Below are 72089 nucleotides of genomic sequence, written 5' to 3'. Positions count from 1 at the left end.
TAGATCATAGATAGAAAATTAAGCTTAACACTTGCAACAAACAAATGGTTGAGCAACAAGTAAGAGGCACCATAATAAAAGGCTAAACCAAGAGGATATGTGAAAGGCATGACAAAGCATATTATAGGACTATCTATTATATTATTAAAACAACAAACAAACAACGGCTCAGATTAAGCAACAATAGAGCAACGGTTCAGATTGGAATAATTAGTAGCGTTAACAGAACACGATAGAATATGCATGCGGCTCAAACAAACGTATATCGAACTCTGAAGGACGTGTTTCTTTTGGACTCCACAAACGACTCTGCGGATCAAGACGCAATCGCATCTTAACTAAACCGTGGCACCTCAGCCTTTTCTTCCCATCTAATTCGCGTCAACACCGCGCGCCGCCCATCCAAATTAGATTGGCTCCTCTTCATCTTCTCTTCGTCTTCATCCATCAAGTATGCATAAAGATTGGATCTCTGGCAAGAGAAGCACCTCCTGGATGATCAATGCTGTTACAGCATGCTCATCAGGCATGATTGCATGAAGCATACGTACATGCTTTGGATATTAAAAAAGTTGAAGACAAACTACGGTCAAAACCGATTGGAAAATTGATCGGATGAACATGGCGGATACATGACAATTCTGTCCGGCCGTCCGGCATACGTTCGTCGGCCTCTAGCGCAACTGGTACGATCACGCCGGCGCAGGCAGTCAACCACACCGCCCCGACGATGCTTAAGCCGTTGTCTCAGCTGCGCCCAGCAGCCTCTGCTAGAAGTTGTTCGACGGCCTCTAGGGCAACTGCTGCGATCAGACCGGCGCGGGCTGTCGATCACGCCCGCTCCAGCGATGCTTAAGCCGCTATCTTAGCAGCGCGCGACAACCTTTGCTAGAAGCCGTGGACTTCTAATTAGAACAGGTTGAAGCGGTCGTGGACTTGGCCGGCATAGAGAGGAGATTGACAAGGCATCATACACCAATATACTAGCATCTCGCGCGTTTAGCAGTAGCATCAGCAACCAGGTACGCTTGATTAAATGATGCTATACATGAGATCTACTAGCTAGCAGCTAGCCCATACCATTTTTCTTTATCAAATTAGCTCACCTGTGTGTTTGTGAGAACGCAGTGTAATTCTGTAGATGAGACATTCCGTCAATTATACAATTTCTTGCATAGGCCAACGTGTTTAAATTTCCTTTATGGAGTCCACTTGATTAAGAATGAATGACTAAATATCAGCAATTACATTTGCAGATTGTCGACGACTCTGGAGTTGTAGATGTGGACGCAGTCGGGCGGATATGGGGATGGAAGCTCCTAAAAATTTCTCTACAATACCTCCGATGAACTCCACGTCATATTACCCTGGCCTGCGTTACAGCAAGTGCATGGCAAGCAAACTCAATAGCGATCAGGCAAGAATTAGCTGATAAATTCTGAAGATCACGCGGTTGTTAGGAAGATCGATGGCACAATGGCAGTATGGAATTGGCCACAGGCAGTACCACGGTGGTTTGCGTCAGTTGGTGCTCAGTGGAGTTTCATTATGGTCCAAATCCATGAACTAAATGTCAGACGGACTGCCCAATGCATCAAGTTGACTCAAACAGGTTTGGTTATCTTCTTGAGTTGCCATGTTGTGCATGCACTGTGTATAGATGATCCGGCTAATGTATAAAACTATATACGACATGCTTTTTACTGAAATAGAGTAATTGTATGTTTAAGTTGGACTCAAAATTCAACTTTTAGAAACAAGGCCAAATAAGAACCACACGACAGTTGTTCTATTTATGTGTAAAATACTTTAAATAAAGTGGATTATATTTTAAAATTAGCAGTTTTAATAATGTGCATAACCTAAATAAAATTTTACGGGAAATTTTGCAATTAGAACTTTTTAAATGTAGTGTAGAAATATATAATTAAGTAATTAAAAATAATATTAGAATTTGCAGTAATACAAAATATTCAACTAAAATAATTTAGCGATTTAAATACCCGTCGACATACATGCATAATGTAGTGGACTAACTAATATATCATGACCGATTCCAATGCATCAACTTGAATGTTGCCTGCTTGCATGGATATAGATTCGACAGTAAAAAAACATGTTTCGAAAATAGAACACTGAGTAGAGGATGCATGAACCGGCAATTGCTCATGTGGTTTGCTGGAGTTAAATATTATGTGAGACATGCATGCATATAAAACCATTCAATCGAGTGTATAGTGTGACGTTGATTCGTAGACTAAAAGTATAGGAATTGGAAAATATCCAAAATATGACACTCTCCTTTGATTTGATACAAAAGAATGACGGATAGAAAAATGGAGGAATTTTTTCTTTTCGTTAGATTTCAAAGGCATAACAAAATAATTGTACGGTCTAAATAAAGCTATTTTTACATTCTATGTATGCACAAAAGGAACGAGCGAAAGATATATGTTGCATGGTTATGACATATTCGTATCTTTGCATATATTTATCTTGATTTGACTATGTTTCTTAGGACTCATGTGTTTTTCCTATTCTTACGAATCAAATACCTGTTTTCAAAAAATCACTATATTCTTGCAACCATCTATTTCACAGTTGCAATCATGTCCAATTCATGCATTTTATGGATATTTGCGGATCAAATAGACCCTAAGTGTGAAAAATAGATTTATTTTTCTTCCAAGATTGCACCCTGGGGTGTTTTATTAATCATATAGAAGAAATGCCAAAACAAGCCCCAAAATCTCGCCTTGCACCGTTGCCGGCCAAGAATATCGAGGAGGCGATACACCAAGCCCTCGAACTACATCATGCCCGAAGAGGGAAGCTCCTGAAACTGGCAAAATGGATTTTATAAAAAATAATGAGGTTAGGATCAAGAAGACAAGTGACGGAGAGGGAGAGAGAAGGATATGATTATGATTTTTTTTGGTGAATATACATGGATAATACATTGCTTGGGATAGATAGGAAATTATAGTAAAATAGGAATGCATGGAATAATTTAAATGTATTGGATTGGACAAACAAAATGTAAATCTCTTACGGCCAATGATGATGCTATTAGAGGAAGTGGACATGAGGTTTAGCTAGAGGACACCGATATTGTGATTTAATTATTGAAAATAACTTTTAATTAGACACCAAGGACCAAGGAAGCATAGAAGATGAAGGTGCATATATTAGTCTAAAAGCCTATGATTTTTTGGGGCGGATCAAAATGCTTCAATCCTCTGTGATCTCACATCAAAGTCCTGACGAAAAACATAATACATCTCACAAATTTTCTTACGAAGCTCCAAAATTTTAGAGCATAATTTAGTTTCACGTTATAACCATTAGAAAAAAAACCTCGAGAGAAAACAATAGCAAATCTAGCCGCGCAAAAGCGCGGGTCACCCTGCTAGTTACAAGGATGATAAAAGTAGCATCATCATATTCTTCAATGAATTATATTGCTTAGCATGACCAATCAACACGCAACAAATAAATAAGATATCATATGGAGATGTATCATCTCTTATGTGTATAAGTTTCTCTAAGTGAGCAATATCACAAAGATATTTATCCACAAAGAAACATGCACACACAAAATAGATACACAAGAAATATAGCATGATATCCAAGACGAAGTCATGCAATATACCAATAAGATTTTGCTTAATAGCATGGCCAAAGGCTCAATTTTATCTTATGGTACATTCATGAACTTCAACCATAAACACATAAAATACATCACAAATATCCACAAGGGATAGAAGATAGTTGGGATGCTTTAAGAAAGGCAACAAGTATCACAAACGAGGATACTAAAAGAAATAACTCAATTTGCACTTCCATCGATATTGCACATGTGAGAGGTTTGAGGAATTGATATGCAATAAAATTGCTAGATAGGCATAGTTGGGATGGATGAATCATGAGCATGATTTAATATACTTCCCAACAAATGCACTCATCTCAAATTAGTCACATTCACAATAAAAATATTTCATTAAGACTTTTGTAAGAAGAACAACATTTGAAAATCAAGAGATTCATGCCAAGATGCAACCACATGGTTTGATGCTAGAAAAATATGCATGAGAAGATACTTGTTACCGAGATAGCATTGGTGTGGATATAGTAGATATGTGTTCGTTGACCATCCTAGCTTGTCTCAAGTTACCATTGAGTCACCACTTCTTTCCAAGAGTGAGACAAGCATCCAATGCATATCCATTGTACCTAACACAAAGGTAAGTACAAAATGGTCCCCAAACTAATTGGGTCTGAAGTAGTTAGACACACTACAACATATAGGACAAACTCCACAATACTATGTGCATATAGATATGAAATTGAATTTCATGCACATCTTAGCCAAATTAGGATTTGATGGAGTTTACCCTATATATTGGATCAAAGAAAGTAACACATGCCATAAGATAGACATATATTAAAGATGCATGCACAATACTTTCAAGAACCAAAGAAAGATATAATTTGGACAAGACGCCAAATAAATCAAGAGACAATGGTTGTCCAAATTATATCAAAGAATCAAATCAAAACAAGATTGACTCCAAATAATTATCTCATTATAAGAAGCTAATTAAACCTAAACACAAAGGAATGAGATAACCAACTCCCAAGAGAGCAAGGTTCCAACAAACAAATCAAACCCTCAACACTTTTTATGATGGCACAAAATACCAAAAAGAAAGTTTATGTCTCCCAAAACCAAATTTTTGATAATGATCAAGAGATGTTAAGCATTCTAACAAATATAGGAGAGCTCTCCCAAGATTAGTGCATTATCTAGGATTTTGCATATGAATACTAAATGCACAAAACTAGGATCATCACGCTACCTATATCTACTAAAATGCTAAGAAAGTTTGAATAGACAAATTAGATCCATAAGATGCAAGGAAGACACATGGGAGTCAAAGCACAACACATTCATGGCAATAAATAAGACAATTTAAACACAAGAGCCAATGTAAATATGATCAATAAATTTCTACCCCATAATAGATTGCCAATTGTCCTAGGACAAGAGGTATTAGGAAATATTTCCCGGTGGTAGTTTGTAAGTATATGTAAGATCATATTTACACCAAATAAAGCATATGGTAAAAGATAAGAGTTAACCATCATGCAAAGAGAGTTTCTTGATAGCTTCAATTAGTCATACCAACATGCAAAGCAATTAATAGTATTCATACCAACATGCAAAGCAATTAATAGTATCCATACCAACATGCAAAGCAATTAATAGTATTCATACCAACATGCAAAGCAATTAATAGCATTCATACCAACATGCAAAGCAATTAATAGTATGACTTGAAGCACATGGTTTTCCAAAAATGTATTGAGGGACACATTGTGAAAAACCATGCCAAGAAAAACTTTCACAAATAAAATCCACAAAGATATTAGCAATGAAGCCATTTAAGCAAATTGGAACTTGTTTGAGCAAACTTGCCACATATGAGAGAGATAATTTATAATATCAATTATATGTGACACAACCTCAAATGTTCACATTTTCTAGGCTTGTAATATGCACAAAGCTTATTACTCCCCCATAATGTGATAAGGAATTTATTTACACAAGAGGCAAATAAGATCCAACTAGAGGTTTTAATGGACATTAGAATTTGAATTTCTCATGAAGATGACATACCACATAGCGACTAGATAATCTTGCAATATCAATTCTAAGTGATATTCCTCATGTACATACATTGTTAGGATCATGAAATTCCCAAAGGAATATCACTCCCCCAAAATGGGATAGTCCATTACTCGCTGATACGTCCCAAACGTATCTATAATTTCTTATGTTCCATGCTAGTTTTATGACAATACTCACATGTTTTATACACATTATATGTCATTATTATGCATTTTCCGGAACTAACCTATTGACGAGATGCCGAAGTGTCAGTTCATGTTTTCTGCTGTTTTTGGTTTCAGAAATCCTAGTAAGGAAATATTCTCGGAATTGGACGAAATCAACGCCCAGCATCTTATAATTGCACGAAGCTTCCAGAACACCGGAGAGCCACCAGAGGGGAGCCCTAGGGGGCCCACACACCAAGGCGGCGCGGCCCAAGGGGGGCGCGCCCCCTATTGTGTGGCAGCTCCGTACCCCCTCCGACTCCGCCTCTTCGCCTATATAAAGGTCCCTGACCTAAATCTTCGGACGAAAAAGCCACGGTACGAGAAACCTTCCAGAGCCGCCGCCATCGCGAAGCCAAGATCTGGGGGACAGGAGTCTCTGTTCCGACACGCCGCCGGGATGGGGAAGTGCCCCTGGAAGGCTTCTCCATCGACACCACCGCCATCTTCATCAACGCTGCTGTCTCCCATGAGGAGGGAGTAGTTCTCCATCGAGGCTAAGGGCTGTACCGGTAGCAATGTGGTTAATCTCTCTCCTATGTACTTCAATACAATGATCTCATGAGCTGCCTTACATGATTGAGATTCATATGAACTTTGTATCACTATTCATCTATGTTTTACTCTTGTGATGTTATTAAAGTAGTCTATTCCTCCTTCACGGTGTAATGGTGACAGTGTGTGCATCGTGTAGTTCTTGGCGTAGGCTATGATCATAATCTCTTGTAGGTTATGGAGTTAATTATTACTATGATAGTATTGATGTGATCTATTCCCCCTTCATAGTGTAAAGGTGACAATGTGTATGCTATGTTAGTACTCGGTTTAAATTGCAAAGATCTATTATGCTCTAAAGGTTACTTAAATATGAATGCCGAATGTTGTGGAGCTTGTTAACTCCGGCATTGAGGTGCTCTTGTAGCCCTACACAACGAATGGTGTTCATTATCAAACAAGAGTGTATGTAGCACAAAGGAAGAGAACTTATTTATTATGTGATCAATGTTGAGAGTGTCCACTAGTGAAAGTATGATCCCTAGGCCTTGTTTCCAAGCACTGAAACTCCGTTTACTTACTGTTCTGTTGCATGTTTACTCGCTGCCATATTCTATTCAGATTGCTTTTACCACTCATATACATCCATACTACTTGTATTTAACTATCTCTTCGCCGAACTAGTGCACCTATACATCTGACAAGTGTATTAGGTGTGTTGGGGACACAAGAGACTTCTTGTATCGTGATTGCAGGGTTGCTTGAGAGGGATATCTTTGACCTCTTCCTCCCTGAGTTCGATAAACCTTGGGTGATCCACTTAAGGGAAACTTGCTGCTGTTCTACAAACCTCTGCTCTTGGAGGCCTAACACTGTCTACAAGAATAGAAGCACCCGTAGACATCAAGCACTTTTCTGGCGCTGTTGCCGGGGAGGAAAGGTAAAAGGCACTCATACTCCGGTCCCAGGTAACTAAGTACTTTTCTGTTGCCGTTGTGTGAGTGCTCGAAGATATTTCCTTTAGATCCTGCAATTGCATCTTTTTGTTTCTTGTTTTACACTAGTAAGGCATAATGGAAAGCAACAGTGAGCTTTTTATTCTATTTCCTGAGTTAGAATTGTTTGCTGCGAAAATTAAAAAACCTATGGAATCTTATTTGCATGCTAGTAGCAATGATATTAGTATGAACGCTTTGAACACCATTGTTGATAATGATATAGAAAATTCTAAGCTTGGGGAGGTCGGTTTTGATGAAAATGATCTCTTTCGCCCTCCGGGTATTGAGGAGAAAGTTTATGTTGATTATGATATGCCTCCCATATATGATGATTATAATGATAGTGGTCTTTTGGTGCCGCCTACTATGGAGGATAAGTTTAATTATGATTACAATATGCCTCCTATATTTGATGATGAGAATAATAATGATAGCTACTTTGTTGAATTTGCTCCCACTACAACTAATAAAATTGATTATGCTTATGTGGAGAGTAATGATACTTTTATGCATGTGAATAAGAATGCTTTATGTGATACTTATATTGTTGAGTTTGTTCATGATGCCTCTGAAAGTTATTATGAGAGAGGAAAATATGGTTGTAGAAATTTTCATGTTACTAAAACACCTCTCTATATGCTGAAATTTTTGAAGTTACACTGGTTTTATCTTCCTATGCTTGTTACTTTGCTCTTCATGAACTTGTTTATTTACAAGATTCCTATGCATAGGAAGCATGTTAGACTTAAATGTGTTTTGAATTTGCTTTTGATGCTCTCTTTTGCTTCAACTCTTATTTCTTGGGAGTGCATCATTAAAATTACTGAGCCCATCTTAATGGCTATAAAGAAAGCACTTCTTGGGAGATAACCCATGTGTTTATTTTACTACAGTACTTTTGTTTTATATTTGAGTCTTGGAAGTTGTTTACTACTGTAGCAACCTCTCCTTATCTTAATTTATTGCATTGTTGTGCCAAGTAAAGTCTTTGATAGCAAGGTTCATACTAGATTTGGATTATTGCGCAGAAACAGATTTCTGTCTGTCACGAATTTGGGCAGGGTTCTCTGTAGGTAACTCAGAAAAATCTGCCAATTTACGTGCGTGATCCTCAGATATGTACGCAACTTTCATTCAATTTGAGCATTTTCATCTGAGCAAGTCCAGTGCCTCTAAAAAATTCGTCTTTACGGACTGTTCTGTTTTGACAGATTCTGCCTTTTATTTCGCATTGCCACTTTTGCTGTGTTGGATGGATTTCTTTGTTCCATTGACTTCCAGTAGCTTTGTGCAATGTCCAGAAGTGTTAAGAATGATTGTGTCACCTCTGAACATGTGAAATTTTGATTATGCACTAACCCTCTAATGAGTTTGTTTCGAGTTTGGTGTGAAGGAAGTTTTCAAGGGTCAAGAGAGGAGGATGATATACTATGATCAAGAAAAGTGAAAAGTTTAAGCTTGGGGATGCCCCCGTGGTTCATCCCTGCATATTTCAAGAAGACTCAAGCATCTAAGCTTGGGGATGCCCAAGGCATCCCCTTCTTCATCGACAACTTATCAGGTTTCTTCTCTTGAAACTATATTTTTATTCGGCCACATCTTATGTACTTTACTTGGAGCGTCTGTTTGTTTTTATTTTCGTTTTGTTATTTTCCTTCTCTGAATAAATTCATGCTTGTGTGGGAGAGAGACACGCTCCGCTTGTTCATATGAACACATGTGTTCTTAGCTTTACTCTTAATGTTCATGACGAAGGTTGAAACTGCTTCGTTCATTGTTATATGGTTGGAAACAGAAAATGCTGCATGTGGTAATTGGTATAATGTCTTGAATAATTTGATACTTGGCAATTGTTGTGCTCATATAGATCATGTTTAAGCTCTTGCATCATGTACTTTGTACCCATTAATGAAGAACTACATAGAGCTTGTTAAAATTTGGTTTGCATGATTGGTCTCTAGAGTCTAGATATTTTCTGGTTAAGGTGTTTGAACAACAAGGAAGACGATGTAAAGTCTTATAATGCTTACAATATGTTCATATGTGAGTTTGGCTGCACCGTTTTATACTTGAGTTTGCTTCAAACAACCTTGCTAGCCTAGCCTTGTATTGAGAGGAATTCTTCTCGTGCATCCAAATCCTTGAGCCAAAAACTATGCCATTTGTGTCCACCATACCTACCTACTACATGGTATTTCTCTGCCATTCCAAGCAAATACTTCATGTGCTACCTTTAAACAATTCAAAAGCTATAATCTCTTATTTGTGTCAATGTTTTATAGCTCATGAGGAAGTATGTGGTGTTTATCTTTCAACCTTGTCATTTACTTCTGACAGACTTTCACCAATGGACTAGTGGCATATCCGCTTATCCAATAATTTTGCAAAAAGAGCTGGCAATGGGGTTCCCAGCCCCAATTAATTAACTTGCATTAATAATTCTCTTCACATGCTTTGCCCTGATCTATCAGTAAGCAACTTAATTTTGCAAATAGACACTCCTCCATGGTATGTGAATGTTGGAAGGCACCCGAGGATTCGGTTAGCCATGGCTTGTGTAAGCAAAAGGTTGGAAGGAGTGTCATCAATAATGAAACTAAAATACATGTGTAAACAAAAGAGAAGAGGGATGATCTACCTTGCTGGTAGAGATAACGTCCTTCATGGGAGCCGCTCTTGAAAGTCTGGTTGATAAGGTAGTTAGAGTACCCGCTACCATTCGTTGACAACAACAAACACCTCTCAAAACTTTACTTTTATGCTCTCTATATGATTTCAAAACTTAAAAAGCTCTAGCACATGATTTAATCCCTGCTTCTGTTATCACCAGAATTTAACCAAGTCTGGAGATGGGCCGTGATTAAATGGGCTTAGAGGATATGCACGGAAAATATTCCCGAACCGGCCTTGTACAAGAAGTTTGGGCAAGATTGCCCGTGTATCTGTAAATTATAGTAGGATACGTGTCGGTTTAGAATTAAAGAGATAGAGTTTAGCTCGTACACGGTTGGGTTTATTCCCAAGTTAGAAAGTCTACGGACTATAAATATGTATCTAGGGTTATTGAGAAAGGAGGACGATCACGTTCACAACAAATCAATCTAGGCGCATCGCCACCCCTTGTTTCGAGGGTTTCTCCCGGGTAAGCAACATGCTGCCTAGATCGCATCTTGCGATCTAGGCAGTATCAGTTTATTCGTTATTGGTGTTGTTCGTGCTGAAGCCTTTTTTATGGCGAGCAACACCCTTATCTTAGGTGTTTTGGGGTTAACGTCGATGCTCTCACGATGTACTTATTTAGCTACGCTGCCCCTCGATATCTAGCTGCCCTTACACCTATTTTAGGTGTAAGGGCAGCATCTTGCTTGATCTTTATTTAGTAGATCTAATCCGTTATAGTCACTCCTTGTTCTTCAAGGATTGGTTTGATATCTGTATGGTTAGACCTTATAAACGGGTTGAACGATCCGGTAGTGCGTAAGGTGTGGTTTATTAAGCTCTAGAGGGATTGTTCCGGGGATCAACTTCACGTTGGTTTTTAGGCCTCTTTAGGGCTGGTTTTCCATTATCTTACGTATCTGTTAGGCTCAACTACGCATAGGATGTTCCGATTATACGGTGAAAACCCTAGACTATCGTAGATTAGTTTAGCTTGATATTGATAAAGCATGATCCCCATGTCCTTATAAATCTAACATGAACCATGGGGCAATCGGCTCTTTGAGCCGATCCACAGAACAACTTAAGAGCCGATCGGGGCTCGTATTTAATGTTTACGTGTTTGCCATGCAGGAAACTAGTCGAAGCAATCCATCACCTTCCTGACCAGGTATAGGTCAGGTGGCACGCCCTCGTAAGCACCAGGACGTGTGCCAGAAGGCATTGCGGGCCGTCGCCCGAGGGACCAGGGTCCACCGCAATCCTGGGAGCCTCCCGGCTCTACGGTGTTGCCCGTCGATACTCTCCGGTGGGTTTTTGACCGCAACACATTCTGGCACGCCCGGTGCGACACTCTACAGCAACCACTACATCGACATCTGCAGCGACCATGTCAAAAGCCGCGGATTAGGTGGTGGGCGAACCAGTCACGTACGCAGATCTGCCGGAGGAACACAAGAAGAAGTACGATGAGATGAAAGCCATCTTGGAAGCCGATCTCATCGGCTCTTTCATGAAGACCCGTTCACATGGCATCAGATGGAAAGGGTTTTCCCCTGAAGGTGCTCTCGATGAAGTAGACCTCTCTACCTCTTCAGAGGAACACACCAGAGCTCTACGCCAGGAAATCAATTACATGGTGGCTCATTCTCTACACCGCCATTCTGAGAGTCTGGTGAACGCTTTCGAGCGTGTTGCGGTCCGAGTGGTGCAAGAGATCATGAAGCATCAGTACTCTCCGTCCGGACCTGCCCTGGGAACTCACCAGGGAGAAATACCGCTCCAGATTAGACCACCGCTGCCATTCGCTCTTGCGGCGCCACAGCCGCCGGGTTCACCGGCGTACGTTGTCTATAAGGTTGGAGGCGATCCTAGCGATTGCCAATTCCTATATGAGCCGCCCAAGGAGATCCCACGTGGATACGTATGCACATACGTACCGGACTACAACGCCTTGGCGCGCACAAACCAGATCGCACCAACAGGGATTTCTGGAGTAGATGCTGACAAACAAGCATGGCTGGCTAAATACGCTACTGGAACAAGTCATGAAGGCTCGGTCCCTACAGCTAATACCATGGAGCAGATCAGCACTATCTTGAGAGACCAGTTCGGCATCTTGCCGAAGAGGAAAGCAATCGGCTATTCCAAGCCGTACCCCGACGAGTACGATCTGATCCCGCTGCCACCCAAATATCGGCTCCTTGAATTCTCAAAATTCAATGGAGTAGAAGGATCTAGCTCAATAGAGCACGTAAGCCGATATTTGGCACAGCTGGGCATGATTTCAGTGTCAGACCCGTTGCGTGTGAGGTTTTTCGCACAATCTCTTACGGGATCAGCCTTTGGGTGGTACACCTCGTTGCCACCAAACTCAGTCCGCACATGGAAACAGCTGGAAGAGCAGTTTCATGTGCAATATCACTCAGAAGCTGCCGAAGCTGGCATTGCCGATCTAGCGCAGGTGCGACAGAAGCGGGGAGAAACAGTGTCTGAATACATCCAACGTTTCAGGACTGTCAGGAACCGATGTTATTCGGTTCGTTTGTCTGAGAAGGAAGCGATCGAGCTGGCAGCATTGGGCCTCGCAACGCCGATCAAGGATCTGACTTCCCAAGCTGAGTATAGTTCATTGTCGCACATGGTGCAGAAACTCACATTGTATGAGCAGCGACACCCTGAATTGTACCAAGACAAGTTCAAACGTCCGGTAGGCCTGGTCGAGATGGAAGAAGCTGAAGATCCTGCACCAGACCTGGAGGTTGCTATATCTGAATGGGCTCGGGGGGCAAACCCCGTGTCCTGCAAATGGGTAAAACCTCAAGGGCCTGCAAGAGGGTTTGACTTCGATGTGAGCAAAGCTGAGCAGATTTTCGACCTTTTGCTTAAGGAAAAACAGCTGAAGTTACCCGAAGGCCATAAAATCCCTACAGCACAGGAAATGAACGGGAGGCCGTATTGCAAATGGCATCACTCGTTCACTCATACCACCAATGACTACAAGGTGTTTCGTTAGCAGATCCAAATGGCGATAGAACAAGGCCGATTGCTCTTCGGGCAGTTTGCCATGAAAGTGGACACACATCCGTTCCCTGGAGTGAACATGGTGGAACCTAACCACTCCACGAGGCGTCGACTGGATTTCTCGTTCGATGTCAACATGGTAGGGCCTGTGCGCCACCATGGCAAGGATAAAGAGGAAAGCAGTCACTCCCGCAGCAAGGAAAAGGAGGAGGCCGATCCACGCGACCGGCCCCAATATGGTGACAAGCGGTACCTCACCAAGGAACAAGTGAGAAGCGTGCGATACCAAAAACCACTCTCCACGCATATCCTCAACAAATATGAATATCAGTATGACCGACGTCGGCAGTACGACAGAAACGACGAGAGACACAATCGGTCTGATGAAGACAAAGGAAGGTACCGTCGGCGTGACAGAGACGACGAAGGACGCGAGCACCGCGCTAAGGAGAGGTCAAGGGAGCAGGAGGACATGGATAGGCACTGGGACTGTCCCTTCTTTAAACACTGCTGGGATTCAGGGATGAGCCGATTGCCTACAATCGACAACTGCCCGGAGTGTAGACGCCGGAAGAAAGATGCAGGAGAAGTTTCAGTTTTCAAGCGTCTAGGGCCTCTCCCATCACGGAACAAACGAGCTGAGTCATCTCAAGATGAAGACTTTGAGGAGTCAGAAGATGAAGAAGAGGATAGGTACCACCGGCCAAGGTGGTGCCCCGATGGACTCAGCCACTCCCAAAAGCGTAGGGTTCAGCGGCTACGTAGCTTGGAGCAAGCCGAAGCGCGATACTTGCACACGTTGAGGAAAGCGCGGCCCGATCTGGCCGTGAAAATTCAGCAGACTTTGGACGAAGAGAGTCGTCCACCAAAGGAGGTTTGGCGGCCCAAGCAAGAAAAAGCCGATGTGAGTACATCGGCTGGCACAAACATGGTGTTCTTCCTTCCATCAGAGTTTCGTGCCCCAGGAATTGAAGAAGTGCCGATAGCATAGTTTGACTGCGGTCCATAGCCAGTCATCTTTGAAAAGCCACGAGAGAAGGGCTACAAACACATGAAGGCCCTGTACCTAAAGGGTTATGTCAATGGGCAACCCGTCTGCAGGATGTTGGTTGACACGGGAGCGGCGGTCAATATAATGCCATATTCCATGCTACGGCGTTTGGGACGCTCCAGTGCCGATCTGATCAAGACCAACGTCACACTAAACGACTTCAACGGCCAAGCATCAGGGACGCAAGGTGTCCTGAACGTGGATCTAACCATAGGCCGAAAGACGATCCCAACGACATTCTTCATCGTCGACAGCAAGAGCACCTACGCTGCCCTACTAGGAAGGGATTGGATTCACGCTAACTGTTGCATTCCATCTACAATGCACCAATGCCTGATACAGTGGGATGGAGACGACGTAGAAGTCGTACATGCAGATGACTCGATCGACGTCTCAATAGCCGGCATGAACATTTGGGACTCGGCAGACCAAGAGCCGCTCTCTGGAATCAGTTTGGACGGCTGTGATCACATCGAGGTGTCAAAAAACGGGGTGAGGCTGGTCTTATCCACCGGCCTGATAGAGTAGCAAGAGCAACATCCATCGACATACGTGGCAAGGCCGATCCCTGCGATCGGCCCCAAAAAATAAAAAGCAAGGATCTTACTTCAAACATGTCACGTAGTCGTGGTAGGGAGACTCCCTCCTTTAAGGGAGCACGTACAAGTTGTAGACCTTCGTTGAGCAATTCAATCAACATGGAGGCCGATTCCAGCAATCGGCCAAAATTTATCCTCGCCATACGTTTTGCCTGTGTTCAACGTCGATCTAACAGGCGACGGAAAGCTAGGATATGGGTTTGCGTCAGCTGATGAGCTAGAAGAGATTGACATTGGTCCTGGGGATATGCCACGGCCAACATTCATCAGCAAGAGCCGATATCTTCAATCACTTGAAAGATTCGGCTCGGGGGGCACCTAATATGGAGTAATGGACAATAAAATATGTAGGCCGATGCACGAAATCGGCCAGTAAAAAAAATTTAGAACTAAGAAACAAAAAAAAAGGGCCGAGGCACAACCATCGACTCTGGAGTACACAGTCAATAATGAAGTTTCTCAGAGTACACAGGGAGACTCTACTGAAGGAACATCTCAAGGGCATGGAGAGCATCAGCACGAACACGATCCACCTCGGCGATCTCGGCCTCATCATCTTCGTCTTTGCCTGCCACCAGCTGCTTGTTCAAGGCGCGGATTTCGGCCAGATCAGACTTCAGTTCAGCTTTGAGGCCTTCTGCTTCCTTGAGGGAGTGGGCAATAAGAGCTTCCTTAGCTTCAAGGAGCTGTTTTGTTGCCCGAACCTTCTCTTCAAGGGCCTCCAACTCTTTGCGCAAGGTCGCCAGTTCAGCAGTACTGTCAGAGGTGTCAGTCTTGGTGTCCAAAGCTGCCTTTTTCTCATTAAGCCGTTGGCATTTGTCTGCGATATCGGCTTTCAACGGAAGCTGGGTGTGGCGTAGGTTGATTCTCTGACGAGCCGATGTCACTCTTGACCTGTAGGCAGACAGAGTTACGACTGGCCAAAGTTTCACCTGCAGCGTCACCGGGAGATGAGGCTGGATGTCTTCCAGAACGCTTTTCACCGCCTCGGAGTCTTCAACCAATGTCTCAATGGAAGAGGAGAGCAGGGCCTTGAGATGCTGGAGTTGACCATGTGTAGTGCTGGGTCCTGGCTCTTCGCCTGTTTTAGCAGTAGCCGGCTCGATGGATTCGGGGTCAAATGTCAGCAAGCTTGAAAGGTCATAACCCTGACAAACAACAAGAAAAACGTTAGGAGACAGCAAAGGAGTAAGGTAGAGCTAAGGGAAAGGATTGTTCCTCTCCTAAGACCAGAGGAACAGCCGATGGAGAGGTGATCGGCGCTGGTGTTGCTGCTGTCGGTTTGGCCAAGCTGGCCACCTTGTCAGCTACATCTTTAGAAGTGGCTAGGTCCAGGGCGGCGGATGGCTTTGGCACCTCCTCGACTTCCCCACTGGAGGTATCATCGGTCTGCAAAGGGAATGGTTAACCGATGAGAACAGCGATGGGTTAGCGTGAAATATAAGCCGAGGAGAGTATGGGAGTTACGTTCGAAATCTCTTGGCTTGATAAAGAGGCTTGCGGTTCCTTGCGAGCTCTCTTGATGCATCGGCTCTTTGTTCGTAGACTACCCTGCCCTGCTTTGATGGGGGTTTGGGAAACAACAGGTTCAGGGGTCGACCTTTTCTTGGAAGCCGACGGTGGCAAGTCTGGCTGGCTCTGCATGGTGGTTTTCCCAGAGTTGCCCAAGCTCGAGTCCCTTCGACTGGACTGTGTGTCCTCGCTGGAGTTTTCTTCAGTGGAGGTCTGTAAAAGAAGTACAAGTATGCTGCAGAAGCCTAGGAGGATGAATGAAATCAGCCAAAGCATGGGTCAACTTACGTGCAAACTTTCTTGAGCCGGAGCAGGGCTTTGGCGCTTCAGAGTCTTCCTGGCAGCTACTTTCCTTACTGATGTCCTCGCCTTGGCTGAGGCTCGGGGGGCAGCTGACCTGGAAGACACTCTGCTTTGGGAAGCCGATGTTGGTGTCATCGGCTGGCTCTACATCACAACCTTTTTCAAAGATGGCGAGTTTTTGCAGAAGAGGACCACCGGAGCTGGTGGGAGGAATCTGAGAGGGGAGCCGTCATCATCTACAGGATCTGGACCGTCTTGTTGCTGTAAGGAGACAGAGCAAGGTTATGGAAGGAAATCATTATAAGCCACTTCAAGATAATTCGTGAGTAGTGGTACCTGTTCTGCAGGGATGTCATATTCGGCATCAAGTTGTTTCAGCAACGGTCCCAGAGCTCTCCAGAAGGCATGAGTCTTCCACATTGACCACCAGGTCTCAAAACCATCGATGGATGAGGTGAAAGAGAGGTTATGAGGAATTGGGATGGCTAGAGCATCAAAGAAGGTATAACACCTCTGGCTGGTGAGGACATCAGGTAGATTAGCTCTGCTCTCTGTCAGGTGGTGCAGAAAGAAGTGGGGAGATACCTGTCCGAGACCAAATTGCCGGGCTGCTACGACCGGCTGATAAGACTCATAACCAGGTTTGATGATCCTATTTGAGGTGCTCATGCCAACTGGAAGGAAGCAGAGACGGATCATGATGGAATACAGTTGCCGAGTGTCAGCATCATCGGCAAATCTATCTAACCTAAAGGAGACTGGATTTTCAAAATTTTCAGACTCCGTGTAAGGAAAGAAGAGAGGGTTGTCCAGGCCTTGGTAGAACGTCCTGAACCACTCTGATGCTCCCTTTAAGGTTAGTTTGCTGCCTGGGAGGCTATATAGAGCTTGGCCATAGCTAGTGCATCGGATCCGCCTCCCATTAGTATCTGGGAAGGTGCAAGTAGCTAAGGGTGGAAGGTTTGGGATCTGGTTTTGGAAGTACAGCTGAGCCCATAACTGAATAAACCACCAGGGACCTCCGGTTTTGACTGTCTTTTGGGAGAACAGCTTAACAGACATTAGCTGGAGATATCTATAGACCTCTCCAAGAAACAGTTTGCCGATGCCAAGCTGAGTGCCTCTGGCAAGTTCATAGGCCAGGGAAAGATAATTCTTGGTTGGAGCAAGTGAAGGACCACAAAATATGAAGTGTTCCAACTAGAAATTCAGGAAGGCCGTGTGTTCTTTTTCTGTCACGGGGCCTTTGTTTTTCATGTGGCGCCGAAGGTAAGCACCCCAGTTTGTGCACCCTGTTTTGGAAGAAAGCGTGAAAGGGACCTTCGGCAGCCTAAAGGCAGATGGGCTTGGGGATGCAATGTCTAAGCCAGTGATCATGGCCACATCTAGTAAGGTTGGTGTCATGGGGCCATGACCAAACATGAAGCAATTCAAAGCATCAGACCAAAAATAGCCGATGGTTTTCAGAAGGTTTTCGTGTTTCTCAAGGGGAGACAGTGATAAAGCTAAAGCATCGGCTATTCCTGCGGTTTCCCAGGTGGCTTGGTGAGTTTTGGAGATCCTATTGTACCAGGAAACCCAATCTTCAGGGGGATTAGGCCAGGCTCGTAAGCAGTCGGCCCAAGAAGTCAGATCTAGATTTTGGTTCACAAAGGGAATTCTATTGGCCTCGCACGAAATCAAATGGGCAGGACTCTCGGTAGAACGAGGACCAAGACAGAGGGAATTTGGAAGAGAAGGATGTGGCAGTAGGATGTCTGATACCTAGAAATTCATGACGGGATGAAGCATTAATTCAGATGTTTATTGTTAATTCTAGCACTATGTTCAGACAGCGAGGAGCGGTTGAGGATTACCTTCAGGCCGGAGACCATGGCGTTGGCGTTGGATGACTCCGCCATTGGATTCGCTGCGGGGTTGAGCCTGCGAAATTGAGATCTGAGGTTCGCGTGGCCGTGAGTTAGATCTGTTCGAGCGGCGATTTGGGGATCTGAGTGTTGCTCTTTCGGATAAGTCGCAGGTTACCGTTTGAATAGGCGACAGAGTTGGCTTTGTTTGCGTTTTATGGCAAAGGCCGATGCGCTGCCATCGGCTCTTGGTGTGTTGACTTGCTTTGACAATCGGCAAAATTGATAGGAAAGCAAAATCGGCTTAGAAATATTTTCTTCATTAATAAAAGGGGCTTTTTACATAGAGGAGCCGATTGCTCAAGGAAGAAAGAACAAAAGCCGATTACTACTACTACTAGTCCTATACTAGTAGACCCTAATCTAAGGGCCGTTGCTGCCCTCGTCGTCGTCGCTGCTGCCGGCACTGCTGCTGGCGGGCTCCTCGTCGCTGCTCCCGTAGCCCTTTACGGGAGCCTCTTCGTCGTCGTCGTCGTCCGACCCGGCGCGGAAGCGCTTTGCTGGTGGGTATTCATCGGAGGAATCGTCGTCTTCCTCTTCTTCCTCCTCGTCGGAGGAGGTGAAGTTGTCCCACGAGAAGCGGTCATCCTTGCTCCCCGCCTCCAGTTCCCCGTCGACGAGGAACGGGAAGTCATCTTCTCCGTCGGTCAAGGACTTGTCGTCCTCGGACCAAACGGAGGAATTATGAGACTCGATGTCCCACTCCTCCGGGGCGCGGAGGTTGTACGCCGCCAGCGGGTCCCACTCCGGCGTGGGCTCACGGAAGGGAGAAGATACGTCGGAAAGACCTGATGAGGCAGAGGAGGAGGAGGAGGAAGACATGGCTACAGAGGAAGGGGGTTTTTTGCCGATGGCTAGTACGGAGCAAGAGGGTGAAGAGGCGAACTGCTCGGCGCGGATAAATAAAGGGATATGGGGGAGAGTTAATATTACAGCAGTTTCCGAGGAAGTGGTGCTAAAGAACTGTCAAATCGTGCAGAGAAGTTGAGAAGGCAAGGCATCATGATGAAGGATACTGCGACGGTTCTGCTCTGCCACGACGTGACCCTACGAAGAAAGGAAAAAACGGAGTGGTTTCGGAATTATCATTGCCAAACCCAGGGGGGGCATGTGTTATCACCAGAATTTAACCAAGTCTGGAGATGGGCCGTGATTAAATGGGCTTAGAGGATATGCACGGAAAATATTCCCGAACCGGCCTTGTACAAGAAGTTTGGGCAAGATTGCCCGTGTATCTGTAAATTATAGTAGGATACGTGTCGGTTTAGAATTAAAGAGATAGAGTTTAGCTCGTACACGGTTGGGTTTATTCCCAAGTTAGAAAGTCTACGGACTATAAATATGTATCTAGGGTTATTGAGAAAGGAGGACGATCACGTTCACAACAAATCAATCTAGGCGCATCGCCACCCCTTGTTTCGAGGGTTTCTCCCGGGTAAGCAACATGCTGCCTAGATCGCATCTTGCGATCTAGGCAGTATCAGTTTATTCATTATTGGTGTTGTTCATGCTGAAGCCTTTTTGATGGCGAGCAACACCCTTATCTTAGGTGTTTTGGGGTTAACGTCGATGCTCTCATGATGTACTTATTTAGCTACGCTGCCCCTCGATATCTAGCTGCCCTTACACCTATTTTAGGTGTAAGGGCAGCATCTTGCTTGATCTTTATTTAGTAGATCTAATCCGTTATAGTCATTCCTTGTTCTTCAAGGATTGGTTTGATATCTGTATGGTTAGGCCTTATAAACGGGTTGAACGATCCGGTAGTGCGTAAGGTGTGGTTTATTAAGCTCTAGAGGGATTGTTCCGGGGATCAACTTCACGTTGGTTTTTAGGCCTCTTTAGGGCTGGTTTTCCATTATCTTACATATCTGTTAGGCTCAACTACGCATAGGATGTTCCGATTATACGGTGAAAACCCTAGACTATCGTAGATTAGTTTAGCTTGATATTGATAAAGCATGATCCCCATGTCCTTATAAATCTAACATGAACCATGGGGCAATCGGCTCTTTGAGCCGATCCACAGAACAACTTAAGAGCCGATCGGGGCTCGTATTTAATGTTTACGTGTTTGCCATGCAGGAAACTAGTCGAAGCAATCCATCACCTTCCTGACCAGGTATAGGTCAGGTGGCACGCCCTCGTAAGCACCAGGACGTGTGCCAGAAGGCATTGCGGGCCGTCGCCCGAGGGACCAGGGTCCCCCGCAATCCTGGGAGCCTCCCGGCTCTACGGTGTTGCCCGTCAATACTCGCTGGTGTGTTTTTGACCGCAATAGCTTCCCTCTGCGAAGGGCCATTCTTTTACTTCATTGTTGAGTCAGTTTACCTATTCTTTCTATCCCAGAAACAAACACTTGTATCAACTGTGTGCATTGATTCTTACATGTTTACCTATTGCACTTGTTATATTACTGTCTGTTGACAATTATCCATGAGATATACATGTTGAAGTTGAAAGCAACCGCTGAAACTTATATCTTCCTTTCTGTTGCTTCAATACCTTTACTAAGAATTTATTGCTTTATGAGTAACTCTTATGCAAGTCTTATTGATGCTTGTCTTGAAAGTATTATTCATGAAAAGTCTTTGCTATATGATTCATTTGTTTACTCATTATCTTCATCATTGCTTTGAATCGCTGCATTCATCTCATATGCTTACAATAGTATGATCGAGATTATGATAGCATGTCACTTCAGAAATTATCTTTGTTATCGTTTACCTACTCGAGGGCGAGTAGGAACTAAGCTTGGGGATGCTTGATACGTCCCAAACGTATCTATAATTTCTTATGTTCCATGCTAGTTTTATGACAATACTCACATGTTTTATACACATTATATGTCATTATTATGCATTTTCCGGAACTAACCTATTGACGAGATGCCGAAGTGCCAGTTCCTGTTTTCTGCTGTTTTTGGTTTCAGAAATCCTAGTAAGGAAATATTCTCGGAATTGGACGAAATCAACGCCCAGCATCTTATAATTGCACGAAGCTTCCAGAACACCGGAGAGCCACCAGAGGGGAGCCCTGGGGGGCCCACACACCAAGGCGGCGCGGCCCAAGGGGGGGCGCGCCCCCCTATTGTGTGGCGGCTCCGTACCCCCTCCGACTCCGCCTCTTCGCCTATATAAAGGACCCTGACCTAAATCTTCGGACGAAAAAGCCACGGTACGAGAAACCTTCCAGAGCTGCCGCCATCGCGAAGCCAAGATCTGGGGGACAGGAGTCTCTGTTCCGGCACGCCGCCGGGACGGGGAAGTGCCCCCGGAAGGCTTCTCCATCGACACCACCGCCATCTTCATCAACGCTGCTGTCTCCCATGAGGAGGGAGTAGTTCTCCATCGAGGCTAAGGGTTGTACCGGTAGCTATGTGGTTAATCTCTCTCCTATGTACTTCAATACAATGATCTCATGAGCTGCCTTACATGATTGAGATTCATATGAACTTTGTATCACTATTCATCTATGTGTTACTCTTGTGATGTTATTAAAGTAGTCTATTCCTCCTTCACGGTGTAATGGTGACAGTGTGTGCATCGTGTAGTTCTTGGCGTAGGCTATGATCATAATCTCTTGTAGGTTATGGAGTTAATTATTACTATGATAGTATTGATGTGATCTATTCCCCCTTCATAGTGTAAAGGTGACAGTGTGTATGCTATGTTAGTACTCGGTTTAAATTGCAAAGATCTATTATGCTCTAAAGGTTACTTAAATATGAATGCCGAATGTTGTGGAGCTTGTTAACTCCGGCATTGAGGTGCTCTTGTAGCCCTACACAACGAATGGTGTTCATTATCAAACAAGAGTATATGTAGCACAAAGGAAGAGAACTTATTTATTATGTGATCAATGTTGAGAGTGTCCACTAGTGAAAGTATGATCCCTAGGCCTTGTTTCCAAGCACTGAAACTCCGTTTACTTACTGTTCTGTTGCATGTTTATTCGCTGCCATATTTTATTCAGATTGCTATTACCACTCATATACATCCATACTACTTGTATTTCACTATCTCTTCGCCAAACTAGTGCACCTATACATCTGACAAGTGTATTAGGTGTGTTGGGGACACAAGAGACTTCTTGTATCGTGATTGCAGGGTTGCTTGAGAGGGATATTTTTGACCTCTTCCTCCCTGAGTTCGATAAACCTTGGGTGATCCACTTAAGGGAAACTTGCTGCTGTTCTACAAACCTCTGCTCTTGGAGGCCCAACACTGTCTACAAGAATAGAAGCACCCGTAGACATCAATCGCTCATAAGAGCCATATAAGATACAACAAGATGCAAAGAGGCTCCAACACAAACACAAATACATGGTGTGCAACTCAACATGCATAGACTTGATTTCTCAAATAAAACAAGTAGGAAGCACAACATATACAAGCACATATTAGGAACAAAACTAACGCATGCTAAGGGGCGAGTAACTTTCAATATAAATGAGTTGAGCACAAGTTACCGCAAGGAGGAACATTGGATATATGATAGAAGCAAGATAATCAAAAGACTTGGCTTGAGATAATATAAATGATGAAGATCCCTTAATTCTTCATGATGTAGCCAAGTCTCCAATGCCCTCCAACAAGCACCTATTGATCAAGTTTTGGATTGTTGGTCCCCAACTAAGTTGGGTCCTAAGAGGTTAGTCACAATAGGCTTGGCAACCCAAATGGTTCTTTTCTTGACACCACTTTGAGTACCAACAAATTTGGCAAACACATTGCCACCCTCATCCTTACGAAGAGAATAAACATCATCAAATGGTGATAGAGTTGGATGAGGTACCAATAGTGCAAAAGGAGGAGATGTGGCTCTTCCCGCGGCATATGTAGCAAGTTCTTTTCTTCTCCTTCTTTTCACTAGATTTCTCCACAATGGGAGCATTGGCTTGATTCTTCTTGGGAAGTGGCATTTCTTCAACTTGAGGTTGAATATGAGTTTGAGCTTGAGGACGCTTCCCTTTTTGCCTCTTATTCAAAGGGCAAGATCTAACATGATGCCCTTCAATTTTACACTTGAAGCAAACAATCTTGGCCGGGTCTTTGACTTGTACTTGGCCCTTCTTCTTAATGTTGTTCTTGGACTTGTTCTTGTTGTTGGATTTGAATCCAAGTCCGCTCTTGTCATTGGGGGATTGTTGCACACTCAACACCGTGTCAAGTTTGCATTTCCTTTCATGACTCTTTACCAAGTCATTCTTAAAAGAAGTGACTTGGGCCTTGAGCTCTTTGATTTCCTCTACATGGTTAGTAACAACACAAGTACTAGAGGAAGTAGAATCTTCATTGTTAGAGCAACAAGGCAAGGAAGATAATTCATCACAAGATTTAGCAATATTATGAGTGGATGAATTACTAGGACTAGAACATGGCAATATAGAATTTTGAGTAGTAGTGCTAGTATCCACATGAGGCTTACAAGGTGTTGCCTTTGATATGATAGCCTCATGAGCTAACTTTAGCCTATCATGAGAGGCTAGAAGATCCTCATGGGAGCTAGAAAGCTTTCCATGATTTTCTTCCAATTTCCCATAATTGCTAGTTAGCAAATCAAGTTGAGCCCTTAGCTCAACATTCTCCTTCAAGATAGATGCTTCACAAGAAGTAGAGTTAGTAGCACAAGCATCATCACAAGAGATATCAAGAAGAGAGGGTAACATAGCATGCTCTTTTAAATATGAATCTTGTAGTTGCTCATATGACTTGGTGAGGATAGAGTGTTCGCTCTCCAAGGCCTTGTGGGCCTTGTCTAGATCATCTAGATCCTTAAAAAGTTTATCATGACCAACACCAACTTTGGACTTTTCATTTTTAAGCAATTTTAATTTAGCTTTAGCATGGTCTCTTTCTTTAGTGAGTTTAGCAAATATTTCATTTTGAGACACCTCAAGGGTTTCAAGTTGCTCCTCAAGAGAGGCTACGGTATCTTGTTCTTCTTCAAGATCATTCTTTAAGGATGCTACATCATTGGCATACTCTCGTTCAAGAGCACCCATTTTATCAATGGTGTTCTCATGCATCCAAATAAGTTTTTGGCTCTCAATAGCGGTAGTCAGGATTTCAAAGAAGTGAGAGCTAGCAATTTTATCTTTGCAAAGAACCTTGAAAACACTCTTACCCTTATCGCGTAGAGAGACAACCCAATCCTCTTCTTCATATTCATCCTCATCCTTATCACCACGAGAAATATTAGGTTCCATGGTAGGAGGTACCGTGGAACCCTTTTCCATAAGGCATATATGAGAACCGTGAGATAAAGATGAGGAGTTACTTGAGGCTCCTTTCAAGATCTTGTCTTGACCAATAGAATCTTTGGTTTCCTCTACATTGTTAGCCACACAACAACTAGAGGAAATAGAAGCATTTTTATCATGGCCACAAGACAAATCAAGCATATCATTATGAGATTTATTCAAGCAACTTACACATGATATGCAAGGACTATCAACACAAGCATGTAAATCATTTCTAGTGCTAGATGTGTTTAAGTCCAAAGATGAAGCATTGCAATGAGATAGAGATGAAGAATCATCAATAGTAAGCTCAATATCAACATTGCAATTTTCATCACCACTCACCATATCATTACCTTGTGTCTTACCACACTTTGGTGAAGTGGATGAAGATAAGAACTCATCACGACCGGAAGTGGAAGCAATACAATCATCCTCAATGATATTGGACACATCATATTTGTATTGAAGCTTTGTCCATAATTCATGAGCGCTCTCAAAAGGCATGATTGATGAAGTAACTACATTGCTCACAACCATGGTAAACACATGAGATGCAAGCGCATCGAGGCAAGAGTTTTTCTCCTCCTCATAAGATAGATTTTGGGGATCCTTAGGAGAAGAAAAACCCATGTCAAGAAAACGCTCCATGTCCGGGGAAATACCCCGCAAAATATTAAGCACATAAATTTTCCATAGATCATAATTTGTGCCATCAAATATAAACAAGTTATTGTGCGCTAATCCCCTAACCGACATCTTTACTCTCAAGGCGGTGAAGCCTAAGAATGAGAGACCTTGCTCTGATACCAATTGAAAGGACACGGATGTCGCCTAGAGGGGGGGGGGGTGAATAGGCGGTTTAAAACTTTTACGAGATGGGCTTAGCAAATTCGGAATAAAACTAGCGTTTACTTTGTCACCTATGTGCACCAACAACTTATTCTAAGCAATGGTTCACCTATGTGCACCAACAACTTATGCTAAGCAATACAAGCAAGTATGTGATAGAAAAATATATATAACTTCAAGCACGATGGCTATCACAAGGTAAAGTGCATAAGTAAAGAGCTTGGGTATAGAGATAACCGAGGCACGCGGGAGACAATGATTTATCCCGAAGTTCACACTCTTGTGAGTGCTAATCTCCGGTGGAGAGGTGCGGTGGCTTAGTGCTCCCGAACGCCACAAGAGGCTCACCTTGATGTGTGGTTGCTCGATGCACACCAACGCCACAAAGGCCTCACCCCAAGATGCGGTACTCACACCACACACCGAACTCCACGAAGGTGCCTCACCTAAATCTCCGTTGACCCTCGCCACAAAGGCCTAGGTCACGGTTCCACTAAGGGATTTCCTTCGAGGCGGAAACCGGGCCATACACAAAGGTTGGGGCACACATCCACAACTTAATTGGAGGCTCCCAACAAATCACCACAAAGGTCTAGAATCCGTCTAGGGTTCCAAGAACCCAAGAGTAACAACCTTCTTGCTTTGACCACCACGAATCACCGTGGAGAACTCAAACTGATGCACCAAATGCAATGGCAAGAACACCACAAAGATGCTCAAGTCCTTCTCTCTCAAATTCCAACAAAGCTACAAAAGCTATTGGGGGAATAAGAGAGGAAGAACAAATAAGAGGAGGAACACCAAATTTCTCCAAGATCTTGATCTAGTGGATTCCCCTCACAAAGAGAGGGATTTGATTGGTAGGAATGTAGATCTAGATCTCCTCTTCCTTTTCCCTCAAAAAGATTCAAGAAGCATAGGAGGAGTAGAGGGAAATGGAAGCTCTCAAGATCAACAATGGTGGAGAGCACAAAGGGGAAGAGGTAGCTGCCCAAGGAGGAAGAAGGGGGGCTTAAATACCCCCTCCCATCGAAATATGACCGTTTGGGTATGCTCAGGCCGGATTTTCCGGGCCGGATATTTGCAAAATATCCGGCCCCCGAAAAACGGCAAAGGACCAGAAAAAACATGCCCCAGGATGGGGGCCGGATATTTGGCCGGATTTTCCTAGAGGCCGGATTTTTCGGGGGGGGGGGGGGGGCGCGGATTATCCGCCCCAAACTTGGGATGGAATATCCGCCCTCTTGAAAACTGGCAGAAACATCAAACTGAAACGAGCATAACTTTAGCATCCGGACTCCGATTTTGATGATCTTGGGCTTGTTTTAAAGCTAGGAACAAGCTCTACAAGATCATGCAGAGAACCATCATAATCCAACAATGTAGGATAGAAACAAATGATGAAAGGTTTTACCTATCTAAAAAAGACATACCGATGAAAACCTCCAACCTTGAAAATGCAACAAGTTGCCCATGCAAAAACCATTTTCGATGAACTGGAGCTTGTCATGAGAATAAGCACAAGCTCTAAAACATAACATGGATAAGATCCAAATAAAACCAAGAAATATCATGCAAGGATGCAAAGGTTTGAGCTCTCTCCGAACGATACGATCGAGTTACTCACTCGAGAGCCCTCTTCATAGTACGGCAACTAAACTATAAACCGGTCTCCAAATACACTATGAGACCGGTAAGAAAGAAACCCTATCAAGAGCAAAACTTATACTTGTGCATTCCACTTGAGCTTGATGATAACGATCTTGACCGCAACAAGATGGAACGCCTTTCTTGATTGTGCTTGCTTGACGAAGTCTTGTGGATTGCTCCCCCATAATCTATCATGGGAGAGCTTCTTCTTCGGCGCATCTTCACATATCCATGAACACCATATGGCGAGCATGCTTCAAGCAAATGATCTCTTTGAGATGGCTCACCTTGAACTTGCACTTCATTTCTGCATGGCAAGCTTCAAACATATGATCTCTTCGAGTTGGCTCATCTTGAACTTGCACTTCATTTCTTCATGGCAAGCTTCAAACATATGATCTCTTCGAGTTGGCTCATCTTGAACTTGCACTTCATTTCTTCATCATGTAGATGTTTTGAAGTAACTTGAGGGCTCACTTCATCTTCATCTTCAAGACATACTTGACACTTGATATCCTTCATCAATTTCTTCTTATTGCAACCTTGAAGCCAACATATGGTTCAAACATTGCCTATGGAAAACACCTACAAATATAACTCAATGCAAACATTAGTCCATAGGGATTGTCATTAATTACCAAAACCACACATGGGGGCTCCATGCACTTTCACCTAGGCCAAGGCAGACGCACAACACACTGCCTGCCATGGATTCCACAGCCCACAGACGACCTTGCTCATACGTGTATGCCACAACGATTTTGATTCGCTTGGAGTTGTATGATCTTGTAACACTAGAGCAGATGCAGCGTGAAGGATGACATGCCACACCGAATGGTACGGTCGTGCGGCACGGATCACGCCTAAACCCACGCCTCCCGATGGTAACGAGACCTTATCCAGGAGTAGGTGAACCATATCAAGAACTAGTGGTTAAAGGATACTAGACGCTAGGGCTAAAAAGGAAAGAGAGAACCCCCCTTAATTGGTATGTGACATGTCCGTTTTGAACCACTTTTGCCCCAAATTGGGCGAGATTTTTGGTGAAACGGACAACGCTCACATCCCTCCACATTCGCCTCTTATCCACCCTTGCGACAGTCAGTAGTGCCAGCCATTCTTCCCCACCCACCCTCTCTCTACCCACCTCGATTGCTACATCTCCCCATTCCACTTCCACCACCGTTCCTCGTCGCTTCCGCCACACCCCGCCAACCGCAAGAGGTCGGGCCCTGTGATGTCGTGTTTATCAACCTCTTGTTGACGCCATAGGAGTTTGGCCCCTACAACCAACCACCCCGTGTTGTTGACGCATCCGGTGTTGTCGCACAACCATCGATAGTCCGAGGAGTCTCGAGGTGACAACTATGCTTTCGGGTCCGGCGAGGACAAATTTCCTTCACCGCTTGTAGGTTCATCCACACCCGCGAGCTACGTCGCCTAAAAGTTGTTCGGCCATTTACCCGACCAAGTTGTGAGGTGCAAATTTATGGTACATTGATAATTAGCTAGTGACATGTATGTGAATTTTTTTTATGCATAGATCGCGGCGAATAGCTCCGATGAGTTTTTTTTACCTTCAATACATCATCCAATTTATTTTGTTTGGATAATAGAATTTTGTAATTTGAATTTGAATTATTGTGTGAATTGTGTCATTTAAATTATTGTATAACCTTCAAGTGAAAGTTATCTATGAACACTGTTTTAAAATGGATGAAATAGAAAGGGTAAAAAAAGGACATGTTTCTGTAAAAATGGATCAATCATGTCCGTTAGATATCAATTGGAGGGCTGAGAACGGTGACTTTGCTTTAGTGACTTTATTCTCAGTCACTGAAGCTGCGTCCGAGCAAATCCCCATTTCCCCAGAAGAGTCAGAAGCGAGGTATCGATCCCGTCCCCCAGCAAAACCCTAGCCGGCCTCCGCCGCCGCATCCGCCATGGATGCCGCCGGCGCCGTTGGTGGAGAAGCATTCATACACTACGCCGTCGAAATCGCCGAGTTCCTCAACTCTCTGTTACCAGGGGGCCCGTTGGCGAAGGCCCGCATTGATTTCATCGTCTCCCACCTCATCTCCCTCCTCCCTCCGCCCTCCGTCCCCGCGCCCGATGACGACGGCTCCTCCGACTCCGACGACGACCACTTCTCCCTCTCCTCCTCCAGCTCCTCCGACGGCGGGGCCGACTTGCCCGCTGTCGTTACCGCGCCGCCGGTTGACGGCCTGGACCACATCGGCCGCCTCCCGGACGACCTGCTCTCCAACATCATCTCCCGCCTCCCCACCAACGAAGCCGCGCGCACCATGGTCCTGTCGACGCGCTGGCGCTCGGTGTGGGCGGCGACGCCGCTCCTCGTCGACGACGCCCACCTCAAGGCCACCAACGAGTCCCGCGAGATGTCCGCCTTGTGCGCCGTGCGCGCCGTCTCGCGCTGCGTGGCCGCTCACCCGGGCCCCGTCCGCGCCGTGCGCATCACCCGCACCTCCTTCGACGAGCAGGAGTACGCGCTCCAGCGCCTGGTGGCCAGCCTCGCCGCCAAGAACGTGCAGGACCTCATCCTCTTCAACCGCCCCGTGCCGTTCGCCATGCCGCTCCCCGACGACATCCTCAGCTGCGCCTCCCTCACCCGCCTCTACATCGGCCTCTGGCGCTGGCCCTTCCCGGACACTACCGCCCACCCGCCTGCCTTCCCCAACCTCCACGAGCTCGGCCTTTTCCACACCATCATCGAGGACAAGGAAGTCGACGCCTTGCTCGCGCAATGCCCCAAGCTGAAGATCCTCTCCTATGCCATGGCGTGCAACTTCCCTTCACACCTCCGCGTCAAGTCCTCCAGCCTCCGTGTTGTGGTGGAATGGAGATGCAGCTTCGATGATGTCATCATCGATCATGCCCCCTGCCTGGAGCGCCTGCTCTTCGATAGTACTGGAGACCTACCCATCAAGATTGTGCACGCGCCCAGGCTGGAGGTCCTCGGGTTCTTGGACCTCCAGCTCCACACGCTTGAAATCGGTGGCATTGTCATCAGGGTAACTTCTGTGTTCGGCACTTAGGATTCATTACTTGATTGTTCAACCAAATAATTTTCCACTGTTTAATTTGCCTCAATGGCAGGCTGGGATGAATGTGAGACCTTGTGCCATGCTTCCAAGTGTGAAGATACTTGCTGTCCAGGTGCGGTTTTGGAATGACACGGAGGCCAAGATGCTGCCCACTCTGCTCAGATGTTTTCCTCGCCTCGGGAAACTTCACATCATGGTACTATTTGTGTCAAATTATATCTTCTCAGCTGAATAATTGTTTGTCGATTGCAATTCGAGAAGATGATATGGATTTCAGCTTATTCCAGTGCTTGTTGCTCATTCCTTTATATTCCAGAATCCGGACTCATAACATAGATATCAGTTCTAGCACTTGTAAGTTCTAACTGTACTTGGGTACAGTTTGCGGATTTATATACACTGACCAAGTTTTCTGCTCAACTGCAGTCCATTTGGTCCAAGTCACCCGATGCTGGGGATGATATGGATTTCTGGGAGTCCCTGACCTCTTGCAGTTGCCTTGAATCTCATCTGAAGACGTTCCTCCTCCACGGATTTCAGGGCAGGAAACATGAGGCGGCATTCATCCGTTACATTTTTAAGAATGGTAAGGTGCTTGAGTCCCATGGCATTGTATATGGTGACAGTGATGATGTGGTAGTGAAGGGATCCGATGGAAGCAGCTCCAGTGATGATGTGGTAGTGGAGGAAGGTCCAATGTCAGGTTCTGTTGGTGAGGGCAATGCGTCATCAGCTGGAAGCGGTGGCGGTGATGATGTGGTAGTGGAGAGAGGACCGATGTCAGGTACCGTTGGTGAGGTCAATGCGCCATCAGGTGGAAGCAGTGGCAAGTATGTTTCTGCTCACCTCGCCTCCCCTTGCTGGAGCTTTCAGAAAGCCATTGACTTGTCAGTGGAGGATCCCTTCTATGTGCTGGGGCCTGTCATTGCTCTGCTCAATGTTGTTGATGATGAGACGGCGTGCTAGACTGTGATGGTGCCTATGCTGGAGATATTTTACTTGGCAGGTTTATGTTGCGATGCTAAAGATATATGGTAGTTATTTGTTACTCCTACTTGATAGTTCTGTTGTGAGCTAAGATGGTAGATTAAGCCCATGAGGGTCTGGAAGCTAGTTTGAGTAGCAGGTGGCAGTCTGAGTTTTGTATTTGGGAGACTTAGGATTCTGAGTTGTGGAAGTAACTTATGCATGGTGTTTTGGGCCTTTTTTCGGCTTGTAGAAGTCTTACCGCACAATCTATCTATGCTCAAAAAAATATCTCTATGTTTTTCCTGATATGTTCTTTTGCTGCTAAGTTTATAAATTTCCTAGTTCCTTGAGGGCAATCTGCATTACATATTTTACTGATCATTCCTTGTTTGTTGCTGCCCTTCTTTGTAAACAATAGCGGCCATCGTAAACAAGCAAAATTCTCTTGTTTGACCTGCTTCCATTCAATCAGGTTATACTTATTAATGAGCCTTGATCGTAAGAGCTCCTGTTGACAGGGATCACTTGCTCATGACCAGAAATTTGGTCCTGACTCGATAACAGTAATACTAGTATCCTCTTGTAAGCCGTATCTCTTTGGACTGGAAGCTATAGAAAGCGAAGTGCCGCCCAAAATTATGTTTGTGTGACAGCAAATTTTGCGGGCAACTCTTTCAATATTGTTTGGATCATGACTATTGTGGGGATCGTCCCACCTGACCCTAAGTTGCTGCACATTTTAAGAAGAAATGAGTGTTGTGTGGTGCTGTCTCTAGTGCAAACCCGTGTTAGTTCCACCAAGAGGAAGAGAAAATGTACTTTCTATATTTTAATTTTAAATTTGGTTCGTTCAGCTGAATATGCATTAGACTACCCACAATGAAACTATCATATGTAGTATCATGATGCTGATATGGTAGTGTAATTAAGAACGAGAGAGATGATACTAGTACCATAGGTAGATACTGTATCATAAGTTCATAACACATAGTACTAGAAAATTTTAATGTCAAGTAAATCTTGTACATATATTTCCATTGAGATTCTACAAATCAATTAATATAAAAAAGCTATGATACTAATATATGATACCATACATTGTGGAGATAGTATCGTATAAAAATATTATGCGTATGATACTACTGTATATTACTATGTGTTGTGACTAGTCTTACACACACTGAACATGAGTAACCCATCGAAACCAATAGCTATGGAGTACGTACTGGACCGCACCAGTTACCATCGAGGATTTGTGGAGCAAGTGCACTCCCGGTCGTCCTGAATTCCCCCTACGATGACAACATCCTCGCCGACAGTTGCTGCCGGCAAGAACTCCCAGGTCTGACCTGAAGATCGGCAAAGCCGGTCGTGGAGTTGCTTTCGAGCGCCGGAACTGGGTGAGATACCGAGCTGCTTGCTCCCATGCATGCTAAGAGCAAGTACAATAGAGTCCAGTTAGCTAACTATAAGACATTAAATAATATATTTTAGATGAGTTGGAAGAGAGAGAAGAGGAGAGAGAAGGGAGGTGGGCTACTATGCAATAGCCAGCTCTTGCACGTGCTCCTAGGCACTTTGTGAGAGTGAAATGTGGGCCATATGTTAGTAAAGTACTTCATTAGTATAGCCAACTATTGTACATGTTAGCTATATGATGACTACAAATGACATGGCATCTTGTTATAGGCAGCAGTTGGATGTACTATTGGAATTGCTCTAAGCTTCCTTGGTACTAGACGTTTGCGGACGAGTGTTTAACGTATACTACACTTGCGTTGGTTTTTAGACCTGGAGTTATTAGAATTAATTTCAGTTAGATGATGTTATCAACTGTCAGTTGCAGTTTAGGTGTAATTTGGAAACCGGGGTTCGCATTTCTAGGCTGGATTGATGGCATCAAAGAAATTCTTCTTTTGCTATGGTACTTTCTCTATCAATGATGGAACACAAATACGATTTTGAGAGGATATTTGGTTAGGCACCACACCTCTATGTGAATATCCTGTTTTGTATAGTATTGTTCGTCGCAAAAGTGATACCATTGCTACAGTAATGGCTACCTCACCTCCGAATGTGACTTTCAGAAGAAATTTGTTGGGTACACGATTAGTTGCATGGAATTTCTTACTTGTTCGTTTGGAGGATATTTAACTGTCGGACGCACCTGATGAATTTAGATGAAATCTACATGCCAATGGCAAATTCTCGGTAGACTCCCTTTACAAAGCAATTCTTCTGTCAGATACACCAGTTGATAATAACAAAAAATTGGAAGATGAAGATACCGTTAAAAACAAGATCTTTGCATGGTATCTTCGTCGAGGGGTTATTCTCACCAAAGATAATCTTGCTAAGCGGAACTGGCATGGAAGTACTCGTTGTGTTTTCTATCATCGTGATGAGATGATTAAACACTTGTTCTTCCAATGTCGATTTGCTAGATCTATATGGTCAATCATCCAAGTAGCTTCCAGCTTTTATCCTCTGACTAGTGTTGCCAACGTCTTTGGCAATTGGCTTCATGGTATTGATTTAAGGTTTCGAAAATTTATTAGGATGGGTGCGCTTGCAGTTATCTGGGCGTTATGGCTATATAGAAATGATAAAAAAAATGACAAAAATTGTTCTATCTTGCAGGTTATATACAGATATACCGGTATTCTCTGTTTGTGGTTGCGTTGTTGCCTCTTCAGAGGGTGGAGAATCACAACCTCTTTACGGAGCGACCTCTTTACAGAGATCTGTACACGATTGGAGGCTACGACGAGGGATACTTTTTCCCTACATGGGTGGCTGCATAATCTGCGGATTTGAGCTCCTCCTGTTTCTTGGGCGTTCTACATTTTATCGTCCCGATATGTAATCCACATTTTTTCTTTCTATCTTGAATATTTAAAGAACCTTTAAACGGCTGTGTGCATCCTGATTATGCAGAGATCGGGTGTAATTGCTTGTTTTAAGTAATGAAAGCTCCCTTTATCAAAAAAGTTGCAGTTTATGTTGCAATTGATAATTAACATGAATCACGAAGCAAATCTAGATGTAGAACTTGACTAAGCATGAACTTAGCCTCTAGCCAACACATGTTCCTAGCCGTTGGATCATTTTTTAAGCCGACAACCTTTGACCGTGCAATTGAGCCAGTGGGTAAGTTTTTAACTACCCTGGTCATCCGGTGATTCTTCGCCTATCACTTTGTCCCATCTAGCGGCAGGCCCGCAGCTCAACTGTGTCCCATCCAACGGCATGTCCGTAGCTCAGAGAGAGCGAGCTAGCTCTCTTGCTTTGCCCTAGTGTCAGCTCTTTCCTCTTCGGCCGTGGGCGCCTCCAGTGCTCGTCATCATCGAGAACGAAGATGAGTAGACATCAATGGCGGCAGCAACCCTAGTTAGCCTAGGGTTTTAATTTTTAGTTTTTCCCTTTTTCCGCACTTTGTAACTTATTTTCTATCAATATAAACATTATTGCAAAAAAATACATCAGGCTGTTGGGTTACTCCCAATCCAAACAGACAAACGAGACAACCATTTTGATGTGCGCGACCCAACCCAAACTAACCAAAATAGGAGAACAAATATGTGGTTGGATGGTCAGAATGGCAGCAGCAACCTCGACTCACTAGAGTTTAAATCTCAGATTTGACATTTGGTGTCTCATTAGAGATGGAATTTCTATTCAGTGGGAGACGATGTTCCCGTCGATAGCGAGGCGTCTATGGTGATTTCATCAATCTCAAGACTCACCGATTTGTTAGGTTCAGTCTCTCGAAAATACTCATAGCAGTAGGATGTGCGTGCGTGCGTTTATATGTATCCTCGTAGAGGTTAGTGTGTTAGTGTTTTTGTGTTTGAGAAAAAAAAACTAACCAAAGCGGATACTTTGCTGGAGACTAGTACAAATGCCCGTGCGTTGCAACGGGGGAGAAAAAATCTGTGTCGTAGCCACCACTGCCCCATCTGCACACAGAGGAAGGCAAATATATTATTGGTGGAGGAGTCGGGTCGGATGGTGGCACTTGTTCAATCATCTGCTCCCTTCAAGACCGGCGACACCAATGCATTTACACACCTTTCATAACAATAGGTATAATTTAATTGCTTAAGTAATGTTTATCAAGTTTTCCAGTGTAATAGAAACGTACTATAAAAAATCATATTTAAAAGTATACAAAAATTTACTTGTTCTGAAATTAAACTCTTTTAAACACAAAAACTTGATGTGAGTTTTGGAGAAGAAAAGTTAAAATAAAAAAATTGAGAGGGACATACAAAGGATGTCTGTGACATCCATGCCACGAGTGGAAAGAGCATGCTCTACCGGTTCTTCACTTCTTCATCTTCCACCTCGGCTCCTCGGTTGCCCTTCCCTCCCGGGTGAAGTCGGCGGAGGTGGGGCGAGGAACTGTAGGCAGCGGACAGGAAACCAACTGCAACTGACGATGTCGGGTTCTCGGGCGCATTGGACCTGACAGCCAAAACTTTTGAAGTCAGCGTGGCAGGCTTATCTTTGAGCTGCGAGTCAAAGTCGATACTTGATTTCCGCCATGACGCTGATGCTATGTGCTGGCCTCCTTGGATCGCGGGTCCTCGTTTGGAGGCCTGAATATATACAGGTTGAGTGAGACCCGTCCAGAACAGTCTAGAATAATCATGTGAGTCGTTATACTACGAATCAAAGTGAATATATAGAGGCTGAGACTCGTCTACAGTAGTCAAAGTCTGAGTCTTATACTACGAATCAAAGAGAACCCTCCCGGTTTGGACTTTATTCTCAGGAGCCTCTTCAACTGAATTTTGCAGTGTACACTGAAAATCATTGAACTTGTTCAAGAATCAAATCCACCCAGCCGAAAGAGGAGCACATAGCATCAGGGTCACATAAGGTACTACTTGTTTCAGTTGAACAACAATCTAAAAGCAAATTACAGTGGGTTAGGGACAGGGATGGTACTATCCAGGTAGCTGGTATATGGGCAACTTCTGATCGTGTCTTTAGGTTCTTTGTGAAGCAAAGTTTCTGCATACTACGCTACAAAGCTGCCAGTACATGATTCATCTTCTTCAATCTCCAATCCTCAGATCCCTGGTAGGACAAATGTACAATCCAAATCCACTCCAACTGGGCCACTCCATGGTTGCATATAATGGATCATGATAACCCCGTAAGGCAAGAGCCCCTTGTGGCGGCGTTGGACCACGGCAAGTCGACGATGGTAGCCAGGACGAGAGGTGCAGTCTCGTCAAGATCTCCACCACCGCGTCCATGGCTCGCCCTCCGCTCTCGCTGCACTCAGATGTGGCAGCAGCAACCAGGGAGAGGTCATGGCTTTCAACCCCAATCGCTTCGCCATGTACATTCTTCGATCTCAAGGGAAACTTTGAAGAGATTTATGCCACGTTTAACACATTCTTCGATCTCGAGGGAAACTTTGAAGAGGTTTATGCCACCTTTAACACATTCTTCTATCTCTCAAGTCTACCTCCACCTTCGTCTCCGCGGCGATACTCAACTACTTGCATTATCTCGCTCCACCTAGCAAAAGTAGCAACAAATATGTACACTATACATCAGAACCGGAGCATAAATATTTAAGTTATTTACACTAAATAAGAGAGTACATATCGCCTCTTGTGAATACGATTTTTCTCACTGGAGGTGGTGTCTTGACTTGGTGTTGTAGAAGCATCCACTATGAAAAACATAAAAAAACACATTTCAAAATCTCAAAAATTCTGAAAAAAATCCATGTGTACAACATCTAATCATTGCACATAAAGTTTCCGAAAAAATAATATTTTTGTATCGTGTGTAAAAAAGTCAACAAAAAGTCTTGTGAATAGCCATGTTAGAGCATTAAAAACATCTTATTTACACAGGCCACAAAAATTTACTCTTTTTTTTTTAACTTTGTGTGCAAACATAAAGTATGTCGATATACATAAAGTTTTTGTTTCCAGAAACTTTTAACATTTTAAAATGAGTTTTAGTAGCTAAAGTGGATTTCCAGTTGGCCACCTCTTACATACACATTGCACTTTACATGTAAAGTACCCACATAATTTACAGGCATATACCTTAATCACATGCGGCTATTTAATATTGAGGATATTTTATTTGCTAGCGAATGGCAATAAAGAATGCACCGATGTCTTTTTACAAGTATATTAACTCAATCGTGAATAAAGCATAACAAAACAGACACGATTATATGTTTTCAGGTCGGTGCTCTTTTTTAAAAAAAGACAAACACCCGCTAAATCTATCATATTGTTATTTATGTTTCGAAAGCAATAAAAATCCAAAATAAATCCTTTAAACAGACACGATTAAATGAAACTCAAAACTGTATTCAGAGTGAACTCAAGAGTAAATTTGAGTTGTTTGACGTTGGCCAAATCCCAAACTCCTCTACAAGCATGGAAAGCAAAACTTACATGTAAGCACATAGAAGGTATATAGAAGCAGTATACATGTGTTTATAGAGAAGGTCATTTATGCTTACATAGATAAAGAGCATATACCAGCAGGGTGCTCCTTACTTTTTGACATAATACATAAAACTGTTTGGACCTGGATATGAAGCCTAAGCTCTGTATTTGATGCACAGACCAAAAAATCTTGGGCACACTATCTCCAACATACACGAAAAAAAACACCATTCAACTCTCTCATGACTACTTAGAGATTTCATGAGTAAGCTGGTTGCTCATCAGCAAATAAATCAATCAGATGCCTTCTTTCAAAGTGGTGATAATGTATGAACGATCACCTCACGAAGATCGGAGAGTGCGGAAAATCATCAATCTAAGTGCAGCAGTACAAAACCAGTAATTCTGCTTATTAGGTTGTAAAACCTCAGGGAGTAAAAAAAAACCTAATGATCTTCTTGTAAGAATTTTTTGGGACAATGCGGTGAGTAGATAAACCTAAGGGCAACCCTGCTAGGAGCACATATCTTCCATGCAAAACCAAACTTGTCCCTATATTGGGCATTCTACTCGGACAATAGCTACAGCAGGGAATGAGATCAAACTGAGTTCAGAATGATAACAGAAATGTACAAGTGAAAGAAGTTGCAATACCTATACGTTGAAATCAGTGGATTCATCTCTTCTATCTTTCTTCTCATGCCTCATTTGCAGAAGAAACACTCTTTGTTCCTTCATCTTTGCCAGCATTTGTTCTGTCCTATCTTTCTTCTCAGGGCACGTGCAATGTTTTAGACATCTGCTGCCTATAGAAATTCTTAACGTCAGTTACATACTGCATTTGAAACCGTCCCTACAATAGACCATATTTTTGTCTAGATGCAACACTTGACACCTTAGAAATTATCCAAGAAATCAACCAATTTTTTTTCCTCGTGGTCTGATGTAGCCTACCAATCAGTGGGATTTTAAATTTTAATACATCTCCCAAAAAGCAAAATTACTTGAACAGCCGGGAAATCTCTTGCTTGAAATAGGTAAATACATATCATACAAACATCAGGTTACCATGATAACTCCTTGCCTGGGATGTTCCATGCCTTATTGTGCATCGGGTTTTCGGGACAGGCTGACTCGAGGAGCGCTTGCAGCTTGCATCCTCACCGGAGGTTACCTGTGGAGATCATTCTGTCAGTGACAGGATCCCTATCGTTAGTCGAGCTCGGGACGAAAATACGGAGAAGAGGAACAAGATCCGGGTGGATCATGGAAAGTAATTTGACCGAATACCTGTGAAAACTGTGGGAACTTGATCAGTCTACTTGGTGCTCTCGTAGCCGGCAACATAGTTCCACTTGATGTTGGGCTTCCCGGTGATAGTGATTGTGATAGTGAGTGTATACTGGCCAACTTTATGAAGACCATAATCAGCAAGCCAATCATCTCTGGGTGAAACCAACATAATAGCAAATAAATGTAGAGGGACTACAGCAGAATTGTTTATTCAGGATGTTCATTCCAGGACTGCTCACAGGGTCAAGAGTGTTGCAGGGAAGGGAGGAATTGACTGGCCGCTGGGTGTTGCTCACAGGGGTGGTCTTTCTAGCATTTATTCATGATGGAAAGAATAAACACCACCAAGCATTTGCATCAGTTTCAGGTGACAAGCTTCCAATATATATCTTTTTTAGATACAGAAGTAGCAACTTGCAAAAAAAACTGTATATGATGCTAAGCCTGGTAACTATAGTCTAAAAGAGAAATAGACTTTATTTGGTGACTGGAGCCTATAGATATCATACACATGTACATACAAAGGTACAGGAAATGGAACCAAGTTCTCTAACCTTTGTCTAACTTTCACCTGCTGGACCAACCGCCAATATCTGTGAAACCATGAAATGCTTTAATTTGTAAGGAAGAAAATTAATGCAGAATGCATATTAATAAATTATAAGTATGGCGTTATTGTCGCGACGTATGAACTAAATTACAAGCTTACTGGCATCGATTATATCATCAACTGTGTCCAATGTTTTGCTAGGGAAGAAGGTGTTATTGTCCCGGTTTATGAACTAAAATCTGCTGCTGGTATTTTATCTTATTTTGGTCAAATTTGATATTACAGAAAGGTAGCTTTTGCTTTTTTCAGTAGATATGCATATGCTCTTATACTATTACAGCAGAAAAGTTACATGGTTTTCGTCTAGAACCTAGTGTATTTAGACTGCCACATAGCTGCCTTGTTTGTATATGGCGAACATATTCTTGCATTGACCTTTAAATGCACTAATTTTAGTCAGCCACCTAGAAACTGAAGATGGCAAGTATGTTTGAAGAATCACCAAAACCTCACTACTTAGAATCGCTGACTAAACTCTTAGTTTGAAAACTGCAACCTTCTCAAAACATTGTGCTGAACCATAAATAGGCCCATCGAAAATCATACACATGTCAAAATCTAGCCACCATAAGAGCATTGGTATACCTGTGGTGTAAGACGGCTTGGGTGTCATCTTCTCGATGCCAAGGGTGACAGGTAACTCAAAGGCTGATGGTTCACTTCCCGCTTGGTCCTCCGCGCCACCGCCACGCTGCATCATGCGAGTTGCAGTAAACCTGATCAGATGATTTCAGTTTAGTTCATCCATCAGCGATAAAAAGATCAGCTACAACTCTCTCGACTTATAACCACGCTCCCCACTCAACCACTCCACGTACACATGACAACGAACATGCCTTACACAAACAAACTTTCAACCTGGTCTTAAACGGTAGTTTTATGGCGACTTTCTGAGCTCCCATATCGCCTTGCAATGCTCTTGCTTAGGCTCTGGTTCCAAAATGGCAACCCACATCATCTCCCTATCTGCAAAAAATTGACACAACAAATCATCACACGTCATGTAGGCAAAGAAAATCCTACCAAATGTACAGTTGTAGGAGCGAGCCATAGACAACTATGCTTTCTGGAAATCAACATTATTCAAAGAAAAAAATTGACAAGTGAAGAACCTTGTATCATAGTTGAACAAAATAATATGACCATCTGTATGTTCTCCTCAAATGTAGCTTGGAGATGTGTGTAGAAATATATGAAAACGGTCTGCATGTGATTCACGTGATTGAGAAGTAATTGAGGACAATGCGCACAAAAAAGAGAGAAGTAATTGAGGACATGCAAGATTATGAACATGAAATTAACCTCTATGGATCAGCATGGAAAGTCGCCCGGATTGAGTCGCAATTCAATAGCGCTTCCTGTAGGCTGGGGAGCGGACGACATCAGCGTTGGGAAGGGCAGTCCACGTCCTCCTGGCCCAGATGAATGCAAATTGACGGGGACGGCGGTACATCTGGGCGTGACGACATAGGGAGATGGTCGTGCTGCAGGCGGCGCGGACAAGACAACGGCAAGGATGGTCTATAGAAATAAGAATGGAGCGAACACTAAATCGATAGGTCCCTAAACCGGAAGTTCTTTCTCAGGAATGCACAGTCCTATCAAACAAGCTTTTGTTACTTGCAAGAGAAAAAGGATACACAGGAATTGATCAACCTCTGACAGGTGTAAAAAAAATGCATGTCTCATTCATGTTATTGGAAATAGAACTCATGACATAGTAAGTAAGCAAATGTTAAGTAAGCATGTGTTCTAGCCTGCAGGTCATCTCAACTCGAACACACACGCGCGCGGCCAACCTTAATTCACGAATCAAGGTTGCTTCGCTGTAATTTCCAAAATCGAGGGTTTGAAATTACCATTATCCGTGCTGCACGTAATAGGCGAGGTTCGAGAGCAGCGTCTCATCGATGTCGAACACCCAACCGTGGGCTGTGCCATCACGGACTTGTGGCGTCGCGGGCATCGGGAGGTGCGCCGCTTTTCCTCCCCGGCGACCACATCTGGGGACCTAGGACGGCCCGACCCTCCTCCAAGCGGCGACTCTGGTGCCCACGGGAGAGCGGCGCGGCGACACAGGCCGTAGTCATATGAAAGGAAGAGGAGCGGCGGAGCACCGCCGCCCGAGCCGGCAAATTTGAGCGCTTTGCAGAAAAGGGGATCCCGTCGCCTCCTCGTTGGGTTCTGATTGTGCGGATGATGGAAGGCGGAGAGGCGAGGGGAAGGAAGTAGGCTGGCGAGCGAGCGTCGGAGCAGGCGACGCGAGCGAGGACGTGGTGGCTGTCGACGGACGACGGTGGCGAGGGTGCGGCGGAGCGGAGGGCGACGAGAGGGAGGCGACGGGATGAGGATTTCTCGGGAAGGAGGCGACAGGATGTGTATTGCGTTGTGATGGGCCTGGTCCAGTTGACCCGTGCGGGGCGGAACCATCGAAGGGGGCGTCGTATGCGGGACGACCAAAGTTTGACGTATCGGTGGATGGCAGAATAAGGAATCAGTTTAGTCTTTTTAAGTAGTAGAGATGGCCTAGCTAGCTCGAAGAAAAAAAAAAAAATGAAAACCCCCAAAGAACGGTGAAGTCCACGGTGCGTCCCAGTTGCCCTGGAACAGAACGCCATTTCGTTTCCAGCTCCGAAAAAAAGACCGCAAGGTTCGTTCTGTCGCAATCCCCTTCCCAAAACCCTACTCGGCCGGCCTCCGCCGCCTCATCCGCCATGGATGCTGCCGCCGGCCGAGCAGAACTCCGAACCTACGCCGATGTCGAGGAGTTCTTCAACAACATGTCGTCAGAGGGCCCGACGCCGCCGACGCCTTCGACTCCGAAGACGAGCACTTCTCTCTCACCACCTCCTCCTCCGACTCCGACGGCGACGGCGCCGACTGGCCCGCTGTCTTTCTGCCGGTGCAGGGCGACGGCCAAGACCACATCAACCGCCTCTCCAACGACCTGCTCGCCAACGTCATCTCCCGGCTCTCCACCAAGGAAGCCGCGCGCCCCATGGTCCTCTCATCGCGCTGGCGTGGCCTGTGGCCGGCGACCCCGCTCCTCGTCGACGACGTGCACCTCAGGTACCCCGGCGAGTCACGCGAGATCCCGAGCTTCCACGCCATGCGCGCCATCTCGCGCTGCGTGGCCGAGCACCCGGGCCCCGTCTGCGGTGTGCGCGTCACCCGCACCTCCTTCCACACGCAGGAGTACGCGCTGCAGCGCCTGGTTGCCGGCCTCGCCGCCAAGAGCGTCTAGGACCTCGTACTCTTCAACCGCCCCTGGCCGCTCAACATGCCGCTCCCCGACGACATCCTCAGCTGTGCCTACCTCACCCGCCTCTACATCGGCATATGGCGCTGGCCCTTCCTGGACACTACCGACCACCCGCCTGCCTTCCCCAACCTCCAAGAGCTTTGCCTTTTCCACACCATCATCGAGGACAAGGGAGTCGACGCCTTGCTGGCGCAATGCCCCAAGCTGAAGATTTTCTCCTTTGCCATGGCGTTTAACTGCCCTTCACGCCTCCACGTCAAGTCCCGCAGCCTCCGTGTTGTGGTGGAATGGAGATGCTGTTAGCTTTTTAATGCATCATTAGGATTAACATATACATGTGTTGATCACCTATCAGTGCACCTAATTATCTTTAACAGAGAGACCAGGAGATCCACTTACAGGAAGATGAAGTATTCCCCTTCTTGCTCGTTGCAGGCATGGTGCAATATCGATGGAGGTGGTGTGCTGCAGACGGAGTGGAGGCGTCAACAGCAGGACCCTCCTAGCTCCTGGAGGTGGAGATGGTCTTAGACGCTGTTGGCACAGTCCTCGTGGTGGCCGGCGGTGGTGCTCGGTCTTGTGATCGCATCAGCACCCTTTTTGGATCGGTTGTTAGGGGTTCTGTTACTTTCACGTATGTGTTTCTCTCACCCTTGGAGAGTTACGACCTCCTCCTTTTGATATGTGGCGCTGTGAGACCAGGGACCGAAACCAGTTGGTTTTGGGTGCCCCCGATCAGGCACGTACGTGAGAGGAGACTTTGTCTCCCTTATTCCTCTCGGCTGGTTAAACCTGAGATCAATCCCAACATTCTCGCCATTGATAGTAAGGTTAACAAACATCATAAGTCCACTCTCAATAGGAACAACGTACCAAAGTAAGGTGTTGAAGTGGCCAACAATGACATGCCACTAAACCTCAATACTTATAGTACACCATCCTATCTTAAAATGGAAAACATAATACTTTATGGGAGTTGGTCCATTTGACGGTCCTTATTTCCCGGATCAAAAGGCTTTCTAGCAACCCATGTTGGCAACATAATCATAAATAGGAGTGACCAGGCTTTCGATAAACGGATCCCAAAAACATATAAAACATATTTATACGCTTAACAACAATAGTTTGATCCTGGATTCTATCTTTCACAACATGAAACATATTGTCAATATGGTTTTGGCAACACCATTTGACTTGTTGTTACTCGCATAGAAAACTGCGTGTTCATAATGCAGTAAGTGGCTTTAAATGTTGTCTACCATATTAATTTCGGGAAAACATTTTGACATACACCTGCTGATAGCCTCTTAACATGCCACATAGCTAATTGCATCATTATGATGCCATCATTTTTGGATCTTTTCCATGATATAACTCCATATGCGAGGGTGAGGATGTGACATGACGTGGAAACTTTACTATCCACACACCTCGCAATACCAATGTCCGAATAACCCACAAAGTCAAGGCTACTAGGCATATTACAAATGAGCATGTAAACATTATTATCTTGCATGTATCGCAAGACATTTTGAAGGCTTTTTCAATGGTCCATTTCTGAACTTACTGTAGTTGCCAATTATCCCGGTCGTAAGTAGGGCATGTTCATTCTCAAATACACAAGTTGCTTCTGACAACTGAAGCATAAGGAACCCACGTTATATGATCAGTTTAAAATGGTTCCTTGGACATTGAAATGTCCATCTTTATTGCCCTTAACATTAGTAGCAGGTGAGATAGAGTACTAGTACATAATATTTTCTTTTTGTACTCTATTTCCGTATGTCATCATAATGTAGAACTTATACTCCTTTTGAACTGGACTTATATCTTGGCGAGCCTCAATACATCAAGGTATGAGGCATTACCAAGATCCTTCATATCATAATTAGACGATTAAAAAAACCCTTGGATAGCCAATAAGATTCAATCTACATAAAGTAGTGAAGCTTACCCCCCCTCGTCTTGAGGTAGTATTGTAACATTCTTTGTTTGATCCTTTCAAGATTTCCTCAGAGTCACTTTTTTGTGTGGAGCCATATACGGCCAACCATTATTTAACTCACTCAGGAAACTCTATTAAGTTCCATACATCACTAAAGCTCATTATCTTCATCATACATTGCAAATGCCACCAAGATAAATGTTCACACACATTATTTATCACATGAAAATTGTTGAGTTCAACACCAAGTGTTGTATTAGGGACTACATAACTCTCAACATAACTGATGTGTATGAACAAAGATCTCATGGAAATTCTCCTTAAGGTTCATGTTCATAAGCTCTAGTTCTCCGTGATCACTTTATATGGAGAACATGGCTCCAAAAACTCGATAATGCTTCATTTCAGTTCTAAACCACAACACCATTGGGCAGAAGGTGGGAAAAAACTTGATTAAATTAATATGACACATGATTATAAACGACGTTCGTCAGAAATGTAACCATAAGCCACATGCTACACCATAAACAACATTAGAATGGCAAACTTGCTACTTTATCATTCATGTGTGTTTCATAGTGTTCATAAGAGAGTAATATCACATTAACATGAAAAGGAGTCAAAACATTAGTGTGATTTTTCATTCATTCACTCTCCAAATAGGACTTCTCGTTGGTTCCATCATACTCGGAGAATTAATACAATATCATTCTGGCGTAAGAAAAATGAGTGCGATGACCCATATTAAATGAGACATTCCTTTCCCCCCTTCGAAATGTGGTAAACTTACCACAATTTTGACGAGATCTCATTTCTCACATTTCTTACATCATAATTGTGTCATAGCACACATAATCATTACAAAAGATACATGCCCCGAGGACACAAAAATTCTCACCACATGGTGAGACTTACATAAAATGATTGCGTTCCAAAGAACAAAATGTTCATATAAAGAAGCAAGTTGTCTTACAATGCTTTATTCGTCACTGTCCTCATAGAAGAACCCATTGTCCATTTCTTAAAATGGATAGCATCTTTATGAGCATCATTATAAACATAAACATTAAGAAAACTTGAGATGAGACGAATCAAAACAAGGTCATTTGTTGTTCTAATCCGTATCACTGTTGGGCTGAAAACGGAAGAGAACATTATCATTCATAAAGAAATGGGTTATGACAATAATCAACGTTGGTCAGAATACTATCACATACCATATATCATACGCTCATAATTAAGATCTCTATTCAAAACTTCTCGTTGGTTCCATTTTGACTAGAGAAACTTAAAATCACATAATGACTAGTGAGAACATCTGGTAAATTTATAGTTCATCACTAATCATTTTGTCTTCAAACTTTGACACCATAATTTCAAAAACATCAAGCAAACATGTCAAGGTTTATCATTACAAACTTGAAGGCATGATACAAGATACCATTCATTCTGAATATTAATAATGAAAATGACATTTCCGTGAGTAAACATGAAAATGACATTCACAATGAAATAACATTATCATCAACTATAAGTATTGTCCAAATGACTTATATTAAGTTACATCACGGTTGACCAAATAATTGGTGAACAACAATAGTCAAATACAATGACAATACATGAGCATGATGCACATTACAATCCTCTAAAGAAACTTTCTTCAGAGAATCAACATCATTATGAGCCTTCATCACCTTCAGTGCATGTCAAAAGACAAAACACACCGACACAATACTTGGAATAATTTCTTAACATTATTTGGTTACATAGTGCAGTGCGGAAAACCGAACCACACGAGCATCAACTTTTCCTTAAGGTGGCTTAAGCCCATTAGTGATGATCCCATCATCAAGACATGCCATAATTATGACAACAACATAAAATCAAAATAATAACCATATCATTAAAATGCCATGGATTAGTAGATAATACCTTCCCATTTTGCTCATAAAAACTAAACAATATTTCCCTCTAAATATAAAAACCTGAACACTTTATCAAAATATAAGAAAAACATTCTCATAATAAATATCAATACTATTCTCAACGTCAATTGATATTTAAAATGATAGTTAACATCAAATGTCACAAAAATACATTAAAAAAATGTCAAAATTTCAAAATAAATTTCCCGTTGGTTCCATTTTTTTAAGTAAAATCAACATGTTCATTTAACACAATTTTCAGGCAATTACAATCCATCTAAACAGTGTAATCATAAGCATTATATATAAAAATAAATCGTAGATGCACTGAAAAGACTGAGAAGCCACATTCTGCTTTCGGCCCAAAAAACTACTGCAGCCCTTAACAACAATACCACCCGGGGCGTTAAAACATTAGGGAGGCTGCAGGGCGAGAGAACCTGGGCTCGGCCTTCTTCTCAGATTTGGTCCAAAAAGCATATGAGGCCTGTTAACATAGCAGGCCAATCTAGGCTGTCGGATCGAAATTGACGGTCCAGATTCGTCTCAGTTAGTGCAAATACACGGGCCGGTAAAACACTTGCCCGATTCCTCCACCCTCCCCTGTTTTTCCGCGCGCGACGAGAGAGGCGGCGCCGGAGGCAACCGGCGGCCGAAAAACGACCGTTCCCGGCGGCGCGGTGGCTCCGCTCGCCGGAGCAGCGTGCTGCGGATTGGATTCCGTGCGCTGCTCCGTCGAGTGCAGCCGGTGCGTCGCGTCGGTGGTGCGGTGAGGAGGTGGTGTCGCGCGCCGGCAAGCCAGCGGCCGAGCGATGACGGCGAGGTGCAGCACCCCGGTGTCGTCCATTCCGCGCAGAAGCGCGTCGTCCCGCTCGTCCTCTCCGTGAGAAGGCGGCGTCGCGGCTTGGTGTAGCGCGCCGGCAAGCCAGCGGTCGAGCGACGACGGCGACCGGTGGCACGGCGGCCAGCGGCGCCTCGTCCATCCCGCGCGTCGTTCCGCTCGTCCACAGCGGGTCCTCGGCGAGCCCCGAAAGGAAAAGGCGACGGCGCGGCGTCATCAGTGGTAAGATCTTGATCCCCTTCTCATCTTTGGGTGCAAATTTTGCCTTTCGGGATTTATGGTTAGGATTCATCATCAATTTCGGGATTTTCTTTCATGATTCAAAGTTCGTGCTCCCCAAAACACGAGTAATTGCTTGTGCAAGCCGTAAGTAGAACAACGGCATGATAAAAGTAATTAACCAGGGCATAAACATGACTCCAAACATTAATTCTGGTTAATTGAACTTGATATTCATGATTAATTGAGAATGTTCCGAAGCTATTACATGGAATTGACATGATAGGGGGTGAACCCGAGCCTAACAACAACAATTCAATTTTGTTAAACAAATCCATCAGACATAGACATTATAAACAGATCGCATTAGGGTTCCATAATCAAGATAAAACATGCTTAGGGCACTTAAGGTGATTAGATCAGCTCTGATACCATTGTTAGCTTTTTAATGCATCATTAGGATTAACATATACATGTGCTGATCACCTATCAGTGCACCTAATTATCTTTAACAGAGAGATCAGGAGATCCACTTACAGGAAGATGAAGTATTCCCCTTCTTGCTCGTTGCAGGCATGGTGCAATGTTGATGGAGGTGGTGTGCTGCAGACGGAGTGAAGGCGTCAGCAGCAGGACCCTCCTAGCTCCTGGAGGTGGAGATGGTCTTAGACGCCGTCGGCACAGTCCTCGTGGTGGCCGGCGGTGGTGCTCGGTCTTCTGATCCCATCAGCACCCTTTTTGGATCGGTTGTTAGGGGGTCTGTTACTTTCATGTATGTGTTTCTCTCACCCTTGGAGAGTTACGACCTCCTCCTTTTTATATGTGGCGCTGTGGGACCAGGGACCGAAACCAGTTGGTTTTGGGTGCCCCGATCAGGCACGTACGTGAGAGGAGACTTTGTCTCCCTTATTCCTCTCGGGAGGTTAAACCTGAGATCAATCCCAACAGATGCAGCTTCGTTGAAGTCATCATCGATGATGCCCCCTGCTTGGAGCGCCTGCTCTTCGAAAGCTCTGGCGACTGGAGGCCCATCAAGATTGTCCATGCGCCTAGGCTGGAGATACTCGGGTTCTTGGACCTCCAGCTCCACACGCTCGAGATTGGCGGCATTGCCATCAGGGTAACTGCGTCTTCTAACTTCTGTTTTCGTCACTTAGCATTCATTACTTGATTGCGCAACCAATTTTTTTCTCACTGTTAAATATGACTCAATGGCAGGCTGGGATGAATGTGAGAGCTTGTGCCATGCTGCCAAGTGTGAAGATACTTGCTGTCAAGGTTCGGTTTTGGGATGACATGGAGGCCAAGATGCTGACCACTCTGCTCAGATGTTTTCCTCAACTCGAGACGCTTCATATCATGGTAGTACTTGTGTCATAAGATATATTTTCATCTGAATAATTGTTTGTCGAGTGCAATTCAAGAAGATAATGTGGATTTCAGCTTATTCCAGTACTTGTTCTTCATTCCTACATATTCCAGAATCCGGACTGATAATGTAGATGTCAGTTCTAGCACATCTGACTGCACTTTGGTGCAATTTCGGGAATGATATGCGCTGACTATTTTTTCCCCCTCAACTGCAGTGCATTCAATCCAGGTCACCTGATACTGTGGATGATATGGATTTCTGGAAGTCCCTGGCCTCCTGCGATTGCCTTGACTCTCATCTGAAGACGTTCGTCATCCACGGAGTTCAGGGCCGGAAACATGAGGCGTGGTTCACCGGTCACATTTTTAAGAATGGTAAGGTGCTCAAGTCCTATGGCATCGTATATAGTCACAGTGATGATGTGGCAGAGGATGGATCAGATGGAAGTAGTTCAAGTGATGATATGGTAGATGATGGATCAGATGGAAGCAGTTCTTGTGATGATGCTGTAGAGGATGGATCAGATGGAAGCAGTTCTAGTGATGATGTGGTAGAGGATGGATCAGATGGAAGCAGTTCCAGTGATGATGTGATAGTGGAGGAAGGCCCAACGTCAGGTTCTGTGGGTGAGGGCAATGCACCATCAGGTGGAAGCAGTGGCAGTGATGATGTGGAAGTGGAAAGACGGCCAATGTCAGGCACCGTTGGCGAGGGCAATGCGCCATCAGGTGGAAGCAGTGGCAAGTATGTTCTTGCCCACCCCGCCTTCCCTTGCTGGAGATTTCAGAACGCTATTGACTTGTCAGTGGAGGATCCCTTCTATGTGCTGGGGCGTGTCATGGCCCGGATTGATATGATATCTCATGGGGAGAGCCCATGGTTTTTTTTGAAAGAAGAGTGGTGAGGCAATCAAAATTCGTCTTTAGACAAGAATCGAACCCTGACCAGCCGGGAGTGCCACTGCATGTCCGACCACTAGGCTATGCCTTAGTTCTCAGCCCGGATTGATATTGTTGGGGGCGAGACGACAACTTAGATTGTGTTTCTGATGATGGTGCTTATGGTGGAGACATTTTCACTCAGCAGGTTGACTAAGGATATGGTAGTTACATGTTGATGATTCTGTGAACTAAGATGGTAGACTAATCCCATGAAGGTCTGGAAGCTAGTTTGACTTGTACGTGGCACTCTTAATTTTGTATTGGGGAGACTGTTAGGATTCTGAGTCGTGGAAGTAACTTCTTGCATGTTGTTTCGGGCCTTTTGGCTGGTGGAAGTAACCACATGCACAATCTATCTCTATGGTATATCCTGATTTGCTCTTTTGCTGCCAAGTTGATGAATTACCTGTTCCTGGAAGATTTTGAGTGTCAGGATTCTGAGTTGTGGAAGTAACTTATATCCATTTTGGGGCTTTTGGTATGTTGAAGTACTTACCACACGCACAATATATCTCCATGGCATCCTAATTTGCTCTTTTTTTGCTAAGTTGTTAATTAACCTCCTGGAAGGCCATTGCCGCTCCTTTGCGAACAGTGGCTGCCATCATAAGCGCAAAATTGTCTTGTTTGACCTTTTTTTAAATCAGCCTGCTTCTAGTTGATGAGCCTTTATCGCAAAATCGTACAAGCTCATGTTAACAGAGATCACTTGCTATAATAAAAGTTGCATGCATCAATCGAAGCCAGGCTGGGGCTGCGGCTTCCATTTCGGAAAAAAACAAAGATCACTTGTTCATGACCATAAATCTGGTCCGACTCGACAACGGCATACTAAGCATAAGCTGTAACTATTTTCTGAAGGATAGGTCTGGAAGCTGTATAATCAATGTGCTGCGTAATGTTGCATGCATATTTTGAGGTAACTCTTTCAGTATTGTTTGGATCATTTCCTCTCCTGTCGTCACTATGTATGCGCTGTCTGGTATGGATTCAAATGCTCCCAAAACTTCACCAAAAGTGATCGATTTAATAGCTTCGCCTCACATCAGCTTGGCAAGAAGAATGTGTACCTTGGTTATCAACCAAACACGTCTAGTAGCCCAAGGAGCAGAGATTTCATCCAAAACAAAGAAACAAAACATTGCTGTTCGGTTGGCACATCATTATAATGTCACTCTAGAAACTAGCACGATTGACGTGGGGTGTTCCACAGATTCCACTTCGTGAAGGTTTCTGCATACGTTCCGTGTGAGCCACTTGGTCTAAAGTAGTTTCAAGATCTGATCTAATTAGATCGTGTTGCCGTTTTGAATGATATAGGATGTGTTTGCCATAGAGTCATTCATGGTTCACAAAGTATAGTTAGTCTAAATTATGCTGGACACTGTGGAACACATAACTTCAGATTTAGCAACTGAACATTGAACATACTTAACTATTTTTTACTACAGTTAGTGTAAATATATTCAGTGTAGTGACTCATTACTGTATTTTGATCAGCACTAGAAATAACTTTCTGTGATGTTTTATGCAGTTTCCATCTCTTATAAGTAGACAGTACTGCTGTACCTCACAGCAATAGACAAAGAAAATGAAAGGAACAATCTCAGGACAACAAGGTACATCGTATTTATTTCGAACATTTTCTGATAATTATGTGCAAAATAGATTTTCACCATTTCACCAATAATTTTTTAAACAAAAATACCTAAATACACGAACCAAGGATGAATTTACGATGTATCTGCAACATAGTCTTGTATCACGGTCCGTACTGCAACCGGAATTCTCACAGAGTGGGTACTTCCATCGGACCATGTCAGGCTCCCAAAAGTATACCCACCTTGCACCCTCTGCTTCGCCGTGAGAGTGACCCTAAATGTCGCAGTACTAGTACCCCCAACTTGGGTGAAATTGAGCATAGATGGTTCCACTGACATGATTACCCCTGCCGGAGCCTCAACAACTGCCTGATAAGTCGCTTCTGTCGGCCCAACATTTGTGACAGTGCGCATAACTGTGACATTGTCCTTGAGGTCCGGCACGCTGATCGATGGAAGGTTGAGATTAAGTTGGTACAGCTCGCATTCGCCAAATAATCCTAGAGTGCAGTTGAAGAACTTATTGTACTCTCTTGCATCCACGTCGTAAACTAAGCCAGGGTCAACGGCCTTGTCCGGGTTTATGTGGCCACCGCCCAAGTCGAAGGGGTCAGCTAGTTTCCTTGGGAGCCCCTCGGCTTGGATTGGCATACCGTAACGATCGGTCAATGAAGCTGCAGCCCATCCCAAGCAATGATGGAGTTTATCATATACTACTCTGATGAACTATTTAGAAGAATTTTTGCTAATGTTTTGTGCATACCTGTGGTGACAATAGCAGACTTGATCATGGCAGGCGACCAGTCGCGGTGGACCGACTTCAGCAGCGCGGTGACCGCTGAGACATGAGGGCATGCCATGGACGTCCCGGACAATAGAACATAGGAGTCGCGCACAGCCGCCAAGATGCTGACTCCCGGTGCAGCTACATCGGGCTATCCAAAACATGCATAGAGGTAAGTCTTCGACACTCAAACCCCAATCGTTTCAAAACATAATGCATATAAGTTTTTACCTAAGTCAAAGTTTTTTTTATTTTATCAGTAAATCCATACAGTTTTGATAGTGCATATAAATATATGCAATATGACATATGGAGATTTTTTTGAACTTTAACTTACATGGAATTTGTAAGTGTTATATCTTGGAATGGATAAAATACTATACCTTGAGTATGTAGGGAAACTCAGCGCTAGGGCCTCTCGACGAGAAAGAGGCGACCCTCGGTGCCAACACCCCGTTCCCGACGACGGTCACCGTGGGGGACACCATCACCACTGGATTCCTAGCATGGCCACGATATATACATGAGTTCTCGGGCAAGAAAAACAGTAAGTATCCACCTTGTTTCAGATGGCCGGTCGCCATGATCTCACCCTGTTCTTTTCCAATACGAAGTGATTCTCTGCGCGATTTCGAAATCCACCAGCACGCAAGGCATAAAGTGCCTGCATGCGCTCAGGTTGTCGAGGTTGTTGGCGGCGTTCTGCGCGAAGATGACGCCGTTCGCGCCGGCCTCCACTGTGAGTCTAATGGCGTCGATGAGTGCTACCTGAGCCTCCCCTGGTGCGTAGCACAACACGATTTTCCCAGTGACGTTGCTCGACGCCAGTGCCTGCATGTCACAGCTGCAAGCGCGCACAAGCGTATCATTTTCAGCATTGTTAAAATAGAAAAAGTTCTTCGTACCGTTTAGAATCATTGAATCGTAATAATTAGCAAAATGCGGGACTAGAAAGAAAACGTATCAAGTGACCGCACTATTTCAGTTACCTCCTGGCATGAACAAGGCCCTTAAAGTCGCTGCTGATCACAGATGCGTTGTAGTGTAGAGATTGCCCCTGCATTTGAACAGAACACAAAATAATTCACATTTTTTCTAACCGGTGTTTCCCCAAGTAAGTCACCTTTCAACTTCTAGGACATTTTTGGATTGCATGAATTAGAAAACATATTAATAGGAAAAACTATGGTTGAAATTTCACGTAATGTAAATTCCTGCCTGATTTCAAAACATACAATTTTGCACGTAATGTCTTCGAATGGTATACACAGGAATAACAATATGAATTTCTGATGATTCAAGAGAGTTAAGTAGAGAGAGACAAAAAAAAAAAGCAGCGTAGTTCTTCAAAGAAAGATAAACAAAGCTATGCATTAGACTTTTCAAATATAAAAAATAAGGTATAAACTCATATTGCCACTCCTATGGAATTGGAGACATACAATTGCATTAAATATTGGAATTTGGAAAACCCCAATCCTATAATATGATGGGCTAGAATTTTCTTTAAGGATTTAGATCCTCCATTGTTTCATGGAAGTTCTACTTTCGGTAAGGCCTTTAACTACCAGGAGTGAACACGCGTGCATTTGCAAGACTAGGTGGCTAGTTAAAAATGGGAACTTTTTCGTAATGTACATTTGTTTACGTCTTTATTGTGGTTTTATATGTTTCAGTGTCTTTAGAAAACATTGAAAAACTGCAGAATTATAGACATATTGATCAAAAAAACTATTTAAATATTTTACTATCTTTGATTTTGAAAAAAATAGAGCCTTGTCATCTTAGAAAATTAAAATTGGCTCTAGATCCAGTATATTTTTGCTCAGGGTTGTTGTTGCTAAATGAGCATACCGCGCATGTCACCGCGAGGTCACGAGAAGGCTCATGTAGTGGATGTACCTCCATTCGGGCACGCTCTAGCCTAGCATATACACACATATATTAACGAATTCACTACTTGTCAGGCAATCATGGACCGTTCGATTTGACATGAAGATGAATTCAGATTTCTGTTATTAGTATTTCCTTACGGTGTTTCAGCCTCTTGTACAAGCTATATATGCACATGTTGTTTGTTCTAAGTTTAGGCGGGCCTATTGCCCCTTCTGGTGTCGTCCCTTTCAGGATATACGTATTGTGTACTTTTTGGGATGGCTTCGCCTATTCTTCCTGTGCTGGTAAGCCTGCTATGGTAGTTATGGGCTCTTAGACTATTCTGGGTTGGATCAGCATATGCTCCTAAGCGCACTTTCAAGATTCGGATGACGGCTGTAAAATCCGACACCATGAATACTAAATCTAAACACTTAAATATATGATAAATAAACAAACACATAATTAATAGTATTGGATTATACAACCTAAAGAAATACGTGAATGATGTCCATACGTACCACCAACTTTTCTTTGTTCCCTAGCGTCATTAAGGTCGGGAAAGACCGGTCCATGGTGCTAGCGGCCACCGTCGTTACCCATGGCACAGCATTGTTAACCGTGGAAGGCTTGGGGCCATCATTTCCACCGGAAAAGACGACGGGGATTCCTCTCAACACCGCGTGCAATGATCCAAAGATCTCTTCACCAGCACCGCCTCCCAATGACAGGGATAGGACATCCACTCCGTCGTTTATGGCATCATCAATAGCAGCGAGAATCGCCGCCTCTTGGCAACCAGCGCCCTCCCAACACACCTTGTATACACCCAATCTTGAGCGTGGCGCTCCTCCGCGCGCCACGCCAGCGCCAAGGCCGCTCCCTATGTAGCTCACGTTCCACACCTCCCTGCCGGCGATCGTTGAGGCGACATGGGTGCCATGGCCGCTGAGATCCCTTGCGGACATGTAGTTACCCTTGAGGACCTCATCGGTAATGCCACCACTGTACCAACGGGCGCCGATAATCTTCCTGTTGCAGTTGGTGGTGTTCCATGCCTGGCCAACCTGACACACGCCTTTCCACCGTGCCGGCACGGGGCCATATCCAGTGTCATCAAAGCTTAGGGATTCGGGCCATATGCCTGCAACAGAAGGATGGAGTTGAGTCACCAATTGAAGATGATTTTCATATAAGGCCAACTTATTTGTTTATGCTTCTCCTGTTTTAGATTTCTGAATGGCAATTGAGTAATCTAGACTATTTGATTGCAAATTAACCTGAATCAATCACCCCAATGATAACATCTTCACCGTAGTTTGCTTTTTGCAGAAGGCCATGTTGCTCTGGTGGTTGTTGGGAGTCACCAAGGCCGAGGAAGTCCCAACTCCGAGTTGTGTGTGGTTCATGATTGGTGTTTGGCTTCACACTCGCAACTTCAGGGAATTCTACACTCCAGATAAGACATCGATCAGTATTACTCAATCATGGAATTTTGTAAGACGCTTCAAGATATTTCATTTCAACTAACCTCGTTGGAGGTACCACTACACAGAAAATTTAAAAGGAAACACATAACACCACGATTTACATAATTCATGTGACATTTTTTAAGTATGCTCCCATGTAGGTATACCTTCTATCTAGCCATCCAATTTTTCAACGAGATCCTTGCATAGGAAATTCTCTTTCTTGTTTCTCCCAAACAAGACAATGTATAAGCTCATACATTATTAGTATTGTACTGAATCGGTGAAAAGTATATGGACCAGAGGGAGTAATAAAGTGTGTAGACTATAATTCGGTTTTTGGTGCAGCACAAATATGTAAAATGATAGATCTTATTCTAAACTTGGTCATTTTAGATATTTATGGTGCACAAATTTTTTTGAGAAAAGATCTACTCATTGTGGTATTAACGTCTTGTTGTCCTAGAAAGGTTCAAATTTATATGGTGTGCTGTTTGGGAGAAACGAAAGGATAAATTTTATTGCAGTGAAGATAGTGAAGAGTCCAGATGTCAAAGCAATACCAGACGGCCAGATATAGGGCGCATCTTCATGGGAGCTCAAAATCTCTCTCTCTCTCTCTCTCTCTCTCTCTCTCTCTCTCATTAATTAAAATTGTTGCCACACTAAAATATATTTTAACTATGAGAATATTACTTAGATGATAGTGATCTTGCTATATTTGACAAATGTCGCCGCATATACAGGTCATTTGGATAAGGAAACATATCGAATACTAAGCATTACATCTTCAGAACAAAACAAAATTAAAGTTAAGTCTTAGTAGAACACTTAGATTTCACATTATAGTTTGCAACAATGAATTTATAAAACTGTACAAATGAGATTTAAGTACGAAGTCACAAAATTATTTCCATGTACTCTTCTTTCCTTAAAACACACTAAACCAACATGAAATTCATAGGCATGGAGCATATATACATTTGTACAATGTACACATGTAAGTAGTACTCCCTCCATTTATAATTATCCTGTGTTCTAGAACTACTTAAAGTAATTTTTTACAAAGTTTGAGCAAGTATACAACAAAAACATAAACATTATAATACCAAATGCATATAATATGAAAATAATAATAATAATAGTATTATTATGATGTGCTTGTTCAAACTTTAGAAAGCTTGACTTTGCTTAAACCTAGAACACAATGTAAATAAAAAACAAAGGGAGTACATGGTATGCGGTACGTCTTTGCTTTGATTGTTCCGCAAACATATACACATACAAAAAAATATACATGGGTATTATCCATTGATTTCTGGTTTAGTATAAAGAAGCAAAAATTAACTCTTGATCAATGGACAGCAAACTTGAATGACTAATTACTCCTCGAAATAGGTTTTCGCCCCGCTATATTAATATAGCAACAAACCGATACAAGATGGAGATCACCGTTGGGGCAAACAACACATCAAAGCCCAAAAGAAACGAAAGAAGAAGAAGAAAAAAAGCAATGTTGACAAAGTCGGATCGACGAAAACACCGATGATCCGCAACCGTTGCGCCTTCGGAGAATTCCCACCACTAACTTAGCTCTCTGAAGCGCCCCATACCAAAGCAACACCTTCAAGAAGGGATGCGACGATAACGATGTGCTGCCCGGACAAAGCCTAGGGGTTCCCCCGGTATGCGGGGGGGTTGTGGGGAGGAGGAACCCCGATGCCCCTCAAGAAGGAATGGCGGCGCCCATGAGCGTCACCGCATCGGTGTCAGCCATCCGATAAGGATTTCTCCCGTCCCCTAAAGTACCACCACCCCGGACACTTCATCGCGCTCCGCCAACCTCGCCACCCACCAACACGCGCCACCATGGCCTTGCGATCACCAGCGTCGCCTCACCGTGGCCGACAAAACGAGACCAGCGAGCAGGAAGAGAACCAGCCGAGAGCGAGAGACAGCGGAACAACCGCCACACAGGAGGGACCCGCCTCCACCGCCACCCGCAGTTACCATCCGAACGCAGCAACAGGATCACACCAGGCCCATCTAGCCCGATCGCCGCGTTGTAGTACACGGGCTACCGTCACCGTCATCGCCATCTCAAGTCGCACCTTCCGCCCGCCGGAGGTGGCGCGGGCCAGCATGGGGCAGGCCCACCCATACCCAGATGGGGCCCAAAAAGGCCCAGATCTGAGCATGGAGGGCGCCGCCGCCAGTCGTTGCACCACCCCACAGCCAAGCTGCTGCGTCGTTGTCGCCAACCACCCGGAGCCCCCCCCCCCCCCCCCCCGTCCTGGACCGCGCGCCACCACCGGAGCCGTCGTCGACGCACCGCCGTCGACAGGGAACGCCCCGCGCCATCCCTCCATGCGCGCGGGTAGAAGCAGGACCGCCGCCGGCGGCACTGCGCGCTGTTTGCCCGGCGGCGGCGGGGGGGGGGGGGGGGCGGGGGGAGGAGGAGGAGGAGAGGGCCTAGGCGGGGCCGAGCTAGGGTTTGCCCCGTCGCTCGTGGGGAGCGACATGAGCGAATCGTTTTCAATCCGGTGAACTCCACCGAATGACTAATTACTAAGTGGATCACTAGTTAACTCTTGATCAATGGACAGCTAAAGGTGAACAATGTTCCTTTGACTTCCTAAAAGGTTAGTTGGAACATCTTAAAAGAATTCGGTAAGGCAACAAGCGTCATTGATAAAATATAGTATTGCGAATGAGTATTACTTGCAAGTGTCTCGGCTTGAGATTCAGTGAGCATTGCCGCGAATCCAGAAAATCCGTGCTTGTAGCTGTAAACGATTGACTCCAGGGCTTCATTCTTGCTGTTGCGAACAAGAGATTCTTGGGTGAGTGTTACCACAATGAAAAAACGTGAGAAATCCACATCTATTTATAATGGTAAATATTTGTATGAGCACTACCTCCCCAAAATAGAGGTTAGCATGTCATGGTGCGACGAGGTGACCACCGATGGATCATCATGCTTCCTCTCCCCCATATACACGATGTACATCTGGAATTCGACCAAAACATTTTCAGCAATCGATATCACACCAAGAAAGAAGCAAAGTGAGTTTTGTGGAAGAGGAACATGCGTCTTACCTTGCTCGACGCATTCGCTGAAGGAGGCAGCAGCGTGACCAGGAGCAGAGCACATGAGAAAGCTGTTCTCAAATCCATGTCTGATTTCGAGAAGGATGCTAATTCTATTCTTTGGTGATGCATGTGCTTGTGTTCTAAAGGTATATGTATAGCAGCCACGTAGAGCCGTGGGGGTTCGAGAACAGTTCATAACAAGTTAACAACGCGGTGACGCACGTGTAGCTTGTCTAACTTTCCTTCTACAAGTTAAGAGGATCCAGTTCAGAGCAAGAGTAGACCACATATCCTTATAGAACACTACACGGTGCTTTGATCAGGTCCGCCATAATCAACTTGCAGGATATAGTAGGTTTCTGATAATGACTCTGGTCGTCGTCCAATCATAACAAAGTCCAACAGACGTGAAGGAATTTCATAAACTTTGCTAGACTTTTGACACATTGGAACAGTCCACGGGGGAATAATTTTTTTGGCTGATTCGTTTATCCAGCTGGCAAATTAACAAATGAGACAATACTCTCAACTATTTGAGCCGCCGCACGTGGAAGTTCAATTGCATATGGCACTCTGCCGACTGTGGACACCTTACTTTTGGCGAATCTCATCAAGATGGTCCGGGTTCTATCTGTTGGAATATTAGGCAATTTTCGTGTGAGTTTAATTATCGAAAGCAACATTACAGATGCACAAGCATATTTAACCACACACATCAGACTAAGCACATGCATCAGATCTGAACATGGAACAAGTAGCAGTGCAAGGTAGGAGAGGAAAAGCACGTACATCGCGACCGGGAAGGTCGCACCAGCAGCAGCACCATCACCATGGGAGTTGTTGATGTCGCCCATGGTGTAGTCGGAGTCGTCGATGAAGCAGTCGATCCGACGAAGAAGAGCACGAACAACAGTGAGCAGTCGCGCCGAGACGCTCCCCAAAAACCTTATCGCCCGTCTCCCGGTGCAGGATCTCAACGGACGGGGTTTCGGAGGCCTGCTCTCCCGGACGGCTGTGCACGCAGTCGCCGGGATGGGGAAGACTAGAGAGTAGCACAGTAAAAAAAGAACTTCGCGCGAGAGATCTAAGAGCACCGTTCTCCAGATCTGATCGGTCTCCTTGTATAGCCTAGGAGGAGAGCCGCTCCAACCGCGTTGTCACGCGCAGGAAGTCAGGGACACGCGGCGAGCATGCACATGCAGGTCGACACGTACCCAACTCAGTTGGTGCATCAAGCAAAAATTTAGCCTTCCTTGAGTGTGTCTCGAACTCGAACTCGAGTCACGAAACGCGACGTGCGTGCGTGCAGTGCCGTGCCAAGCCGAGGCGGGGCGGGCGGAGGAGGAGGAGTGCGCGAGGGCTCCTTCTAATCTCACTCACTTGGAAGGACTAGAACAGCAGCCCTTATATACCACTTCAACTCTCTCCCAACTAGCAATGTGGGACTAAACTTTGTCCCCCAAGGTTGTCCCAAGCTGCCAACGTGATGGGCCTTGAGATTTCAGGAATTGTAGACTATATGGGCTGCCTTATTGGGGTGCAGCCCATCTACATTCAACACTATCAATGCTAGAAGACGAGTAGGCATCAATGCAACAACCCTAGTTAGCCTAGGGTTTTAATTTTGGGATTTCTATTTCTGTGCCCTCGGGTCCTTAGTTGTGCTCAGTTTTCCCCAGCTCCTTAGTTTTTCCTCAGTTTTCCCCAAGTCCTTGTTTGAAACCCGCAGAAGAAGCTCCCACGGCAGGATTCCCGTTTAGTTGACCGTTCCGTGCTGACGTGTGGGATCGCGTCGTGTGGACCCGCGTCGCGTGGGGCTGGTAGAAAGGGACCGCGTGGGACATGAGGCGATAGCGTTTGGTTGCACGTGAGCAGGAGCTGGGTTTTGTCTCTCTCGGCCCAAATTGGCATTTTCCCTTTTAAGAGTACCTTTTCCGCCTCCTTCTCTCTGTCTTTTTTCACCTAATTAGTATCAATTATTTGTGCCTTTTGGCCCTCGTTGTTTGCCCAATATGGCAGCAAATCTAGTACTCCATCTAGTCCATATGTATATAGTTAAATCTAGAAGCAAATCTACAGGGAATGTAAGATAAATTCACACAGTCATATAGTAGAATAGGGATAGATAATAGGGATCCCTCCATAGATAATAAGCTGCATACAGCAGCCAAACATAGTAACGGGTTCGAGGTTCTTCACAGCACCATCATACTAACAACATAACAACAAGGGATCCCTAGCTAACATTAAAGGGATCCCTACAACAAAATAGGAGGCAGCAGCAGCACACGTCCAGGACTCCGCCTACCCCATCTGCCTCTGCCTCCACTTGTTGCTCCCCTTGGGAGCCTTGGGCTTGAGCGGAGGCATGCGCCCGCCGGAGATCTCCACCCGCTGGAAGCTGCGGAGGTGCATGCCAAGCGCCTTGTGCTTGGCGCGGAAGGAGTGGGGGTTCACCGACGCGCCGACCTTGGTGAAGGTGTTGCCGATTGATACGCGTACAGCACGCGTCCGTTGGGAACCCCAAGAGGAAGGTGTGATGCGTAAAGCGGCAAGTTTTCCCTCAGTAAGAAACCAAGGTTTATCGAACCAGTAGGAGCCAAGAAGCACGTTGAAGGTTGATGGCGGCGGGATGTAGTGCGGTGCAACACCAGGGATTCCGGCGCCAACGTGGAACCTGCACAACACAACCAAAGTACTTTGTCCCAACGAAACAGTGAGGTTGTCAATCTCACCGGCTTGCTGTAACAAAGGATTAGATGTATAGTGTGGATGATGATGTTTGCAGAAAACAGTAAAGAACAATTGCAGTAGATTGTATTCGATGTAAAGAATAGGACCGGGGTCCACAGTTCACTAGAGGTGTCTCCCATAAGAATTAGCATGTTGGGTGAACAAATTACAGTTGGGCAATTGACAAATAATGAAGGCATAACAATGCACATACATGATATGAAGAGTATTGTGAGATTTAATTGGGCATTACGACAAAATACATAGACCGCTATCCAGCATGCATCTATGCCTAAAAAGTCCACCTTCAGGTTATCATCCGAACCCCTTCCAGTATTAAGTTGTAAACAACAGACAATTGCATTAAGTATGGTGCGTAATGTAACCGACAACTACATCCTCGAACATAGCATCGATGTTTTATCCCTAGTGGCAACAGCACATCCACAACCTTAGAACTTTCTGTCACTGTCCCAGATTTAATGGAGGCATGAACCCACTATCGAGCATAAATACTCCCTCTTGGAGTTACAAGCAAAAACTTGGCCAGAGCCTCTACTAGCAACGGAGAGCATGCAAGATCATAAACAACACATAATAGATTGATAATCAACATAACATAGCATTCACTATCCATCGGATCCCAACAAACACAACATATAGTATTACAGATAGATGATCTTGATCATGTTAGGCAGCTCACAAGATCCGACAATGAAGCACAATGAGGAGAAGACAACCATCTAGCTACTGCTATGGACCCATAGTCCAGGGGTGAACTACTCACACATCACTCCGGAGGTGACCATGGCGGTGTAGAGTCCTCCGGGAGATGATTCCCCTCTCCGGCAGGGTGCCGGAGGCGATCTCCTGAATCCCCCGAGATGGGATTGGCGGCGGCGGCGTCTCTGGAAGGTTTTCCGTATCGTGGCTCTCGGTACTGGGGGTTTCGCGACGAAGACTATTTGTAGGCGGAAGGGCGAGTCGGGAGAGTCACGAGGGGCCCACACGCTAGGGCCACGCAGCCAGCACCTGGGCCGCGCCGCCCTACTGTGGCGCTGCCTCGTGGCCCCACTTCGTAAGTCCTCCGGTCTTCTGGAAGCTTCGTGGAAAAATAGGCCCCTGGGCGTTGATTTCGTCCAATTCCGAGAATATTTCCTTACTAGGATTTCTGAAACCAAAAACAACAGAAAACAGCAACTGGCTCTTCGGCATCTTGTTAATAGGTTAGTGTCGGAAAATGCATAAATATGACATAAAGTATGCATAAAACATGTAGTTATCATCAATAAAGTAGCATGGAACATAAGAAATTATCGATACGTCAGAGACGTATCAGCATCCCCAAGCTTAGTTCCTACTCGTCCCGAGTAGGTAAACGATAACAAAGATAATTTCTGGAGTGACATGCCATTATAATCTTGACCATACTATTGTAAACATATGTAATGAATGCAGCGATCCAAGACAATGGTAAAGACAATGAGTAAACAACTGAATCATATAGCAAAGACTTTTCATGAATAGTACTTTCAAGACAAGCATCAATAAGTCTTGCATAAGAGTTAACTCATAAAGCAATAAATTCGTAGTAAAGGTATTGAAGCAACACAAAGGAAGATTAAGTTTCAGCGGTTGCTTTCAACTTGTAATATGTATATCTCATGGATAGGTGTCAACATAAAGTAGTACGATGAATGCAAATATGCAAATATGTAAGTATGTAAGAATCAATGCACAGTTAACACAAGTGTTTGCTTCTTGAGGTGGGAGGAAATAGGTAAACTGACTCAACATAAAAGTAAAAGAATGGTCCTTCAAAGAGGAAAGCATCGATTGCTATATTTGTGCTAGAGCTTTTATTTTGAAAATATAAAGAGAGCATAAAAGTAAATTTTGAGAGGTGTTTGTTGTTGTCAACGAATGGTAGTGGGCACTCTAACCCCCTTGCCAGACAAACCTTCAAAGAGCGGCTCCCATTTTATTTTATTTTTGGGTGGCACTCCTTCCAACCTTTCTTTCACAAACCATGGCTAACCGAATCCTCGGGTGCCTGCCAACAATCTCATACCATGAAGGAGTGCCTTTTTATTTTAGTTTTATTATGATGACACTCCTCCCCACCTTTGCTTTCTCAAGCCATGGCTAACCAAATCCTTCGGGTGCCGTCCAACAATCACATACCATGGAGGAGTGTCTATTTTTGTTAATTAATTTGGGACTGGGAATCCCATTGCCAGCTCTTTTTGCAAAATTATTGGATAAGCGGATGAAGCCACTAGTCCATTGGTGAAAGTTGCCCAACAAGATTGAAAGATAAACACCACATACTTCCTCATGAGCTATTAAACATTGACACAAATCAGAGGTAATGAATTTTGAATTGTTTAAAGGTAGCACTCAAGCAATTTACTTTGGAATGGCGGAGAAATACCATGTAGTAGGTAGGTATGGTGGACACAAATGGCATAGTTTTTGGCTAAAGGATTGGATGCACGAGAAGTAATCCTTCTCAATACAAGGCTTAGGCTAGCAAGGCTATTTGAAGCAAACACAAGCATGAACCGGTACAGCAAAACTCACATAAAAACATATTGCAAGCATTATAAGACTCTACACTGTCATCCTTTTTGCTCAAACCTTACTAGAACATATCTAGACTTAAGAGAAACCAATCGTGCAAACCAAATTTCAACAAGCTCTATGTATTTCTTCACTAATAGGTGCAAAGTATATGATGCAAGACCTTAAACATGATCTATAACAATTATCAAGTGTCAAATTATCCAAGACATTTTACCAATTACCACATGTAGCATTTTTTGTTTCCAACCATATAACAATTAACGAAGCAGATTATCCTTCGCCATGAACATTATGAGTAAAAGCCAAGGACATATTTGTCCATATGCAACAGCGGAGCGTGTCTCTCTCCCACAAGATGAATGCTAGGATCCATTTTATTCAAACAAAACAAAAACAAAAAACAAACAGACGCTCCAAGCAAAATGCATAAGATGTGACAGAATAAAAATATAGTTTCACTAGAAGAACCTGATAATGTTGTCGATGAAGAAGGGGATGCCTTGGGCATCCCCAAGCTTAGATGCTTGAGTCTTCTTGGAATATGCAGGGATGAACCACCGGGGCATCCCCAAGCTTAGAGCTTTCACTCTCCTTGATCATAGTATATCATCCTCCTCTCTTGATCCTTGAAAATTTCCTCCACACCAAACTCAAAACAACTCATTAGAGGGTTAGTGCACAATTAAAATTTACATGTTCAGAGGTGACACAATCATTCTTAACACTTCTGGACATTGCACAAAGCTACTGAAAGTTAATGGAACAAAGAAATCCATCAAGCATAGCAAAACAGGCAATGCGAAATAAAAGGCAGAATCTGTCAAAACAGAACAGTTCGTAAAGACGAATTTCTAACAGGCACCAGACTTGCTCAAATGAAAATGCTCAAATTTAATGAAAGTTGCGTACATATCTGAGGATCACTCACGTAAATTGGCATAATTTTCTGAGTTACCTACAGAGGTTTAGGCCCAGATTCGTGACAGCAAGAAATCTGTTTCTGCGCAGTAATCCAAATCTAGTATGAACCTTACTATCAAAGACTTTACTTGGCACAACAATGCAACAAAACTAAGATAAGGAGAGTTTGCTACAGTAGTAACAACTTCCAAGACTCAAATATAAAACAAAGGTACTGTAGTAAAATCATGGGTTGTCTCCCATAAGCGCTTTTCTTTAACGCCTTTCAGCTAGGCGCAGAAAGTGTGTATCAAGTATTATCAAGAGATAAAGCATCAACATTACCTTGGGCTTTACACCTACCTTTCTTGTTCTTTTTCTTACTCTTTGATTTAGGGAATACATGTCTAGCCCCTGGTGTAGAGGTGAATTTTAGGGTGCCTTCTCCCACATCTATGACTGCTCCCAATAGTTTCAGCAGGGATCTTCCGAGTGTGATTTGTCCTGTTCCTGCACATTCAATAACAAGATAATCAATGGATATTGTTCTTCCAAGAATGGTGGTATGCACACCTGCGGCTATTCCCTTAGGAATTATAACAGAGTTATCAATAAGAGATATTCCTTTTCCCCCTTCAACGAGTCCCCAAAGTGTCAAAGATTCATGAATACTCTTAGGCATAAGGCGAAATTCAGACATAATATCACAATTGGCATAAAAAGTTTTACCACAGATAACAATTTTAATAGTAGGGTCCCATAATGAAGGTTCAGAGTTCACTAAAACTTGATCAAGACGATTACGAACATAGCTATAATTTTCGTTCAAGCGAGATGCACTTGTCTCAAGAGTGTTTAATCTATTATAAATGCTAATAAGGGCTGAATCAAAGTTATTAGCTGAATCATGTGATGCAACCAACTTCTTTATGGCATTAAAAGCTTGATCCCCATTGCAATGAAGGAAATCTCCTCCCACTACAGCATCCAAGGCATATCTATAGCGAATCATAAGCCCAAAATAAAAGTTACTAAGAAGCAATCTTAGAGTCATTTGAGGTTCAGCTTTACGATAAGAATCAAAAATTCTGGACCAAGCATCTTTAAAACTCTCCTCATCCCCTTGTTTGAAAGTGAAGACTAATTCCTCAGGTGAAGAAGTAACAGGTGCAGAACTAGACATGGTAGCAAAAGTAAAATGCAAATAACTAAATTTTTTTGTGTTTTTAATATGGAGAATGCAAACAAGACAGTAAATAAAGTAAAGCTAGCAACTAATTTTTTTGTGTTTTGATATAATGCAGCAAACAAAGTACTAAATAAAATAAAGCAAGACAAAAACAAAGTAAAGAGATTGGAAGTGGAGACTCTCCTTGCAGCGTGTCTTGATCTCCCCAGCAACGGCGCCAGAAAACAGTTGATGGCGTGTAGTTGACGTGGGAGTTAGAGATCTTTGTGATGTAACTTTTCTTCAGATCTCCGGCAACGGCGCCAGAAAACAGTCTTGATACGCGTACAGCACGCGTCCGTTGGGAACCCCAAGAGGAAGGTGTGATGCGTACAGCGGCAAGTTTTCCCTCAGTAAGAAACCAAGGTTTATCGAACCAGTAGGAGCCAAGAAGCACGTTGAAGGTTGATGGCGGCCGGATGTAGTGCGGCGCAACACCAGGGATTCCGGCGCCAACGTGGAACCTGCACAACACAACCAAAGTACTTTGTCCCAACGAAACAGTGAGGTTGTCAATCTCACCGGCTTGCTGTAACAAAGGATTAGATGTATAGTGTGGATGATGATGTTTGCAGAAAACAGTAAAGAACAATTGCAGTAGATTGTACTCGATGTAAAGAATAGGACCGGGGTCCACATTTCACTAGAGGTGTCTCTCCCATAAGAATTAGCATGTTGGGTGAATAAATTACAGTTGGGCAATTGACAAATAATGAAGGCATAACAATGCACATACATGATATGAAGAGTATTGTGAGATTTAATTGGGCATTACGACAAAGTACATAGACCGCTATCCAGCATGCATCTATGCCTAAAAAGTCCACCTTCAGGTTATCATCCGAACCCCTTCCAGTATTAAGTTGTAAACAACAGACAATTGCATTAAGTATGGTGCGTAATGTAACCGACAACTACATCCTCGAACATAGCATCGATGTTTTATCCTTAGTGGCAACAGCACATCCACAACCTTAGAACTTTCTGTCACTGTCCCAGATTTAATGGAGGCATGAACCCACTATCGAGCATAAATACTCCCTCTTGGAGTTACAAGCAAAAACTTGGCCAGAGCCTCTACTAGCAACGGAGAGCATGCAAGATCATAAACAACACATAATAGATTGATAATCAACATAACATAGCATTCACTATCCATCGGATCCCAACAAACACAACATATAGTATTACAGATAGATGATCTTGATCATCTTAGGCAGCTCACAAGATCCGACAATGAAGCACAATGAGGAGAAGACAACCATCTAGCTACTGCTATGGACCCATAGTCTAGGGGTGAACTACTCACACATCACTCCGGAGGCGACCATGGCGGTGTAGAGTCCTCCGGGAGATGATTCCCCTCTTCGGCAGGGTGCCGGAGGCGATCTCCTGAATCCCCCGAGATGGGATTGGCGGCGGCGGCGTCTCTGGAAGGTTTTCCGTATCGTGGCTCTCGGTACTGGGGGTTTCGCGACGAAGACTATTTGTAGGCGGAAGGGCAGAGTCGGGAGAGTCACGAGGGGCCCACATGCTAGGGCCGCGCGGCCAGCACCTGGGCCGCGCCGCCCTACTGTGGCGCCGCCTCGTGGCCCCACTTCGTAAGTCCTCCGGTCTTCTGGAAGCTTCGTGGAAAAATAGGCCCCTGGGCATTGATTTCGTCCAATTCCGAGAATATTTCCTTACTAGGATTTCTGAAACCAAAAACAGCAGAAAACAGCAACTAGCTCTTCGGCATCTTGTTAATAGGTCAGTGTCGGAAAATGCATAAATATGACATAAAGTATGCATAAAACATGTAGGTATCATCAATAAAGTAGCATGGAACATAAGAAATTATCGATACGTCAGAGACGTATCACCGATGTTCTCGGCATGCGTGAGGAGACAGTTGAAGTCAGTGCCGCCGAGCCTCCTAGTGCAGAAGGGGTGTTGACGTGTAAAGCACACGCCCGTTGGGAACCCCAAGTGGAAGGCGTGATGCGTACAGCAGCAAGTTTCCCTCAGTAAGAAACCAAGGTTTATCGAACCAGTAGGAGTCAAGAAGCACGTGAAGGTCGTTGGTGGCGGAGTGTAGTGCGGCGCAACACCAGGGATTCCAGCGCCAACGTGGAACCTGCACAACACAATCCAAATACTTTGCCTCAACTTAACAGTGAGGTTGTCAATCTCACCGGCTTGTTGTAACAAAGGATTAAATGTATGGTGTGGAAGATGATGTTTGCTAAGAACAGTAGAACAAGTATTGCAGTAGATTGTATTCGATGTAAAAGAATGGACCGGGGTCCACAGTTCACTAGTGGTGTCTCTCCAATAAGATATAGCATGTTGGGTGAACAAATTACAGTTGGACAATTGACAAATAAAGAGGGCATGACAATGCACATACATATCATGATGAGTAGTGTGAAATTCAATTGGGCATTACGACAAAGTACATAGATCGCTATCCAGCATGCATCTATGCCTAAAAAGTCCACCTTCAGGTTAGCATCTGCACCCCTTCCAGTATTAAGTTGCAAACAACAGACAATTGCATTAAGTATGGTGCGTAATGTAATCAACACAAATATCCTTAGACAAAGCATTGATGTTTTATCCCTAGTGGCAACAGCACATCCACAACCTTAGAACTTTCTGTCACTGTCCCAGATTAAATGGAGGCATGAACCCACTATCGAGCATAAATACTCCCTCTTGGAGTTACAAGTATCAACTTGGCCAGAGCCTCTACTAGCAACGAAGAGCATGCAAGATCTTAAACAACACATATATGATAGATTGATAATCAACATAACATAGTATTCCATATTCATCGGATCCCAACAAACGCAACATGTAGCATTACAAATAGATGATCTTGATCATGTTAGGCAGCTCACAAGATCCAACAGTGATAGCACATGAGAAGAAGACGACCATCTAGCTACTGCTATGGACCCATAGTCCAGGGGTGAACTACTCACACATCAATCCGGAGGCGATCATGGTGATGAAGAGTCCTCCGGGAGATGATTCCCCTCTCCGGCAGGGTGCCGGAGGCGATCTCCTGAATCCCCCGAGATTGGATTGGCGGTGGCGGCGTCTCTGGAAGGTTTTCCGTATCGTGGCTCTCGGTACTGGGGTATTCGCGACGAAGGCTTTAAGTAGGCGGAAGGGTAGGTGATACGTCTCCAACGTATCGATAATTTCTTATGTTCCATGCTACTTTATTGATGATACCTATATGTTTTATGCATACTTTATGTCATATTTATGCATTTTCCGGCACTAACCTATTAACGAGATGCCGAAGAGCCAGTTGCTGTTTTCTGCTGTTTTTGGTTTCAGAAATCCTAGTAAGGAAATATTCTCGGAATTGGACGAAATCAACGCCCAGGGGCCTATTTTTCCACGAAGCTTCCAGAAGTCCGAAGAGGAGACGAAGTGGGGCCACGGGGCGCCGCCACAGTAGGGCGGCACGGCCTACAGGGGGCCCGCGCGTCCCTGTTGTGTGGGGCCCTCGTGGCGCCCCCTGACCTACCCTTCCGCCCACTTAAGCCTTCGTCGATAATAGTTCCAGTACCGAGAGCCACGATACGGAAAACCTTCCAGAGACGCCACCGCCGCCAATCCCATCTCGGGGGATTCAGGAGATCGCCTCCGGCACCCTGCCGGAGAGGGGAATCATCTCCCGGAGGACTCTTCACCGCCATGGTCGCCTCCGGAGTGATGTGTGAGTAGTTCACCCCTGGACTATGGGTCCATAGCAGTAGCTAGATGGTCGTCTTCTCCTAATTGTGCTATCATTGTTGGATCTTGTGAGCTGCCTAACATGATCAAGATCATCTATCTGTAATGCTACATGTTGCGTTTGTTGGGATCCGATGAATATGGAATACTATGTTATGTTGATTATCACTCTATCATATATGGAATACTATGTTATGTTATGTTGATTATCAATCTATCATCTATGAATATGAAAATTGCCCAACCCATGGACTGACTACTTGGATGATCATCCAAACCTTTTATGCAGGACTGAATTTTTCTTCGCGTAACTTATTGGATTCAGCTGCTGGAGGTACCTTTATGTCCATCACTCTAGGCGATGCAACAAAGCTTCTTGATAATATGATGATTAATTACTCTGAATGGCACACGGAAAGAGCTCCACAAGGTAAGAAGGTAAATTCTGTCGAAGAAACCTCTTCCTTGAGTGATAAGATTGATGCTATTATGTCTATGCTTGTGAATGGTAGGACAAATATTGATCCTAATAATGTTCCTTTAGCTTCATTGGTTGCCCAAGAAGAACATGTTGATGTGAACTTCATTAAAAATAATAATTTCAACAACAATGCTTATCGGAACAATTCTAGTAACAACTATAGGCCATATCCTTATAATAATGGTAACGATTATGGTAATTATTATGGGAATTCTTACAACAATAATAGGAATACACCCCCTGGACTTGAAGCCATGCTTAAAGAATTTATTAGCACACAAACTGCTTTTAACAAATCTGTTGAAGAAAAGCTTGGGAAAATTGATATACTTGCTTCTAAAGTCGATAGTCTTGCTGCTGATGTTGATCTTTTGAAATCGAAAGCCTATGCCTAATGAAAATAAAGATATTAAGTCATTTGCTACAGCAAACTCCATCCAAGTTAGAATTAATGAGAATATAAGATTGATGGCCGAATTGCGTGCTAGGTGGGAGAAAGAAGAAAATGCTAAAGAAGACAATGTAGTTAAAGTTTGGACTATTACCACCACTAGCAATGCTAATGCTTCACATGTTGCTGCACCTCTTACTATTAATGGTAAAAGAATTTGTGTTGGCAATGTTTCCACTTCTAATGCAAAGAGTGAAAAACTGCCTGAAACTGCTAAAACTGCTGAAACTGCCTGTGATAAAACTGCTGAAATTTTTTCTAATGTTGGGGATAATGATCCCATTGCTTTAGATCATAATGGTTTAGATTTTGATGATTGTCACATCTCTAAAGTTATAAAGTTCTTACAAAAACTTGCTAAAAGTCCTAATGCCAGTGCTATAAAATTGGCCTTTACGAAACATATTACAAATGCTCTCATAAAAGCTAGAGAAGAGAAACTAAAACTTGAAACTTCTATTCCTAGGAAGTTAGAGGATGGTTGGGAGCCCATCATTAAGATGAAGGTCAATGACTTTGATTGTAATGCTTTATGTGATCTTGGTGCAAGTATTTCCGTTATGCCTAGGAAAATCTATAATATGCTTGACTTGCCACCATTGAAAAATTGTTATTTGGATGTTAATCTTGCTGATAACTTTACAAAGAAACCTTTGGGAAGGGTTGATAATGTTCGCATTACGGTTAACAATAACCTTGTTCCCGTTGATTTTGTTGTCTTGGATATTGAATGCAATGCATCTTGTCCCATTATATTGGGAAGACATTTTCTTCGAACTATTGGTGCTATTATTGATATGAAGGAAGGTAATATTAAATATCAATTTCCTCTCAAGAAAGGTATGGAACACTTCCCTAGAAAGAGAATGAAGTTACCTTTTGATTCTATCATTAGAACAAATTATGATGTTGATGATTCGTCTCTTGATAATACTTGATACACACTTTCTGCGCCTAGCTGAAAGGCGTTAAAGAAAAGCGCTTATGGGAGACAACCCATGATTTTACTACAGTACCTTTGTTTTATATTTGAGTCTTGGAAGTTGTTACTACTGTAGCAAACTCTCCTTATCTTAGTTTTGTTGAATTGTT

The 72089-nt window shown here is 43.9% G+C and overlaps 2 protein-coding genes, 1 long non-coding RNA gene and 1 pseudogene across 15 annotated transcripts; 2 read left to right on the top strand and 2 right to left on the bottom strand.

The window, feature by feature from the left end:
* The first annotated feature begins 29033 nt into the window (after positions 1-29033).
* On the top strand, positions 29034-31528 carry LOC127308400 (putative F-box/FBD/LRR-repeat protein At5g52460). Its single transcript, XM_051339207.1, has 3 exons — positions 29034-30223; positions 30309-30452; positions 30683-31528. Exons 1-3 carry the CDS (start codon positions 29135-29137, stop codon positions 31220-31222), a joined length of 1773 nt encoding a protein of 590 aa, XP_051195167.1. The 5' UTR covers positions 29034-29134; the 3' UTR covers positions 31223-31528.
* Positions 31529-35953: 4425 nt separating this feature from the next.
* LOC127308403 (uncharacterized) lies at positions 35954-41385 on the bottom strand. 13 transcript variants are annotated; one of them, XR_007856553.2, is made up of 10 exons: positions 40862-41385; positions 40672-40762; positions 40401-40525; positions 40145-40275; positions 39504-39542; positions 39189-39258; positions 38947-39101; positions 38725-38844; positions 38311-38462; positions 35954-36760 (listed from the first exon to the last, which is right to left on the bottom strand). It is a non-coding gene; the product is annotated as an uncharacterized lncRNA (long non-coding RNA). The 13 variants fall into 13 exon arrangements; XR_007856551.2 differs by having other exon boundaries at positions 38947-39066; positions 40862-41384; XR_007856541.2 differs by lacking the exon at positions 39189-39258 and adding an exon at positions 36847-36917 and having other exon boundaries at positions 38947-39066; positions 40862-41383.
* Positions 41386-42273: 888 nt separating this feature from the next.
* Positions 42274-50361, top strand: LOC127308402 (putative F-box/FBD/LRR-repeat protein At5g56810; annotated as a pseudogene).
* A 1312-nt stretch (positions 50362-51673) lies between these two features.
* LOC127308399 (subtilisin-like protease SBT3.9) lies at positions 51674-59115 on the bottom strand. Its single transcript, XM_051339206.2, has 10 exons — positions 58893-59115; positions 58712-58803; positions 58515-58612; positions 55605-55772; positions 54846-55468; positions 53439-53506; positions 53042-53293; positions 52833-52950; positions 52429-52600; positions 51674-52339 (listed from the first exon to the last, which is right to left on the bottom strand). Exons 1-10 carry the CDS (start codon positions 59013-59015, stop codon positions 51798-51800), a joined length of 2256 nt encoding a protein of 751 aa, XP_051195166.1. The 5' UTR covers positions 59016-59115; the 3' UTR covers positions 51674-51797.
* Positions 59116-72089: the final 12974 nt, after the last annotated feature.

The sequence above is a fragment of the Lolium perenne genome, chromosome 6, assembly GCF_019359855.2.
Source record: "Lolium perenne isolate Kyuss_39 chromosome 6, Kyuss_2.0, whole genome shotgun sequence".
Classification (NCBI taxonomy): domain Eukaryota; kingdom Viridiplantae; phylum Streptophyta; class Magnoliopsida; order Poales; family Poaceae; genus Lolium; species Lolium perenne.
This window is presented reverse-complemented; position numbering and strand designations above follow the sequence as displayed.

What these genes read in the sequence shown, in the direction of transcription:
- LOC127308400 (XM_051339207.1), top strand. Translation starts at nt 29,135, where the DNA reads ATGGATGCCGCCGGCGCCGTTGGTGGAGAAGCATTCATACACTACGCC. An exon ending in TCGGTGGCATTGTCATCAGG is followed by an intron (nt 30,224 to 30,308) that starts GTAACTTCTGTG and finishes CCTCAATGGCAG; the next exon opens with GCTGGGATGAATGTGAGACC. An exon ending in TCGGGAAACTTCACATCATG is followed by an intron (nt 30,453 to 30,682) that starts GTACTATTTGTG and finishes GCTCAACTGCAG; the next exon opens with TCCATTTGGTCCAAGTCACC.
- LOC127308399 (XM_051339206.2), bottom strand. Translation starts at nt 59,015, where the DNA reads ATGCATCACCAAAGAATAGAATTAGCATCCTTCTCGAAATCAGACATG. An exon ending in TCAAGCCGAGACACTTGCAA is followed by an intron (nt 55,773 to 58,514) that starts GTAATACTCATT and finishes TCTGGAGTGTAG; the next exon opens with AATTCCCTGAAGTTGCGAGT. An exon ending in AGTTTCCCTACATACTCAAG is followed by an intron (nt 52,601 to 52,832) that starts GTATAGTATTTT and finishes TGTTTTGGATAG; the next exon opens with CCCGATGTAGCTGCACCGGG.